Genomic DNA, 72,089 nt, shown 5'->3' on the forward strand with positions numbered 1-72,089 from the left:
GAAATACATGCCTTGACAAAGTTTTTGAAGGAGTTCAAAATAGATCGGCAAAGAAGGAGTTGTTGGTTGTGTTGTAAGCTGTGAATTTGAGTAAGACTCAAAATCTCGACCAAGGCAGAAGAAAGAGAAAGGACGAAGGTCGTCCCCTATGCTTTAGCCATAAGCTCTAAATTATGATATGTTGTGTACTGCACCTGATGTGTGCCTTGCCATGAATCTGTCAAGGGGTACAGAAGTGATCCAGGAATGGATTACTGGACAACAGTCAAAATTTATCCTTAATAACTACTGGACTAAGGAATTTTTCTCGATTATGGAGGTGATAAAAGAGTTCGTCGTAAAAGGTTACGTCGATGCAAGCTTTGACACTAATCCGGATGACTCTGAGTAGTAAACCAGATTCGTATAGTGGAGCGGTAATTTGGAATAATTCTAAATGGCGCGTGGTAGTAGCATCTATAGGATGACATAGAGATTCATAAAGCACACGCGGATCTGAAAGGTTCAGACCCGTTGACTAAAAACCTCTCTCACAAGCAAGATATGATCAAACCCCATAAATTTATGGGTGTTAGGTTCATTGCAATGACATAGTGATGTGAACTAGATTATTGACTCTAGTGCAAGTGGGAGACCGTTGGAAATATGCCCTAGAGGCAATAATGAATTGGTTATTATTATATTTGCTTATTCATGATAATCGTTTATTATCCATGCTAGAATTGTATTGATTGGAAACTCAAATACATGTGTGGATACATAGACAACACACTGTCCCTAGTAAGCCTCTAGTTGACTAGCTCGTTGATCAAAGATGGTCAAGGTCTCCTGGCCATAGACAGTGTTGTCACTTGATAACGGGATCACATCATTAGGAGAATGATGTGATGGACAAGACCCAAACTACGAACGTAGCATTTGATTGTGTTAGTTTAGTGCTACTGTTTTCTGCATGTCAATGTATCTGTTCCTATGACCATGAGATCATGCAACTCCCGGACACTGAAGGAATACCTTGTGTGTATCAAACGTTGCAACGTTACTGGGTGACTATAAAGGTGCTCTATAGGTATCTTCGAAGGTGTCTGTTGGGTTGGCATGGATCAAGACGGGGATGTGTCACTCCGTGTGACGGAGAGGTATCTCGGGGCCCACTCGGTAATACAATATCACAACAAGCCTTGCAAGCAATGTGACTAAGGAGTTAGTTACGGGATCTTGTATTACAGAACGAGTAAAGAGACTTTCCGGTAATGATATTGAACTAGGTATGGAGATACCGACGATCGAATCTCGGGCAAGTAACATACCGAAGGACAAAGGGAACAACATATGGGATTAACAGGATCCTTGACATAAGAGGTTCGACCAATAGAGATCTTCGTACAATATGTAGGAGACAATATGGACATCCAGGTCCGGCTATTGGTTATTGACCGGGGAGTGTCTCGGGTCATGTCTGCATAGTTCTCGAACCCGCAGGGTCTGCACACTTAAGGTTAAGTGACGTTTCGGTATAGTTGAGTTATAGGTGTTGGTGACCGAAGGCTGTTCAGAGTCCCGGATGAGATCCTGGACGTCACGAGGAGCTCCGAAATGGTCTGGGGGTAAAGATTGATATATCGGAAGTCATGTTTTGGTCACCGGAAAAGTTTCGGGCTCATCGATAGTGTACCGGGAGTGTCGGGAGGGTACTGGGGACCATCAGGAGGGGTGTCACGCCCCAAGGGGCCTTATGGGCTGCGGGAGGGTACAAACCAGGCCCTAGTGGGCTGACATAAGCTCCCACTAAGGCCCATGAGGTTTGAGAGGCAAAAAACCCAAAGGTGGAAAAGGTGGAAAGGATTTCCAAGTGGAAAGGAGGAATCCTACTCCTAGTAGGATTGGAGTAGGACTCCTCCACCTCCAATTTCGGCCAAACCTTGAGGGTTTGAGGCTGCCTCCTCCCCTCCCTCCCTCCTATATATACTAGAGGTATTGAGGGTTTTTGAGACACAGAAAAACAGCCACGTGATGCCCTCTCTCTCTAGATCTCTTTCTCCTCTAGTCTAGTTTCAGTGGTGCTTAGGGGAAGCCCTGTTGGAATAGCTCCACCACCACCACCACCATGCTGCCGTGCTGGAGAACTCATCTACCTCTTCGCCCCTCTTGATGGATCAAGAAGGCAGAGATCGACATCGAGCTGTACGTGTGCTGACCGTGGAGGTGTCGTCCGTTTGGCACTAGATCGGGATAGATCGTGATGGGATCGCGGGACGGATCATGAAGAGATTGTGGTACGGGCTGTGATTTGGATCGCGAAGATGTTCCACTACATCAACTGCGTTATATACGCTTCCTCTTAGTGATCTACAAGGGTATGTAGATTCACTCTCCCCTCTCGTAGATGATCATCACCATGGATAGGTATTGCGTGTGCATAGGAAATTTTTTGTTTCCTATGCGACGTTTCCCAACAATTTGATACATGTGTTATTGCTCATATTTGCAACTCAAAACAGGAACTACGGAATAAGCGGAGGCTGGCTAAGGTCGAGGTGACGATGCGCGTCGGGAATGGTTCCAAGGTCGATGTGATCGCCGTCGGCACGCTACCTCTACATCTACCTTCGGGATTAGTTTTAAACCTTAATAATTGTTATTTAGTACCAGCTTTGAGCATGAATATTGTATCAGGATCTTGCTTGATGCGAGATGGCTACTCATTTAAATCTGAGAATAATGGTTGTTCCATTTATATGAGTGATATGGTTTGTGGTCATGCCCTGCTGGTCAATGGTTTATTCTTGATGAATCTCGAACGTGATGTTACACATATTCATATTGTGAGTATCAAAAGATGTAAAGTTTATAATGATAGTCCCACATACTTGTGGCACTGCCGCCTTGGTCATATCGGTGTCAAACGCATGAAGAAACTCCCTACTGATGGACTTTTGGAGTCTCTTGATTTTGAATCATTTGATACATGCGAACCGTGCCTCATGGGCAAGATGACCATGACATCGTTCTCCGGAACAATGGAGCGAGCAACCAACTTATTGGAAATAATACATACTGATGTATGTGGTCCAATGAACGTCGAGGCTCGCGGTGGCTATCGTTATGTTCTCACCCTCACTGATGATTTAAGCAGATATGGGTATGTCTACTTAATGAAACACAAATCTCAAAGAATTTCAGAGTGAGGTTGAAAATCAACGTGACAAGAAAATAAAGTGTCTACGATCTGATTGTGGAGGAGAATATTTGAGTCACGAGTTTGGCACACACCTAAGAAAATGTGGAATTGTTTCACAACTCATGCCGCCTGGCACACCGAAGCATAACGGTATGTCTAAACGTTGTAATCACACTTTATTGGATACGGCGAGATATGTGATGTCTCTTACCGAGTTACCGCTATCATTTTGGGGATATGCATTGGAAACCGCATCATTCACTTTAAATAGGGCACCGTCTAAATCCGTTGAGACGACACCGTATGAATTATGGTTTGGGAAGAAACCTAAGCTGTCGTTTCTAAAAGGTTGGGGCTGCGATGCTTATGTGAAGAAACTTCAACCAGAGAAGCTCGAACACAAAGCGGAAAATGTGTCTTCATATGATACCCTAAGTAAACTATTGGGTATACCTTCTATCTTAGATCCGAAGGCAAAGGTTTTGTTGCCAAGAACGGATCCTTTCTAGAGAAAGAGTTTCTCTCGAAAGAAGTAAGTAGGGGGGAAGTAGAACTTGATGAGGTAATTGTACCTCCGCTCGTACCGGAAAGTAGCGCAGCGCAAGAAAATGTTTCTGTGATGCCTGCACCGACTAGAGAAGAAGTTAATTATTGGAGAACGTCGCATGGGAAACAAAAAATTTCCTACGCGCACGAAGACCTATCATGGTGATGTCCATCTACGAGAGGGGATGAGTGATCTACGTACCCTTGTAGATCGTACAGCAGAAGAGTTAGAGAACGCGGTTGATGTAGTGGAACGTCCTCACGTCCCTCGATCTGCCCCGCGAACAATCCCGCGATCAGTCCCACGATCTAGTACCGAACGGACGGCACCTCCGCGTTCAGCACACGTACAGCTCGACGATGATCTCGGCCTTCTTGATCTAGCAAGAGAGACGGAGAGGTAGAAGAGTTCTCCGGCAGCGTGACGGCGCTCCGGAGGTTGGTGATGACCTTGTCTCAGTAGGGCTCCGCCCGAGCTCCGCAGAAACGCGATCTAGAGGAAAAACTATGGAGGTATGTGGTCGGGCAGCCGTGAGAAAGTCGTCTCAAATCTGCCCTAAAAGCCCCATATATATAGGAGGAGGGAGGGGACCTTGCCTTGGGGTCCAAGGGACCCTCAAGGGGTCGGCCGAGCCAAGGGGGGGAGGACTCCCCCCCCCCCAAACCGAGTTGGACTTGGTTTGGTGGGAGGAGTCCCCCTCCCTTCCCACTTCCTCCCTCCTTTTTTTTCTTTTCCTTTGATTTCCTTCTCTTGGCGCATAGGTCCCCTTGGGGCTGTCCCACCAGCCCACTAAGGGCTGGTGTGTCTCCCCAAAGCCTATGGGCTTCCCCGGGGTGGGTTGCCCCCCCCCCCCCCCCCCGGTGAACTCCCGGAACCCATTCGTCATTCCCAGTACATTCCCGGTAACTCCGAAAACCTTCCGGTAATCAAATGAGGTCATCCTATATATCAATCTTCGTTTCCGGACCATTCCGGAAACCCTCTTGACGTCCGTGATCTCATCCGGGACTCTGAAAAACATTCGGTAACCAACCATATAACTCAAAACAACGTCGAACCTTAAGTGTGCAGACCCTGCGGGTTCGAGAACTATGTAGACATGACCCGAGAGACTCCTCGGTCAATATCCAATAGCGGGACCTGGATGCCCATATTGGATCCTACATATTCTACGAAGATCTTATCGTTTGAACCTCAGTGCCAAGGATTCGTATAATCCCGTATGTCATTCCCTTTGTCCTTCGGTATGTTACTTGCCCGAGATTCGATCGTCAGTATCCGCATACCTATTTCAATCTCGTTTACCGTCAAGTCTCTTTACTCGTTCCGTAATACAAGATCCCGCAACTTACACTAAGTTACATTGCTTGCAAGGCTTGTGTGTGATGTTGTATTACCGAGTGGGCCCCGAGATACCTCTCCGTCACACGGAGTGACAAATCCCAGTCTTGATCCATACTAAATCAACTAACACCTTCGGAGATACCTGTTGAGCATCTTTATAGTCACCCAGTTACGTTGCGACGTTTGATACACACAAAGCATTCCTCCGGTGTCAGTGAGTTATACGATCTCATGGTCATAGGAATAAATACTTGACACGCAGAAAACAGTAGCAACAAAATGACACGATCAACATGCTACGTCTATTAGTTTGGGTCTAGTCCATCACGTGATTCTCCCAATGACGTGATCCAGTTATCAAGCAACAACACCTTGTTCATAATCAGAAGACACTGACTATCATCGATCAACTGGCTAGCCAACTAGAGGCATGCTAGGGACGGTGTTTTGTCTATGTATCCACACATGTAAATGAGTCTTCATTCAATACAATTATAGCATGGATAATAAACTATTATCTTGATACAGGAATTATAATAATAACTATACATTTATTATTGCCTCTAGGGCATAATTCCAACAGTCTCCCACTTGCACTGGAGTCAATAATCTAGCCCTCACATCACCATGTGAATTACATTGTAATAAATCTAACACCCATACAGTTCTGGTGTCGATCATGTTTTGGCCGTGGAAGAGGTTTAGTCAGCGGGTCTGCTACATTCAGATCCGTGTGCACTTTGCATATATTTACGTCCTCCTCCTCGACGTAGTCGCGGATGAGGTTGAAGCGTCGTTTGATGTGTCTGGTCTTCTTGTGAAACCTTGGTTCCTTTGCTAAGGCAATGGCACCAGTGTTGTCACAGAACAAGGTTATTGGATCCAGTGCACTTGGCACCACTCCAAGATCCGTCATGAACTGCTTCATCCAGACACCCTCCTTAGCCGCCTCCGAGGCAGCCATGTACTCCGCTTCACATGTAGAATCTGCTACGACGCTTTGCTTGGAACTGCACCAGCTTACTGCACCCCCATTAAGAATAAATACGTATCCGGTTTGCGACTTAGAGTCGTCCGGATCTGTGTCAAAGCTTGCATCGACGTAACCTTTTACGGCGAGCTCTTCGTCACCTCCATACACGAGAAACATCTCCTTAGTCCTTTTCAGGTACTTCAGGATATTCTTGACTGCCATCCAGTGATCCACTCCTGGATTACTCTGGAACCTACCTGCCATACTTATGGCCAGGCTAACATCCGGTCTAGTGCACAGCATTGCATACATGATAGAGCCTATGGCTGAAGCATAGGGGACGGAGCGCATATGCTCTCTATCTTCATCAGTTGCTGGGCACTGAGTCTTACTCAATCTCGTACCTTGTAACACTGGCAAGAACCCTTTCTTGGACTGTTCCATTTTGAACCTCTTCAAAACTTTATCAAGGTATGTGCTTCGTGAAAGTCCTATCAGGCGCTTTGATCTATCCCTATAGATCTTAATGCCTAGAATGTAAGCAGCTTCTCCTAGGTCCTTCATAGAGAAACTTTTATTTAAGTAACCTTTTATGCTTTCCAAAAGCTCTACGTTGTTTCCAATCAGTAATATGTCATCCACATATAATATTAGAAACGCCACAGAGCTCCCACTCACTTTCTTGTAAATACAAGATTCTCCAACCACTTGTATAAACCCAAATGCTTTGATCACCTCATCAAAGCGTTTGTTCCAACTCCGAGATGCTTGCACCAGTCCGTAAATGGATCGCTGGAGCTTGCACACCTTGTCAGCATTTTTAGGATCGACAAAACCTTCGGGTTGCATCATATACAACTCTTCCTTAAGGAAACCGTTAAGGAACGCCGTTTTGACATCCATCTGCCAGATTTCATAATCGAAAAATGCAGCTATTGCTAACATGATTCTGACGGACTTAAGCATCGCTACAGGTGAGAAGGTCTCATCGTAGTCAACTCCTGGAACTTGTGAAAAACCCTTTGCCACAAGTCGAGCTTTATAAACGGTCACATTACCGTCAGCGTCCGTCTTCTTCTTAAAGATCCATTTGTTCTGAATAGCCTTGCGGCCCTCAGGTAGTATCTCCAAAGTCCACACTTTGTTCTCATACATGGATCCTATCTCGGATTTCATGGCTTCTAGCCATTTGTTGGAATCTGGGCCCACCATTGCTTCTTCATAATTTGCAGGTTCATTGTTGTCTAACAACATGATTGATAAGACGGGATTACGATACCACTCTGGAGCAGCGCGTGATCTCGTCGACCTGCGTGGTTCAACAGAAACTTGAACTGGAGTTTCATGATCATCATCATTAACTTCCTCCTCAACCGGCGTCGCAACGACAGAGGTTTCCCCTTGCCCTGCGCCACCATCCAGAGGGATGAGAGGTTCGACAACCTCGTCAAGTTCTATCTTCCTCCCACTCAATTCTCTCGAGAGAAACTCCTTCTCGAGAAAAGCTCCGTTTTTAGCAACAAACACTTTGCCCTCGGATTTGAGATAGAAGGTGTACCCAACTGTCTCTTTTGGGTAACCTATGAAGACGCACTTTTCCGCTTTGGGTTCCAGCTTTTCAGGCTGAAGCTTTTTGACATAAGCATCACATCCCCAAACTTTAAGAAACGACAACTTTGGCCTTTTGCCATACCACAGTTCGTATGGTGTCGTCTCAACGGATTTTGATGGTGCCCTATTTAAAGTGAATGCAGCTGTTTCTAATGCATGACCCCAAAATGATAACGGCAAATCAGTAAGAGACATCATAGATCGCACCATCTCTAACAAAGTACGATTACGACGTTCGGACACACCATTACGTTGTGGTGTTCCAGGCGGTGTTAACTGCGAAACAATTCCACATTTTCTTAAGTGAGCACCAAACTCGAAACTCAGATATTCACCCCCACGATCAGACCGTAGGAACTTGATCTTCTTGTTATGATGATTTTCCACTTCACTCTGAAATTGCTTGAACTTTTCAAATGTTTCAGACTTGTGCTTCATCAAGTAGACATAACCATATCTACTTAAATCGTCAGTGAAGGTGAGAAAATAACGATATCCGCCGCGTGCCTCCACGCTCATTGGACCACACACATCGGTATGTATGATTTCCAACAAGTCACTTGCACGCTCCATTGTTCCGGAGAACGGAGTCTTAGTCATCTTGCCCATGAGGAATGGTTCGCACGTGTCAAGTGAATCAAAGTCAAGTGACTCCAAAAGTCCATCAGCATGGAGTTTCTTCATGCTCTTTACACCAATATGACCCAAGTGGCAGTGCCACAAAAATATGGCGCTATCATTGTTTACTCTAACTCTTTTGGTCTCAATGTTATGTATATGCGTATCGCTATCAAGATTCAATATGAACAATCCTCTCACATTCGGTGCATGACCATAAAAGATGTTACTCATAGAAATAGAACAACCATTATTCTCAGACTTAAAAGAGTAACCGTCTCGCAATAAACAAGATCCAGAGATAATGTTCATGCTCAACACAGGCACTAAATAACAATGATTTAAGTTCATCACTAATCCCGATGGTAGCTGAAGTGACACTGTGCCGACGGCGATTGCATCAACCTTGGAACCGTTTCCTACGCGCATCGTCACTTCGTCTTTCGCCAGCCTTCGTCTATTCCGCAGTTCCTGTTTCGAGTTGCAAATGTGAGCAACAGAACCGGTATCGAATACCCAGGCACTACTACGAGAGCCGGTTAAGTACACATCAATAACATGTATATCAAATATACCTGATTTTTCTTTGCCTGCCTTCTTATCTGCCAGATACTTGGGGCAATTGCGCTTCCAGTGATCCATACCCTTGCAATAGAAGCACTCTGTTTCAGGCTTAGGTCCAGCCTTGGGTTTCTTCGGCGGATTGGCAACAGGCTTGCCGCTCTTCTTCGAATTGCCCTTCTTGCCTTTGCCGTTTCTCTTGAAACTAGTGGTCTTGCTCACCATCAACACTTGATGATCTTTACGGAGTTCAGACTCTGCGACTTTCAGCATCGCAAACAACTCGCCAGGAGACTTTTTCATCCCTTGCATGTTGTAGTTCAACACAAAGCCTTTATAGCTTGGCGGCAGTGATTGAAGGATTCTGTCAGCGATAGCTTCTTGCGGGAGTTCAACCCCCAGCTCAGCTAGACGGTTTGAGTACCCAGACATTTTGAGCACATGTTCACTGACAGACGAGTTTTCCTCCATCTTGCAAGCATAGAATTTATCGGAGGTCTCATACCTCTCGATCCGGGTGTTCTTCTGAAAGATAAACTCCAACTCCTGGAACATCTCAAATGCTCCATGACACTCAAAGCGACGTTGAAGTCCCGGTTCTAAGCCATACAAGACTGCACATTGAACTATTGAGTAGTCCTTCTTACGTGCTAACCAAGCGTTCTTAACATCCTGATCAGCCGTAGCGGGTGGTTCATCTCCTAGCGCAGCATTAAGGACATAATCCTTCTTCCCAGCTTGTAAGATCAGCTTAAGATTACGAGCCCAGTCTACAAAGTTGCTTCCATCATCTTTCAACTTAGCTTTCTCTAGGAACGTATTAAAATTCAGGATGACTGTCGCGTGAGCCATGATCTACAACACAAATATATTCAAAGTGGACTTAGACTATGTTCAAGATAATTAGAGTTCAACTTAATCAAATTATATGCTAAACTCCCACTCAAAAAGTACATCTCTCTAGTCATTTGAGTGGTTCATGATCCACTTACACTATCCCAAGTCCGATCATCACGTGAGTTGGGTATAGTTTCAGTGGTAAGCATCCCTATGCTAATCATATCAACTATATGATTCATGATCGACCTTTCGGTCTCATGTGTTCCGAGGCCATGTCTGCACATGCTAGGCTCGTCAAGCTTAACCCGAGTGTTCCGCGTGCGCAACTGTTTTGCACCCGTTGTATGTGAACGTTGAGTCTATCACACCCGATCATCACGTGGTGTCTCGAAACGACGAACTGTAGCAACGGTGCACAGTCGGGGAGAACACAATTTCGTCTTGAAATTTTAGTGAGAGATCACCTCATAATGCTACCGTCGTTCTAAGCAAAATAAGGTGCAAAAAAGGATTAACATCACATGCAATTCATAAGTGACATGATATGGCCATCATCACATGTTTCTTGATCTCCATCACCAAAGCACCGGCACGATCTTCTTGTCACCGGCGCCACACCATGATCATCCATCAACGTGTTGCCATCGGGGTTGTCGTGCTACTTATGCTATTACTACTAAAGCTACATCCTAGCAAAATAGTAAACGCATCTGCAAGCACAAACATTAGTATAAAGACAACCCTATGGCTCCTGCCGGTTGCCGTACCATCGACATGCAAGTCAATATTTCTATTACAACATGATCATCTCATACATCCAATATATCACATCACATCGTTGGGCATATCACATCACAATCATACCCTGCAAAAACAAGTAAGACATCCTCTAATTTTGTTGTTGCATGTTTTACGTGGTGACCAAGGGTATCTAGTAGGATCGCATCTTACTTACGCAAAACACCACAACGGAGATATATGAGTTGCTATTTAACCTCATCCAAGGACCTCCTCGGTCAAATCCGATTCAACTAAAGTTGGAGAAACCGTCACTTGCCAGTCATCTTTGAGAAAAGGGGGTTACTCGTAACGATGAAACCAGTCTCTCGTAAGCGTACGAGTAATGTCGGTCCAAGCCGCTTCAATCCAACAATACCGCGGAATCAAGAAAAGACTAAGGAGGGCAGCAAAGCGCACATCACCGCCCACAAAACCTTTTATGTTCTACTCGAGAAGACATCTACGCATGAACCTAGCTCATGATGCCACTGTTGGGGAACGTCGCATGGGAAACAAAAATTTTCCTACGCGCACGAAGACCTATCATGGTGATGTCCATCTACGAGAGGGGATGAGTGATCTACGTACCCTTGTAGACCGTACAGCAGAAGCATTAGAGAACGCGGTTGATGTAGTGGAACGTCCTCACGTCCCTCGATCTGCCCCGCGAACAATCCCGCGATCAGTCCCACGATCTAAAACCGAACGGACGGACCTCCGCGTTCAGCACACGTACAGCTCGACGATGATCTCGGCCTTCTTGATCCAGCAAGAGAGACGGATAGGTAGAAGAGTTCTCCGGCAGCGTGACGGTGCTCCGGAGGTTGGTGATGACCTTGTCTCAGCAGGGCTCCGCCCGAGCTCCGCAGAAACGCGATCTAGAGGAAAAACCGTGGAGGTATGTGGTCGGGCTGCCGTGGAAAAGTCGTCTCAAATCAGCCCTAAAACCTCCGTATATATAGGTGGGAGGGAGGGAGGCCTTGCCTTGGGGTCCAAGGACCCTCAAGGAGTCGGCCGAGCCAAGGGGGAGGACTCCCCCCCCCCCAAACCGAGTTGGACTAGGTTTGGTGGGAGGGAGTCCCCCTCCCTTCCCACCTCCTCCTTTTTTTTCCTTTTCCTTTGATTTCTTATCCTTGGCGCATAGGGCCCTTTTGGGCTGTCCCACCAGCCCACTAAGGGCTGGTGCACCACACTTATGGCCTATGGGCTTCCCCGGGGTGGGTTGCCCCCTCCCCCCCGGTGAACTCCCGGAACCCATTCGTCATTCCCGGTACATTCCCGGTAACTCCGAAAACCTTCCGGTAATCAAATGAGGTCATCCTATATATCAATCTTCGTTTCTGGACCATTCCGGAAACCCTCGTGACCTCCGTGATCTCATCCGGGACTCCGAACAACATTCGGTAACCAACCATATAACTCCAATACGCATAAAACAACGTCGAACCTTAAGTGTGCAGACCCTGCGGGTTCGAGAACTATGTAGACATGACCCGAGAGACTCCTCGGTCAATATCCAATAGCGGGACCTGGATGCCCATATTGGATCCTACATATTCTACGAAGATCTTATCGTTTGAACCTCAGTGCCAAGGATTCGTATAATCCCGTATGTCATTCCCTTTGTCCTTCGGTATGTTACTTGCCCGAGATTCGATCGTCAGTATCCGCATACCTATTTCAATCTCGTTTACCGGCAAGTCTCTTTACTCGTTCCGTAATACATGATCCCGCAACTTACACTAAGTTACATTGCTTGCAAGGCTTGTGTGTGATGTTGTATTACCGAGTGGGCCCCGAGATACCTCTCCGTCACACGGAGTGACAAATCCCAGTCTTGATCCATACTAACTCAACCAACACCTTCGGAGATACCTGTAGAGCATCTTTATAGTCACCCAGTTACGTTGCGACGTTTGATACACACAAAGCATTCCTTCGGTGTCAGTGAGTTATATGATCTCATGGTCATAGGAATAAATACTTGACACGCAGAAAACAGTAGCAACAAAATTACACGATCAACATGCTACGTCTATTAGTTTGGGTCTAGTCCATCACGTGATTCTCCCAATGACGTGATCCAGTTATCAAGCAACAACACCTTGTTCATAATCAGAAGACACTAACTATCATCGATCAACTGGCTAGCCAACTAGAGGCATGCTAGGGACGGTGTTTTGTCTATGTATCCACACATGTAAATGAGTCTTCATTCAATACAATTATAGCATGGATAATAAACTATTATCTTGATACAGGAATTATAATAATAACTATATATTTATTATTGCCTCTAGGGCATAATTCCAACACAAATGTCACAACGTAACTTGGTGATTATAAAGGTGTTGGAAATATTCCCTAGAGGCAATAATAAATTAGTTATTATTATATTTATTTGTTCATGATAATCGTTTATTATCCATTCTATAATCGTATTGATTGAAAACTCAAATACATGTGTGGATACATAGACAAAACATTGTCCCTAGTAAGGCTCTAGTTGACTAGCTCGTTAATCAAACATGGTCAAGGTTTCCTAACCAAAGACAAGTATTGTCACTTGATAAAGGAATCACATCATTAGGAGAATCATGTGATGGACAAGACCCAAACTATGAACATAGCATATTGATCGTGTCGTTTTATTGCTATTGTTTTCTACGTGTCAAGTATTTGTTCCTATGACCATGAGATCATATAACTCACTGGCACGGGAGGAATACCTTGTGTGCATCAAATGTCGCAACGTAACTGGGTGACTATAAAGGTGCTCTACAGGTGTCTCCGAAGGTGTCCATTGAGTTAGTATGGATCAAGACTGGGATTTGTCACTCCGTGTGACGGAGAGGTATCTTGGGGCCCACTCGGTAATACAACATCACACACAAGCCTTGCAAGCAATGTGACTAAGTGTAACTCACGGGATCTTGTATTACAGAACGAGTAAAGAGACTTGCCGGTAACGAGATTGAAATAGGTATGTGGATACCGACGATCGAATCTCGGGCAAGTAACATACCGAAGGACAAAGGGAATGACATACGGGATTATATGAATCCTTGGCACTGAGGTTCAATCGATAAGATCTTCAGAGAATTTGTAGGATCCAATATGGGCATCCAGGTCCCGCTATTGGATATTGAACAAGGAGTGCCTCGGGTCATGTCTACATAGGTCTCGAACCCGCAGGGTCTACACACTTAAGGTTCGGCGATGTTTTAGTATAGTTGAGTTATATGTGTGGTTACTGAATGTTGTTCGGAGTCCCAGATGAGATCACGTACGTAATGAGGGTTTCCGGAATGGTCCGGAAACGAAGATTGATATATAGCATGGTTTCATTTGGTCACCGAAAAGTTTTGGGCAATTCCGGAAGTGTACCGGGAGTGACGAATGGGTTCCGGGAGTTCACCGGGAGGGACCACCCACCCGGGAGTGAGCCCAAGGCACCAGGGTGACGCCACAAGTACTTAGTGGGCTGGTGGAGTCAGCCCAAGGGGCCCATGGCGCCACATAAGAAAATACCAAAAGAAAATAAAAGAAAAAGGGAAAGAGGGAGGTGGGAAGGAAGAGGAGGACTCCTCCTTCCCAAACCGAATTGGAGGAGGAGTCCTCCACCTCCCTTGGCCGGCGCACCCTTGAGGCCTTGTGCTTCAAGGCTAGCCCTCCCCCTCCCTCCTATATATATTGTTCGTTTAGGGCTGATTTGAGACACAATTTTGCCACATTCAACTCAATCCTATACCACGTAGTTTTACCTCTAGATCGGATTTCTCTGGAGCTCAGGCAAAGCCCTGCAGAAGTAGATCATCACCACCACCAGAGCGCCGTCACGCTGCCGGAAGACTCATCTACTTCTCCGCCTTGCTTGCTGGATCAAGAAGGCCGAGATCATCGTCGAGTTGTACGTGTGCTGAACGCGGAGGTGTCGTCCATTCGGCGCTAGATCGGAACGGACCGTGGGAAGGATCGCGGGACGGTTCGTGGGACGGTTCGAGGGATGTGAGTACGTTCCACTACATCAACCACGTTTCTTAACGCTTCTTGTTGGGCGATCTACAAGGGTACGTAGATCCAAATCTCCACTCGTAGATGGACATCACCATGATAGGTCTTCGTGTGCGTAGGAAATTTTTTATTTCCCATGCAACGTTCCCCAACAGTGGAATCATGAGCTAGGTTCATGCGTAGATGTTATCTCGAGTAGAACACAAAAGGTTTTGTGGATGTCGATGTTTGATTTGCTGCCCTCCTTAGTCTTTTCTCGATTCGGCAGTATTGTTGGATTGAAGCGGCTCGCACCGACATAAGTCGTACGCTTACGAGAGACAGGTTTAATCGATTGACATGCAACCTCGTTGCATAAAGATGACTGGTGGGTGTTGGTTTCTTCAACTTTAGTTGAATTGGTTTTGACCGAGGCGGTCCTTGGAGAGGTTAAATAGCAATTTGCACATCTCCGTTGTGGTTTTTGCGTAAGTAAGATGCGATCATACTAGATACACATAGCAGCCACGTAAAACATGCAACAACAAATTAGAGGACGTCTAACTTGTTTTTGCAGGGTATGCTTGTGATATGATATGGCCAATGACGTGATGTGATATATTGGATGTATGAGATGATCATGTTGTAATAGTTAATATCGACTTGCACATCAATGCTACGGCAACCGGCAGGAGCCATAGGGTTGTCTTCAAACTAACGTTTGTGTTTGCAGATGCGTTTACTATATTGCTAGGTCGTAGCTTTAGTAGTAATAGCATAGATAGCACGACAACCTCGATGGTGACACATTGATGGATATCATGATGATGGAGATCATGGTGTGGCGCCGGTGACAAGTAGATCATGTTGGTGCTTAAGTGATGGAGATCAAGAAGCACAAGATGATGGCCATATCATGTCACTTATGAATTGCATGTGATGTTAATCCTTTTATGCACCTTATTTTTCTTAGAATGATGGTAGTGTTATAAGGTGATCTCTCACTAAAATTTCAAGATGAAATTGTGTTATCCCCGACTGTGCACCGTTGCGACAGTTCGTCGTTTTGAGACACCACGTGATGATCGGGTTTTATAGACTCAACTTTCACATACAACGGGTGCAAAACAGTTGCACACCCGGAACACTTGGGTTAAACTTGACGAGCCTAGCATGTGCAGACATGGCCTCGGAACACTTGAGACCGAAAGGTCGAGCATGAATCGTATAGTTGATATGATTAGCATAGAGATGCTTACCACTAAAACTATTCTCAACTCACGTGAAGATCGGACTTGAGTTAGTGAATTTGGATCCTGTACCACTCAAATGACTAGAGAAATGTATTTTTTGAGTGGGAGTTCTTAAGTAATATGATTAATTGAACTAATTATCATGAACATAGTCAAAAGGTCTTTGCGAATTATGATGTAGCTTGCGCTATAGCTCTACTGTTTTTATATGTTCCTAGAGAAAATTTAGTTGAAAGATGATAGTAGCAACTTTGCGGACTGAGTCCGTAAAACAGAGGATTGTCCTCATTGCTGCGCAGAAGGCTTATGTCCTTAATGCACCACTCAGTGTGCTGCACCTCGAGCGTCGTCTGTGGATGTTGCGAACATCTGACATACACGTTTTTGATGACTACGTGATAGTTCAGTGCGTAACACTTAATGGCTTAGAAGCAAGGCGCCGAAGACGTTTTGAAACATCACGGAACATAAGCGATGTTCTAAGAGATGAAATTGAGATTTCATGCTCGTGCCCTTGTTGAGAGGTATATGACCTCCGACAAGATTCTTTGTCTACAAAGTAAAGGAGAAAAGCTCAATCGTTGAGCAGGTGCTCAGATTGTCTGAGTACAACAATCGCTTGAATCAAGTGGGAGTTAATCTTTCAGATGAGATAGTGATGGTTCTCCAAAGTCACTGCCACCAAGCTGCTAGAGCTTTGTGATGAACTATAAACATATCAAGGATAGATATGATGATCCTTGAGCGATTTGCAATGTTTGACACTGCGAAAGTAGAAATCAAGAAGGAGCATCAATTGTTGATGGTTAGTAAATCCACTAGTTTCAAAACGAGCCAGGGCTAGAAGGGATACTTGATGAAACGGCAAGCCAGTTGTTGCTCTAATGAAGAAACCCAAGATTGAACCCAAACCCAAGACTAAGTGCTTCTGATATGAGGGGAACAGTCACTAAAGCGGATCTACCCTAGATACTTGGTAGATAAGAAGGCTGGCAAAGTCGGCAGAAGTATATTTGATATACATGATATTGATGTGTACTTTACTAGTACTCCTAGTAGCACGAGGGTATTGGATACCGGTTCGGTTGCTAAGTGATTAGTAACTCGAAATGAAAGCTACGGAATAAACGGAGACTGGCTAAAGGCGAGGTGATGATACGTGTTGGAAGTGTTTCCAAGGTTGATGTGATCAAACATCGCACGCTCCCTCTACCATCGGGATTGGTGTTAAACCTAAATAATTGTTATTTGGTGTTTGCGTTGAGCATGAACATGATTGGATCATGTTTATTGCAATACGATTATTCATTTAAAGAGAATAATAGTTATTCTATTTGCTTGAATAATTACCCTCAATGGTTTATTAAATCTCGATCGTAGTGTTACACATGTTCATAATATTGGTGCCAAAAGATACAAAGTAATAATGATAGTACCACTTAGTTGTGGCACTGCCACTTGAGTAATGTTGGTGTAAAATGCATGAAGAAGCTCCATGCCGATGGATCTTTGTACTCACTCATTTTTGAAACGTTTGAGACATGCAAACCATACGTGTTGGTATTAACGCATGAAGAAACTCCATGCAGATGGATCGTTTGGATTCGCTTGATTTTGAATCACTTGAGACATGCAAAACATACCACATGGAACAAGAGAGTAACTTGTTGGGAGTGATACATTTTTGATGTGTGCAGTCCAAAGAGTGCTGAGGCACGCAGTGGATATCGTTATGTTCTTACTTCACTAACGATTTGAGTAGATGCGAGAGTATTTACTTCATGAATCACAAGTCTGAAATATTGAAAAGTTCAAAGCTATTTCAGAGTGAAGATCGTCGTGACAAGATGATAAACTGTCTATGATATGATCATAGAGATGAATATCTGAGTTGCGAGTTTTTGGTACACAGTTAAGACGATGTGGAAATTGTTTCAGAATTTATGCCACCTAGAACACCATAGTGCGATGGTATGTCTAAACGTCATAGTCACGTCGTATTTGATATGGTGCATACTATGATGTCTCTTATCGAATTACCACTATCATTTATGGGTTATACATTAGAGACAACCGCATTCACTTTAAATAGGGCACCGCGCATTTCTGTTGAGATGACACAGTATAGAAGACTATGGTTTGGAGAAACCTAAGCTGTCGTTTCTTAAAAGTTTGGGGCTGCGATGCTTATGTGAAAAAGTTTCAGTTTGATAAGCTCGAACCCAGAGCGGATAAATGCATCTTCATAGGATATCCAAAATAGTTGGATACATCTCGTATCTCAGATCTGGAAGCAAAGTGTTTGTTTCTAGAAATGGGTCCTTTCTCGAGGAAAGGTTTCTCTCAAAAGAATTGAGTCGGAGGGTGGTGGAACTTGATGAGGTTATTGAACCGTCACTTCAACCAGTGTGTAGCAGGGCGCAGGAAGTTGTTCCTGTGGCACCTACACCAATTGAAGTGGAAAACTGATGATGGTGATCATTGAGCTTCGGATCAAGTTACTACAAACCTCGTAGGTCGACAAGGCCACGTACTACTACAGGGTGGTACAGTAACCCTGTCTTGGAGGTCATGTTGTTGAACAACAATGAACTTACGAACTATGAAGAACCGATGGTGGGCCCGGATTCCGACAAATGGCTGGACGCCATGAAATCCAAGAAAGGATCCATGTATGAAGACAAAGTGTAGACTTTGGAAGAACTACTTGATGGTCATAGGACTGTTAATTAAAGATGGATCTTTAAAGGGAAGATAGATGATGATGGTGAAAAGTCACTATTAAGAAAAGCTCGACTTATCGCAAAGATGTTTCCCACAAGTTCAAAGAGTTGACTCTGATGAGACTTTCTCACTCGTAGCGATACTAAAAGTATGTTGGAATTATGTTAGCAGTTGCTCCATTATTTATGAAATATTGCACATAGGATGTCAAAACATTGTTTCCTCGATGATTTCCTTAAGGAAAGGTGGTATGTGATACAACCAAAAGGTTTTGTCGATCCTAAGGATGCTAACAAGTTTGCAAACTCCAGCGATCCTTCTATGGACTAGTGCAAGCATCTCGGTGTTGGAATATGCGCTTTGATGAGATGATCAAAGATTTTGGGTTTGTACAAGGTTTATGAGAAACTTGTATTTCCAAAGAAGTGAGTGGGAGCACTATAGAATTTCTGATAAGTATATGTGGTTGACATATTGTAGATCAGAAGTAATGTAGAATTTCTGTGAAGCATAAAGGGTTGTTTGAAAGGAGTTTTTCAAAGGAAAACCTGGATAGAGCTACTTGAACGTTAATCATCAAGATCTATAGAGATAGATCAAAACGCTTAATAGAACTTTCAATGAAATACATGCCTTGACAAGTTTTTGAAGGAGTTCAAAATAGATCAGCAAAGAAGGAGTTCTTGGCTGTGTTGGAAGGTGTGAATTTGAGTAACGACTCAAAGCCCGACCACGGCAGAAGAAAGAGAAAGGACGAAGGTCATCTCCTATGTCTTAGCCATAGACTCTAAATTATGCCATGTTGTGTACCGCACCTGATGTGTGCCTTCCCACAAGTCTGTTAAGAGGTACAGAGAGTGATACAGGATTGAATCACTAAACAACGGTCAAAGTTATCCTTAGTAACTAATGGACTAAGGAATTTTTTCTTGATTATGGAGGTGGTTAAAGAGTTCGTCATAAAGGGTTACGTCGATGCAAGCTTTGACACTAATCTGAATAAACTATGAGTAGTAAAACATATTCGTATAGTAGAGTAGATATTTGAAGTATTTTCGAATAGCACGTAGTAGCATCATATATAAGATAACATAAATATTTGTAAAGCACACACGGATCTGAAAGATTCAGAATCGTTGACTAAAACCTCTCTCACGAGCAAGACGTGATCAAACCCCTGAACTATATGGGTGTTTGATTCGTTAAAATCACATGGTGATGTGAACTAGATTATTGACTCTAGTGCAAGTGGGAGACCGTTGGAAATATGCCCTAGAGGCAATAATAAATTAGTTATTATTATATTTCTTTGTTCGTGATAATCGCTTATTATCCATGCTACAATTGTATTGATTGGAAACTCAAATACATGTGTGGATACATAGACAAAACATTGTCCCTAGTAAGCCTCTAGTTGACTAGCTCGTTGATCAAAGATGGTCAAGGTTTCCTAACCATAGACAAGTGTTGTCACTTGATAACGGGACCACATCATTAGGAGAATCATGTGATGGACAAGACCCAAACTATGAACATAGCATATTGATCGTGTCGTTTTATTGCTATTGTTTTCTACGTGTCAAGTATTTGTTCTTATGACCATGAGATCATATAACTCAATGGCACCGGAGGAATACCTTGTGTGCATCAAACGTCGCAACGTAACTGGGTGACTATAAAGGTGCTCTACAGGTGTCTCTGAAGGTGTCCGTTGAGTTAGTATGGATCAAGACTGGGATTTGTCACTCCGTGTGACGGAGAGGTATCTCGGGGCCCACTCGGTAATACAACATCACACACAAGCCTTGCAAGAAACATGACTAAGTGTAAGTGACGGGATCTTGTATTACGGAACGAGTACAAAGACTTGCCGGTAACGAGATTGAAATAGGCATGCAGATACCGACGATCGAATCTCGGGCAAGTAACATACCGAAGGACAAAGGGAATGACATACGGGATTATATGAATCCTTGGCACTGAGGTTCAACCGATAAGATCATCGGAGAATATGTAGGATCCAATATGGGCATCCAGGTCCCGCTATTGGATATTGACCGAGGAGTTCCTCGGGTCATGTCTACATAGTTCTCGAACCCGCAGGGTGTGGACACTTAAGGTTTGACGATGTTTTAGTATAGTTGAGTTATATGTGTGGTTACCGAATGTTGTTCGGAGTCCCATATGAGATCAGGATGTCACTAGGGTTTCCGGAATGGTCCGGAAACGAAGATTGATATATAGGATGGTTTCATTTGGTCACCGGAAAGTTTCGGGCAATTCCGGCACTCTACCGGGAGTGACGAATGGGTTCCGGGAGTTCACCGAGAGGGGCCCACCCATCCCGGAGTGAGCCCAAGGCACTAGGGTGGCATCACAAGTCCTTAGTGGGCTGGTGGAGTCATCCCAAGGGGCCCATGGCGCCACATAAGAAAATACCAAACGAAAATAAAAGAAAAAGGGAAAGAGGGAGGTGGGAAGGAAGAGGAGGACTCCTCCTTCCCAAACCGAATTGGAGGAGGAGTCCTCCTCCTCCCTTGGCCGGCGCACCCTTGAGGCCTCGTGCCTCAAGGCTAGCCCTCCCCCTCCCTCCTATATATATATATTGGTAGTTTAGGGCTGATTTGAGACACAACTTTGTCACGTGCAACTCAAACCTATACCACGTAGTTTTACCTCTAGATCGGATTTCTGTAGAGCTCGGGCGGAGCCCTACAGGAGTAGATCATCACCACCACCGGAGCACCGTCAAGCTGTCGGAGAACTCATCTACTTCTCCACCTTGTTTGCTGGATCAAGAAGGCCGAGATCATCGTCGAGGTGTACATGTGCTGAACGCGGAGGTGCTGTCCGTTCGACGCTAGATCGGAACGGATCGTGGGACGGATCGCGGGACGGTTCATGGGACGGTTCGAGGGACGTGAAGACGTTCCACTACATCAACCGCGTTTCTTAACGCTTCTTGGTGTGCGGTCTACAAGGGTACGTAGATCCAAATCTCCACTCGTAGATGGACATCGCCATGATAGGTCTTTGTTTGTGTAGGAATTTTTTTGTTTCCCATGCAACGTTCCCCAACAAAAGTTGCACTACAGGTATCTCTGAAAGTGTGTGTTGGGTTGGCACGAATCGAGACTGAGATTTGTCACTCCGTGTGACGGAGAGGTATCTCTGGGCCCACTCGGTAATACATCATCCTACTGACCTCAATGTGACTAAGGAGTTAGTCACATGATCATGTGTTACGGAACGAGTAAAGAGACTTGCCGGTAACGAGATTGAACAAGGTATGGGGATACCGACGATCGAATCTCGGGCAAGTTGTATATCGATAGACAAAGGGAATCGTATACGAGATTGATTGAATCCTTGACATCGTGGTTCATCCGATGAGATCATCGTGGAACATGTGGGAACCAATATGGATATCCAGACCCCGCTGTCGGTTATTGATCGAAGAGGTGTCTCGGTCATGTCTGCATGATTCCCGAACCCGTAGGGTCTACACACTTAAGGTTCGATGACGCTAGGGTTATATGGGAATAGTGTATGTGGTTACCGAAGGTTGTTCGGAGTCCCGGATGAGATCCAGGACTTCACGAGGAGTTCCGGAATGGTCCGGAGGTAAAGATTCATATATAGAAAGTGAGGATTTGGTCGCCGGATGTGTTTCGGGACACATCGGTAATGTACCGGGACCACCAGAAGGGCTGGTGCATCTCCCACATGGGCCAAGAGTGGAAGAGAACCAACCACTAGATGGGTTGGTGCGTCTCCCACCCCAGCCCAAGGTGCAAGGGAGGCCAAAGGGGGCCAGCCCTAGGGCATGGGGGCTTGCCTTGGGTGGCAAGCCACCCCTAGGGCACCGCACCTCCTCCCCTTGGCCGCCGGCCCTTCTCCCATCTAAGGGGGCTGCCATACCACCTAGGCGAAACCCTAGGGTGGCCGACCCCCTCTCCCTCCCTCCTATATATATTGGGGGTTTGGGGCTGCAAAGGACGCAAGTGTTGGAAATATGCCCTAGAGGCAATAATAATTAGTTATTATTATATTTCTTTGTTCATGATAATCGTTTATTATCCATGCTATAATTGTATTGATTGGAAACACAATACTTGTGTGGATACAGAGACAAAACACTGTCCCTAGTAAGGCTCTAGTTGACTAGCTCGTTGATCAAAGATGGTCAGGGTTTCCTGGCCATAGGCAAGTGTTGTTACTTGATAACGGGATCACATCATTAGGAGCATCATGTGATGGACTAGACCCAAACTAATGGCCACACACTATTTGGTATGGTGCATGCTATGATGTCTCTTATGGAATTACCACTACCATTTATGGGTTATGCATTAGAGACAACCACATTCACTTTAAATAGGGCACCGCGTATTTCCGTTGAGTTGACACAGTATAGACTGAGGTTTAGAGAAATCTAAACTGTCATTTCTTGAAAGTTTGGGGCTTCAACACTTATGTGAAAAAGTTTCAGTCTGATAAGCTCGAACCCAAAGCGGATAAATACATCTTCATAGGATATCCAAAACAGTTGGGTACATCTCCTATCTCAGATCCGAAAGGAAAGTGTTTGTTTCTAGAAACGGATCCTTTCTCGAGGAAAGGTTTCTCTCGAAAGAATTGAATGGGAGGGTGATAGAACTTGATGAGGTCATTGGACCATCACTTCAACTAGTGTGTAGCAGGGCACAAGAAGTTGTTCCTGTGGCGCCTACACTAATTGAAGTGGAAGCTGATGATGGTGATCATCGAGCATCGGATCAAGTTACTACAAGCCTTGTAGGTTGACAAGGTCGCGTACTACTGCAGAGTGGTACGGTAACCCTGTCTTGGAGGTCGTGTTGTTGAGCAACAGTGAACCTACGAGTTATGGAGAAAGCAATGGTGGGCCCGGATTCCGACAAATGGCTGGAAGCAATGAAATCCGAGAGAGGATCCATGTATGAGAACAAAGTGTAGACTTTGGAAGAACTACTTGATGGTCATAGGACTATTGAGTAAAGATGGATATTTAAAAGGAAGACAGACGATGATGGTGATAAGTCACTATTAAGAAAAGCTCGACTTGTCGCAAAGATGTTTCCGACAAGATCAAACAGTTGACTATGATGAGACTTTCTCACTCGTAGCGATGCTAAAAGTCTGTTAGAATTATGTTAGTAGTTGCTGCATTATTTATGAAATATTGCACATAGGATGTCAAAACATTGTTTCCTCGACGGTTTCCTTGAGCAAACATTGTATGTGATACAACCAGGAGGTTTTGTCAATCCTAAAGATACTAGCAAGTATGCAAGCTCCAGCGATCCTTCAATGGACTGGTGCAAGCATCTCAGAATTGGAATATACACTTTGATGTGATGATCAACGATTTTGGGTTTGTACAAGGTTTATGAGAAACTTGTATTTCCAAAGAAGTGAGTGGGAGCACTATAGAATTTCTGATAAGTATATGTGGTTGACATATTGTGGATCAGAAGTAATGTAGAATTTCTGTAAAGCATACAAGGTTGTTTGAAAGGAGTTTTTCAAAGGAATACCTGGATTGCGCTACTTAAACGTTGAGCATCAAAGATCTATGGAGATAGATCGAAAGCGCTTAATAGAAGTTTCAACAAGATGCATGCCTTGACAAGTTTTTGAAGGAGTTCAAAATAGATCAGCAAAGAAGGAGTTCTTGGTTGCGTTGTAAGGTGTGAATTTGAGTAAGACTGAAAACCCGACCACGGCAGAATAAAGAGAATAGACGAAGGTCGTCTTCTATGCCTTAGCCGTAGACTCTAAAGTATGCCATGCTGAGTACCGCACCTGATGTGTGCCTTGCAGCAAGTCTGTTAAGAGGTACATAGAGTGATCCAGGATTGAATCACTGATCAACAGTCAAAGTTATCCTTAGTAACTAAATAGACAAAGGAATTTTTATCGATTATGGAGGTGGTTAAAGAGTTCTTCGTAAAGGGTTACGTCGATGCAAGCTTTGACACTAATCTGAATAACTATGAGTAGTGAAACGGATTCGTATAGTAGAGTAGATATTTGGAGCATTTCCGAATAGCACGTAGTAGAAACATCTATAAAATGACATAAAGATTTGTAAAGAACACACGGATCTGAAAGTTTCAGAACCGTTGACTAAAACCTCTCTCACGAGCAAGACGTGATCAGACCCCAGAACTATATGGGTGTTGGATTCGTTGAAATCACATGGTGATGTGAACTAGATTATTGACTCTAGTGCAAGTGGGAGACTGTTGGAAATATGCCCTAGAGGCAATAATAATTAGTTATTATTATATTTCTTTGTTCATGATAATCGTTTATTATCCATGCTATAATTGTATTGATTGGAAATACAATACTTGTGTGGATACATAGACAAAACACTGTCCCTAGTAAGCCTCTAGTTGACTAGCTCGTTGATCAAAGATGGTCAAGGTTTCCTGGCCATAGTCAAGTGTTGTTACTTGATAACGGGATCACATCATTAGGAGAATCATGTGATGGACTAGACCCAAACTAATAGACGTAGCATGTTGATCGTGTCATTTTGTTGCTACTGTTTTCTGCGTGTCAAGTATTTGTTCCTATGACCATGAGATCATATAACTCACTGACACCGGAGAAATGCTTTGTGTGTATCAAACGTCGCAACGTAACTGGGTGACTATAAAGATGCTCTATAGGTATATCCGAAGGTGTTCGTTGAGTTAGTATGGATCGAGACTGGGATTTGTCACTCCGTGTGACGGAGAGGTATCTCGGGGCCCACTCGGTAATACAACATCACACACAAGCCTTGCAAGCAATGTGACTTAGTGTAAGTTGTGGGATCTTGTATTACGGAACAAGTAAAGAGAGTTGCCGGTAAACGAGATTGAAATAGGTATACGGATACTGACGATCGAATCTGGGGCAAGTAACATACCGAAGGACAAAGGGAATGACATACGAGATTATATGAATCCTTGACACTGAGGTTCAACCGATAAGATCTTCGGAGAATATGTAGGATCCAATATGGGCATCCAGGTCCCGCTATTGGATATTGACCGAGGAGTCACTCGGGTCATGTCTACATAGTTCTCGAACCCGCAGGGTCTGCACACTTAAGGTTCGACGTTGTTTTATGCGTATTTGAGTTATATGGTTGGTTACCGAATGTTGTTCGGAGTCCCGGATGAGATCCAGGACGTCATGAGGAGCTCCGGAATGGTCCGTAGGTAAAGATTGATATATAGGAAGTCCTGTTTTGGTCACCGGAAAAGTTTCGGGCTCATCGGTAGTGTACCGGGAGTGCCGGGAGGGGTGCCGGGGACCACCGGGAGGGGTGTCATGCCCCAAGGGGTCTCATGGGCTATGTGAAGAGATAAACCAGCCCCTAGTGGGCTGGAATAAGTTCCACTAAGGCCCATAAGGTTTGAGAAGGAAAAAACATAAGGTGGAAAGAGTTTCCAAGTGGGAAGGTGGAATCCTACTCCAAGTAGGATTGGAGTAGGACTCCTCCACCTCCAATTTCGGCCAAACCTTTAGGTTTTGAGGCTGCCTCCTCCCCTCCCTCCCTCCTATATATAGTGGGGTTTTAGGGCTGATTTGAGACAACTTTTGCTAGGACAGCCCGACCACATACCTCCACGGCTTTTCCTCTAGATCGCGTTTCTGCAGAGCTCGGGCGGAGCCCTGCTGAGATTAGATCACCACCAACCTCCGGAGCACCGTCACGCTGCCGGAGAACTCATCTACCTCTCTGTCTCTCTTGCTGGATCAAGAAGGCCGAGATCATCGTCGAGTTGTACGTGTGCTGAACGCGGAGGTGCCGTCCGTTCGGCACTAGATCGGAGCGGATCGTGGGACGGATCGCGGGACGATTCGTGGGACGGTTCGCGGGGCGGATCGAGGGACGTGAGGACGTTCCACTACATCAACCGCGTTTCTTAACGCTTCTGCTGTGTGATCTACAAGGGTACGTAGATCGGAAATCCCCTCTTGTAGATGGACATCACCATGATAGGTCTTCGTGCGCGTAGGAAAATTTCCCATGCGACGTTCCCCAACAGCAAGTCTCTCTCTCTCTCGGCGCAGCCCTACCCCTCCTCCTCCTCGTCCTCCGTAGTGCTTGGCGAAGCCCCGTCGGAGTACCATGCAGCTCCACCGTCACCACGCCGTCGTGTTGCCGGAGCTCTCCCTCAACCTCTCCTCCCTCCTTGCTGGATCAAGGCGTTGGAAACGTCACCGGGCTGCACGTGTGTTGAACGCGGAGGCACCGTTGTTCGGCGCTTAGATCGGAATCCACTGCGATCTGAATCGCTACGAGTACGACTCCATCAACCGCGTTCTAGCAACGATTCCGCTTAGCGATCTTCAAAGTAATGAAGATGCTCTACTCCTTTGCTCGTTGCTGGTGTTTCCTAGATAGATCCTTGTGTGACGTAGGAATTTTTTTGAAATTACTACGTTTCCCAAAAAAATCCCTGTGAGTGTCCGGAACGTGTCCGATGTTTTAGGTCCTGAATTTGTTGTGTCTTACACTTACATTTTGTCCATGAATAGTTCCATTCGTTTGCCACGCCACACAATGCTTAGAGCATCTCCAATAGATGCGCTAAATAAACCACATGTTGGAAAAAACAGCTATATAGTGCCTGCTGCCGAAAGTAGTGCTCCAATAGATGCGCTATAATCCCGCGTGCGGTAAACAGGCGTCAGTGTCCTGGGAAAAGCTGCATTGCACGTTGGGTATTTGGTGCGCCCGGTCCAGCACGCTGGATAAGCAAATCGTGCGCGCGAATCCCACCAACCGCCAGATCTGAAACCTCCTGACGCTGGCGCCGCCGCCCTGTTGGAGCATATATCTCCATATGTGGTTTTGGTACTTGATGACAATTCCTATGGACTAATGGTTGCCTTAAGTTACATTTATAGGATTTGTCCATAGGCACTTCTTGAAGTCCATTAGTTGGGTTCAAGGAGTTTATATGATGACCAAGATGGTATTCAAGGTATTATCCAAAGAATGGTCATAGAGACACATGGTTGATCAAGATCTCAGACAAAGAGTAAATCAAGATGATCAACACACAAAGCGTACAAGATGTACCGAGAGGGATCAAGTGATCCCATGGTATGGTAAGCATTGTCCATTACGTGTTTGTGTACTAACCCATGGTCTTCGTGAGAGTTCTATGTGGGGGTTAGGTGTGTTTACATGGGCTTGCGTCAAAGGGAAGATCTCATACAACCCATGGAGTATGACGTCAAGTTGTGATCATCATCAATGGTTGATCAAGATCTCAGACAAAGAGTAAATCAACATGATCAACACACAAAGCGTACAAGATGTATCGAGAGGGATCAAGTGATCCCATGGTATGGTAAGCATTGTCCATTACGTGTTTGTGTACTAACCCATGGTCTTCGTGAGAGTTCTATGTGGGGGTTAGGTGTGTTTCCATGGGCTTGCGTCAAAGGGAAGATCTCATACAACCCATGGAGTATGACGTCAAGTTGTGATCGTCATCAAGATTGCGATGTGCAAGTTCAAGTGGATCAGCATGAAGATAGCATGCTTGAAGCTTGCCGTCCATTGTGGTGGCAATGGACTTGTGAGGATATGCTGAAGAGTGGCTCACCCATAGTGAGTATGGGGGAGAAATCAACTAGTCTTCATCAAGCCAACACAATCAAGAAAGGTGGTCCATCTTGAGGAAGCCAAGATCATCATCATCTAGCTCAAGAGGACGAGGTGCAAGGTATAGGTTTGCCCTTGATAGGTTTTCTGGTTAGGATAGATTGCTGTTCTATCAAGGGGGGCTCTCAAGTGAGTAGCTTGATCGTATCGTTCGTTGAGAGCTCAAACCATTTGCATCCTTGCATCATACTTCTTGGTTCTTGTTTGGTGTTTCTCTTTGTGAGTTTTAGAGCTTATGGTCATCTTCGTGACAAGCTCGAGTTCATCGAAAGCGGAGTCCATATGCATCTACTATGATGTTTTCGATGTTGGAGTTTTTGCCGGTTCTTCATTCATAGAGATCTCACATCTCTAGATCTTTGGCATATTCATAGAGATCTCACATCTCTAGATCTTTGGCATAGGGTTCCTGGATAGCCCTTGTCGTCCTGAATCCAACAAGCTTGGGTTTGCTCGATTCGGAGCTCGTATGCGAAAGTTATGGCTGTTTCAGTGATGAGCGGTAGTACCGCTGGACCTAGCGGTAGTACCGCTGGCCCTAGCGGTAGTACCGCTGACTAGCGGTAGTACCACTCCAGGAGCTTAGTACCGCCTGCCTAGCGGTTGTTCGTGGACGGACCTTTTTGAGAAGACTTTCTTGGCGGTGGTAGTGCCGTTGCACTACCATGGGCCCAGCGGTAGTACCACTGGGGCCAGCGGTAGTACCGCTGGAGTGCCAGCGGTAGTACCGCTGCAGCTAGCGGTAGTACCGCTAGCTGGCGGTAGTACCGCTGGAGTGCCAGCGGTAGTACCGCTGGAGTGCCAGCGGTAGTACCACTGCAGCCAGCGGTAGTACCGCTGGAGCTCGGGCAGAAAGTGGGGGTAACAGTCTGATTCCTTCCCCCACTATATAAAGGGGGTCTTCTTCCCCCTTGGTCTTATCCATCTGTTGAGCTCTTGTTCTACCTCCATTGTTGACATTCTTAGAGCTTGATTACTCTCAATCCCTCCAATGATTCTTGCTTGTTCTTGAGGGAAAAGAGAGAGGAGATCTAGATCCACATCTTCACCAATCACTTTCTCCTCTATGTGAGGGGAACCCCTTGGATCTTGATCTTGGAGTTCTTTGTGAGCTCCTTGTTCTTCCTCTCATATTTCTCCATAGCTTTTGTTGTTGTGGAGGGATTTGAGTGTGAGGGACTTGACCACTTCGTGTGTTCTTGCCATTGCATTAGTTGCATCGGTTTGAGTTCTCCACGGTGATACGTGGAAGTGAGAAGTTGAGAAGCTTACTACCTTTGGTACTTAGTACCCTTGATATTGTTATTCGTGGATGCTTTGGCGTCCTAGAAGCTTGGTGGTGTCTCGGAGCTCAATCATTGTGGTGTGAAGCTTTGGGAAGCGTCGGGGTCTCCAATTAGGTTGTGGAGATTGCCCCGAGCAATTTGTACGGGTACCGGTAACCGCCCCCAAGGGTTGCCACGTGTACGGGTTCGGTGACCGCCCCCAAGGGTTGCCATTTGTACGGGTTCGGTGACCACCCTCAAGGGTCCCTTAGTGGAATCACGGCATCTTGCATTGTGCGAGGGCGTGAGTAGATTACGGTGGCCTTAGTGGCATCTTGGGGAGCATTGTGCCTCCACACCGCTCTAACGGAGATTAGCATCCGCAAGGTGTGAACTTCGGGATACATCATTGTCTCCCCGTGCCTCGGTTATCTCTTACCCGAACCCTTTACTTATGCACCTTACTTTGTGATAGACATATTGTTTATTGTAATATATCTTGCTATCACTTAGTTGGTTATCTTGCTTAGCATAAGTTGTTGGTGCACATAGGTGAGCCTAGTTGTTTGTAGGTTTTGTGCTTGACATATTAAACGTTAGTTTTATTCCGCATTTGTTCAAGCCTAAACCTTAACTATTTTAAAGCGCCTATTCACCCCCCCCTCTAGGCGACATCCACGTCCTTTTCACGCCCGCACCTCTCGCCATTCGCTCCGGCGACCAAGCGCATTACCTGTTATCGGCACTAGCTTCCCCCGCCTCTCCTGCTTCTCCCACTGGCCGCTGCTGCTTCCTCCACCTTCTCTCCTCGCCGCCGTCCCTCGAGCGCATCATTCCTCCAACGAACAGCGTCCGACCGTCGTTCGTAGCTCTGACTTTTTGAGTTGTAATGATAACTGAACTACTTATTATTGATTTATTTTGTATGTCTTTGATCTCTTTGGTCTATGTTTAAGTAGAAAATATTTTTTATGCTGGACGCACGTTGAAATTTAGCGCGTCCGCGAAATGCTCACGCAATAGCATCAACGCTTTTGTTAAAGCAAAACACCAACCCAACGCGCTAAGGCTGGCCATAATGGGAGTATCATAGCTAATAACATAGTCTTGGGACTAGCAAACATGGTGATGTGGCAAGTAATTAAAGAAGAAAGAGAGGATTAGAGTAACATAGGTAGATACCGTAACATGTTAAATGCTATGCTACTATGTGTCATGCATGTCAATAAATGAGATCACCTATGATACTAGTTTATGATACTATGCACTATGAAGGTACTCCCTCCGGTCCTTTTTACTCCGCATATTAGATTTGGGTCAAGTCAAACTTTACAAAATTTGACCAAATATATATTGAAAAATATCAACATCTACAATACCAAATATACGTATCATGAAACTACCTTTCATAATGAATCTAACAATATTAATTTGACATTGTGAATGTTGATACATGTTTCTCTACATTTGGTCAAAGTAGAGATACTTTAACTTTGAACAAAGCTAATATGGAGACTACAAAGGACCGGAGGAAGTACTATCATATAATAGTAACATATGCATGATACTATTATATGTTACTCTCCACTATGAGCAGCCTAAACCCTATTTTGATGTTGATTTTTTTTTTTTTTGCGCTCCGTATTAAAGATGCTCTCACCGTTCGCCTACTCTCTCCATCTGGTCCACTTGGAATCGTCCGAGACTCGGCGCACTGAATCCCAACCACCCTGGAGAAGCAGGACTCCCGATCGAGCGGAGCATATACCTACATCCAAGCTTCACTTGCGACGAGGCGCAACCACGCCAGGTAAAATAAACTACCACTCCTAGTACCAAGGTGAAGCAGGGCAGAGCAACGGCTACAGTCTGCTACAGGTGAACCAGGGGTATGTTTCGTGGACGGAGAAGATAGCAGCGGTAGGGGCAGCACAGCGCAGGAGAGCCACCGGCCCGTCATGTGGACGCCGTCGCGAGGTCCGGGCAGCGGCCGGCGTGCCGGGCTCCGGCGCATCGCGGATTACATCGGCGACGACCACACCGACGCGTCCGACAACGAGTCGTTCATCACGTCGCACAGCGACGAGCTCCTCTCGTCGACGTCGGCCGCGGCCGGTGCCGGCGGCAGCGTCGGCATGCTGCCGGCGTTTCTCGCAGACCAGAGCGACCTCGTGGAGGTCATGCTGGAGCTGGACGAGGAGTCCATGGTGGTGCGCAGCGTGACGCCCACCGCGGGGCCGGCGGCGCCGGCCGGGGCCGGGACGCACACGCCGGGGAGCGGGCGCAACCTGAGCCGAAGCTCGTCGACCTCGTCCAAGATACGCAGGACGTTCGCTTGGCTGCGCTCGCCGGCGGCGTCGGCGCCGGAGCAGCCGCGGGAGGCGGCGATGGCGTCCCGGGAGCGAAGGCGCGTGCAGGCCAGGCTGGACCGCTCGCTGTCCGGCGCGAGGCGCGCGCTGAAGGGCCTCCGGTTCATCAGCCGCGCCACGGGCTCCGCTGAGGCCACCGCGCTCTGGGGCGCCGTCGAGGAGCGGTTCGACGCCCTCTCCCGCGACGGCCTCCTCGCCCGCGACGACTTCGGCGACTGCATCGGTACGCCGTGCAGCGTGCATGCATGCCACTTCGGCTCAACTCGGTTCACGGCACGATCGCGAGCTGGCATTGGTGACGAACTATTCGACGGTCGGTTTGCAGGGATGGTGGACTCCAAGGAGTTCGCAGTGGGCATCTTCGACGCGCTGGCGCGGCGGCGGCGGCAGACCCTCCAGCGGGTCACCAAGGAGGAGCTCCACGACTTCTGGCTCCAAATCTCCGACCAGAGCTTCGACGCGCGGCTGCAAATCTTCTTCGACATGTACGTACAGTACAGAACGATCATGTTGTTCCCCTGTTTTCTCCGGTCCGCGCAGGTGGCTCACGCATTTCTTGCGGCCATTGCCAAAAACAAATTTCAGGGTGGACACCAACGTCGACGGGAGGATCACGAGGGAGGAAGTGCAGGAGGTGCCGCCTCGATCCACTAAACGAATCTGCTCCTTATTACAGTACCACCTCCTAGTTACTAATTTAAACCACCGAACGGTAACAAGTTTGCAAGATTCCATCGTGCTGAACTGCTGATGATGTCTCATGCTTTGTTACTGCCGACATGTTACTGCTTGGTTACTCGGTAATGGAATTTAATTACCATTAGTTAATCACTGTCTGATTTCGGCAGCTGATCGTTCTGAGCGCGTCGGCGAACAAGCTCTCGAGGCTCAAGGAGCAGGCCGAGGAGTACGCGCTGCTCATCATGGAGGAGCTCGACCCGGAGGGCCTCGGCTACATAGAGGTACCGCACCGCACCCGTACAAATACAGCAGCACTACTTCCTAGGTACTGTATTGTACGTAGTATTTGACGTGGCACGTACGTGCGTCACGTGGGCGCATGCAGCTGTGGCAGCTGGAGGCGCTGCTCCTGCAACGCGACGCCTACATGAGCTACAGCCGGCCGCTCAGCAGCGGCAGCGGCAGCGCGGCGCAGTGGAGCCAGGACATCGGCGCGCAGGAGAAGCCGGCGACGGCGGCGGCGCCGGGACGGGGCGGGTGGCGGTGGAGCCCGCGGCGCGCGGCGGGGAGGGCGCGCGTGGCGGCGGAGGAGAACTGGCGGCGCGCGTGGGTGCTCGCGCTGTGGGTCGCGGCGATGGCGGCGCTGTTCGCGTGGAGGTTCGCGCAGTACCGGCGGTCGGTGGCGTTCGAGGTGATGGGGCACTGCCTGCCGACGGCCAAGGGCGCCGCCGAGACGCTCAAGCTCAACATGGCGCTGGTCCTCCTCCCCGTCTGCCGCATCACGCTCACGCGCCTCCGCTCCTCGTGGGCGCGCTTCGTCGTGCCCTTGGACGACTGCATCGCCTTCCACAAGGTGGTGGCCATGGCGATCGCGGCGGGGATCTGCCTGCACGCCGGGAACCATCTGGCGTGCGACTTCCCGCGGCTGATCGCGTCGAGCCCGGCGGAGTACCGGCCGCTGACCGGATTCTTCGGGGAGGAGAAGCCGACATACAGGAGCCTGCTGTCCGGGGTGGTGGGCGTGACCGGGGTGGTGATGGTGGCGCTCATGGCCGTCTCCTTCACCCTGGCCGCCCGGCCGTTGCGGAGGGCGTCCACCCGCCGGACCCGGCTGCCGTCCCCGCTGGGCCACCTCGCCGGGTTCAACGCCTTCTGGTACTCCCACCACCTGCTCGTCGTCGTCTACCTCCTGCTGCTCGTGCACGGCTGGTTCATGTTCCTCGTCAGCAAGTGGTACCAGAGGACGGTACGTAACTTTTCTGTACCCATTTTTGATCTGCTTGGTGTTACTGTCGCCGACTCGCCGTCTGTTTTTAGTTAGTTATTGGTGAGTGACTGCGGCACGCACGTACTTACCTTTCGTTCGTGACGCTGACACCTGTCTGATTTGGGCCTTCCAATCCAAAAGTAAAGTATTGCGATTGCACCGGCGCTAGCAACTAAGAAGGGCGTCTTAGAGCAAGTACGATAGAGCTGAGTCAACTGGCTGTAAGAAATAAAATATATATTTTTGCTTAGTTGGAGGAGAGAGAAGAGAAAAGAAAAGGTAAGCGGGCTCTTAGCTAAGAGCCAGCTCTAACACGTGTTCCTAGGCACTTTGTGGAAATGAAAGGTGGGTCATATAATAAATAAGTAGTACACTCTTCTAACCAAATATTGTACATGTTAGCTATAAGATGGGCTATAGATGACATGGCATGAGCTTACAGCCGGCAACCGGCTCTACTATTGTACTTGCTCTTAGCTGTTAAGCTGATGGGCATCGGGCACCACGGAAAAAGGAAAGACAATCTAGTTCAGACGTTGCGCCCATGCTATTCTTGAGATCCAAGTCACCGGCAGCTTATTTCCTTTAGGTGCTTCTTCTACTCTACTAAAAAGAAAGAAATGCAGTCCGCATCGTGCATATGGTACACCTAAGATAATTATTAATGTCCCCTACTGAAAAAAAGAGATAATCAGTGTCCATTCAGTATAGGTGAAGGAATTCAATTAACATTGCAAAGACCTTGGCCTGCGCTCCATCTTGACAGCGTTTGCCAAGGTTTGTGGTTATCCCAAACGAGTTGGTGGTCAAGTGCATACTAGCGTTTGCCAAGTGATTATACATCATGCGCACTGTAGACGACGCGTACGTACTCACAGAATCCCGTGCTTGGCGCGGTACGGGCGACCGCGACCGCGACCGGATCACCCCTGCCGCTGCACCACATCGGCGACAGACGACACCATGTCGGGTTGGTGGCGCGTTTTCGTCAGGAACCCTGAAGCATATCCGCATGCCATTAACGCGCGTTGGCGTCGGGCACGGGTGCAGCTGTCTCGTCCTCCTCCTGTGCGCCCGTGCTGGCCGATGACGAGACGAATCAACCAGAATTCAATCGCGTGTGCTCCACCACCGTACCATCACTACTCACCATGCTTGTCTCAGATACAACGCACCCGTGGCTTTCTGCACTTGGACCTGCCTGTCAAGTGATTTATCTGGTGCTAACATTGTTTTTTTTATCTCTGTGGTGAACTGCAGACATGGATGTACATAGCCGTGCCCTTTGCTCTACACGTCGGTGAACGAACGCTGCGGGCGCTGCGTTCCAAGGCCTATGCAGCCAAGATCCTCAAGGTAAGGTAACCGGTAATCTCAAATGGCTATATGCATCAATCGATGCAGAGGCCGGGGCGTCGCCTCCATTTTTAAAAAAAACCGGTAATCTCAAAGCAACCAAGAATCAACTTAATCAGAACTCCGGGTAATAAATAGAAATAATAAATTGAAAGAGCATAATCTGTATTGCCTTTTTTTCGTCAAGATCCTCAAGGTAACCGAGAATCAACTTCTTTACCATTCATAGGCAGAAACTGAGCAACTGGCTGATGAAGAAAATAAGGATAAACACCAAGAATGGCCTGCTTTATTAACTTTTCCTTACCAGCGTGGAGTAATGAAACTAGGCCGACACATGCTCATGTTCTTGCTTAATTTGATGATGCCCTCAGGTGTGCCTTCTACCAGGAAATGTGCTGACCATAACCATGTCAAAGCCCTACGGATTCAGATACAGAAGCGGACAATATGTTTTCCTTCAGTGCCCAACAATTTCTCCGTTTGAATGGTTTGTCGTCTGCTCATTCTTCTGTCAACAGACAACATTGCTCTCGGATTGTACGACTTTGTTGAGTTTAATCCCCTTTGGTCAGGCACCCTTTCTCCATCACTTCAGCCCCAGGAGACGACTACATCAGTGTTCATATCCAGACCAGGGGAGACTGGACACAAGAGCTCAAGCACATCTTCGTGGAGAACTACATGTCGCCATGCCTACCCGGAAGAGCTTCATTTGGCGATCTGGGCATGGCAGAACAGAAGAGGTTAGTAATACTGCATCTCCTTGCCATGCCTGCCCCACTGCCAGTTCCTTCTTTGACTACCTGAAACTGAACTATGTCGTCTCGTCTCTGCTGTAGTCCTCCTCGGTTGCTTGTCGACGGCCCGTATGGTGCTCCGGCGCAGGATTTCAGGAACTATGACGTTTTGCTTCTCGTCGGCCTCGGAATCGGTGCGACGCCTTTCATAAGCATTCTAAGGGATCTGCTCAACAACATTAAGCTGGCTGATGAGCTGATGGTACGGTCTGATGGGCTCAACGACATCGTTTAGTGCTGATGTGCCCCTAAACACTAAACCTTTTGTATCTTTTTAGGACCTATCAATGGAGACTAGTAGGTCAGAGGACAGCAGCAATACCACCTTCAGCGTGTCGACAGCCAGCAGCAACAAGAGGAGAGCGTATCGGACAAGCCGCGCGCACTTCTACTGGGTTACGAGGGAGCCCGGATCGTTCGAGTGGTTCAAGAGCGTGATGGACGAGGTTGCTGAAATGGACAAGAAGGTGATGGCCTCTCATCCTTCCTTTCCTTCTGTGCCGCTCCTCATCTTGCGATGTTGGTTACTGATGATGATGCTTGATGTTGTTCTCATGGTTGCCACCAGGGTGTCATAGAGCTGCACAACTATCTCACAAGTGTGTACGAGGAGCGCGATGCAAGGACGACCCTGCTCTCAATGGTGCAAGCCCTGAACCATGCCAAGAATGGTATAGACATAGTATCAGGCACCAGGGTAAAGTAACACTTCACATATATACATGATGAATTTATGTCTGCGTATTAAAAAAAACATTACCAAAATTAAGCAATAATACCAAAATTAAGCAATAATGCTGTTTTTGAGATATGTTGAAATATGACTAAGTCCGAAAACTATTTCAAGTTGCTGTGTTGACATGATGACTGCCATGCATCTACAAGTTCTTTGTGTTGGTACTTTGGTGTAATTTAAAGAGCTTGTTGCCCTCTGGCAAATGGTGTCACTACTTTGTCAAATAGGTTTTGCATCTTAACTATTCTTCCTGTCAAACATGCCATGTTGATGTAAAGAAGTGGAAAATTTGTCAAGGTTGGCGTGAATCGAACATGTGTTCTGTACTCATGACAGGTCAGGACACATTTTGCAAGGCCTAACTGGAAGGAAGAGTTCACAAGAATCTCTGCCAAGCACCCTGGTTCGACTGTTGGTAATATCCTTCTCCAATTTGTTGCTATTTTTTCCTCAGGGGATGGCCAAGTAGGCATCTAAAAATACCCAGTGTTCAGCATTGATTTATAGTATTACTTTGATCACTCAAGTTGTTCATTCATGCAGGGGTGTTTTACTGTGGGAAGCCCACACTAGCGAAAGAACTGAAGAAACTATCACTTGAGATGAGCCACAAGACGACGACTCGCTTCCATTTCCATAAGGAGTATTTCTAATAGAATAGAATACAAACACCTCAGATAACCATAGTCACAAATATTGATTAAAAAATTCAATGTTTTTTGGAAGAAAACTTGCCCTCTTCACCATTTGTACATAGTATAAAGTAGAAGGCAGTTAGAAGCACTTTTATTAACAATATGAGAGGGAATACTATTCTGTTTGATATGCACGTATAGTTAGCTACCTGTAAAAAATATCAAATGTTAAGCATACAACAGACTGAGGGCACCATCTTCCTTGGGTCAGCGGATGATTGGCTTGGATCATCATTGCCTCTTTTTACCCTCCGCCAAGGCAGAGCTTCGCTCTTGTATAACTTTGCTCTTTACCTAGTATGTGATAGTGTGTGTGTGTTTGTTACCATTGATTGTGCACATCCAGTTGTGCAGAAGCAGGATGTGTGCTTATTGTGTTTATGTCCCCTTGATGCTATAAGTCAATAAAAAATGCCCTTTATCAAGAAAAAAGAGACTCAGGGCACCAATCTTGAGAACGTATTTGTACATCATTCACTTCAATGTTCACATTTGTGTGCCTAGCCACAACGGCGGTCCTCCGGAAAAAGTCCACAATAAACCCTGAACTCGTAGACCCTAGCTAAATCAAACCCTCAACTCCTAATCGCGGTAATCAGCACTCTGAACTCTCTAATCCCGGGGTCCAATATGAACCCTGAGCACACTTCCACGCAGGAATTGATGAAGTGGCAGTCCAAAACTCGTTGCGGACATAATTTGGGCCGGCCCATAAGGCCCAGAGCGCTCCCCTCCTCTTAATCAGAGCTAGCCCACGAAATTCCCCTGTCTCCACTCGCGGCGTCCCCTGAAATTCCCCTGCTCGAGCGGCGACAATGGCGACGGAAGGGTGATCGGCTCTGGCTTCGGCGATCGTGACGGCTTGACGACGAGCGACGTCAAAGGTACTGTCTCCGACGTCCTCCTCCTCCTGTGGTTGCAATTTAAGCTCTTGCCACAGTGTTAGTGTTAGGGTTTGAGAGAGAAAAATTGGGGATTTTTTGCGATTACAAAGTTAGGGGGTTTTGACGATTTTCTATGCGTTTTCGTCAGTCCAATAGCTCGGATTAGCACAATGTAGTGATATATTCTTGTTTTTTGCAGCTCAATCATGGACCCTAGTGAGATTTTGAATGTCAGATTTCATTTTACGGGCCAGTTCATCCGCAATGGTCCTGTTTTGGATTACGTGGGGAGGGGGGAGATGAAGCACTTTCACAGATTGAGAGGGACAAGTTGTCATTGTTTGAAGTTCAAGGGCATTTGAAAGACCATCTGGAGTATAAGGAATCGATGAAGTTGTATTTTCATCTTCCTGGGAAAGAACTAGCTGATGGTTTGAGTTTTTTGTTTGATGACGGTGGTTGTGTTAGGGTGTCAGACTACATTTGTGTTGGAGATGTAGCTGATATTTATGTGGAATACCATGGGGAGCAGGACAGTGAGTACAACAGCAGTGCTAGTGACTATGAGAATGAGATTGTTGATGAAGATATGGATGATGATGAAGGTGAAGAACCTGACATGGTTATTAGTGCAGAACCAGATAATAATGGTGTGCTCACTCAAATGAACAACATCCAATTTGAGCAGCCTAGGGCAAGCAAAACCACAGTGGCCAATGAGGTTGATGAAGTGGCAGGATCTCAGTTGATATTTTCTCAAATATGCAGTCCAGATGAAGGAAATGTTCAGAGCAATTTGAGGACAGAGGCAGTGAATGATCAGAGCAAGACAGAGGCAGTGAATGATCAGAGCAATTTGAAGACAGACGCAGTCAATGTTCAGAGCAATTTGAGGACAGAGGCAGTGAATGATGAGAGCAACAATGCAGTTTCAGCTAGTGATTCTGAAGAAGATACAGAGTACATAGCACACAGTGAGGACAATGGAGAAATTTCAGAGGTTGTTGAGCTCAGAAGGCATGCTAGAAAATTTAAGAAGAGGATGAGAGATACAAAGAGTTGGATTGCAGGTGATTCAACAACTGCTATTCCTATTGACTTAATTGCAAATATGGAAGATCAGTTAGAGGGAGAGGAGAAACAGTGGGGCTATGACTCATCTGTTGAGGATTATTCTTATGATGAAGATTCTGATGGGCACATGGTGAGGAGGAAGAGCCAGTATCCAAGATACAATAATGAATCAGAAATTCCACACTTTGAATTGATAATGGTATTCAGGAGCAAGAATCAGCTTGTGAAAGCATTGAAGAAATGTGGAATTGTGACCAAAAAAAGCATTGTGTTCTTGAAGTCAGAGAGTAACAGAGTTAGGGCTATGTGTGGATGGCCTGGCTGCCCTTGGCTTATTTATGGAGCCAAAACCTCAAGAACAAGCAGGTTTCAAATCAGAACATTTAATGATGAGCACCACTGTGCACAAAACAGGGAGAACGGACTTGTGACAGCTAAGGTTATTGCTGAAAGATATGAGCACTTCATTTTAGCTAATCCAACGTGGAAATTTGACAGCATGAAAGCAACAGTTCTTTTGGACATGTTTGCTTATGTATCAACTTCTAAGTGAAAGCATGCAAAGAAGCTTGTCATGGACAAGTTAAGGCTGGAATGAAGAATGAATACACCAGGGTTTTTGATTATCAGTTGGAGCTACTTAGAAGTAATCCTGGAAGCATTGTTGCAGTCTGTTTGGATCCAACAAACATGGAACAGAACATATTTCAGAGTTTCTGTGTTTGCTTTAATGCACTAAAGTTGGGATTCAAGACTGGCTGCAGGAAAGTGATTGGTTTAGATGGTTGTTTTTTTAAAGGTGTTGTCAAAGGAGAGCTATTGTGTGCTGTTGCAAGAGATGCAAACAATCAAATGTATCCACTGGCATGGGCAGTTGTTGAGAGGAAAATAAATGAGACATGAAAGTGGTTTATTGGCTTGCTTGTTAAAGATCTTGACATTAATAACAATGGAGCTGGTTGGGTCTTCATTTCAGATTAGCAGAAGGGACTCATAAATGCCATGAAGGATTTTTTGCCAAATGCAGAGCACAGAATGTGTGCTAGGCATATCTATGCCAACTGGAGGAAGAAGCATAGGGCACATGACTGGCAGAAGAAGTTCTGGGCAGTTGTCAAAGCAGCAAACAAGCAGGACTTCAACTACTATAAAGCTAAGATTGCCCAAGAAACACCATATGGAGCAAAAGACATCATGAGAACAGAGCGAGTGCACTGGGCAAGGGCTTTTTTTCTAGTGGGATCTAATTGTGAGTTAGTTGATAATAATTTGTGTGAATCCTTCAATCATGCAATTGTTGAAGCAAGGTTTTATCCAATAATTTCAATGCAAGAAAAAACAAGGAAAAAGGTTATGGTTAGAATTCAGGAACAAAGGGGAAAAGGTCAGAACTTCCATGTAAAAATATGTCCAAGTGCATTCAAGAAATTGAAGAGCGGCATAGCAAGGACCCAATTCATGGAAATACTTTGGAATGGCAAAGATGGATTTGAAGTGAAACTTGTCACTGGGAGAAAAAGGCAGTACACAGTGAGTCTTGAGAACAGGACATGCTCATGTGGCTACTTCCATCTAGGAGGTCTACCTTGTTCCCATGCAATAACATCTATCTACAAGTGTGGAAAAAATGTGGAAGACTTCATTACCCCTTGCTATTTTGTTGAAGTTTTCAATAAAATTTATGAACACTGTTTGATGCCTTTGGAAGGTGAGGAAATGTGGCCAGTTTTTGAGAAACCAAGGCCTCAAGCTCCATCATATGCAACCATACCAGATAGCATGCCAGACATGCCTAAGAATAATGATAGAAGGAAAGAAGAAACTAAGAAACCTAAGCCCAGCAAAAAAATGACCAAGCATGGCACTCTAATTATTTGCTCAGTGTGTGGCACTGCTCGACACAACAGATCAGGTTGCAAGCAAAACCCAGAGAGAGGCAAGAAGAAGAATGCACACATTAAGAAGACTACCAAAAAAGGGACACAACAAAGGTGAAATTTAAATGATTTAACTTGGTTCTATTAAATTTAGATGATTTCCTGAAATTTAAATGATTTAAGTTGGTTCTGTGCAATTTTGCCATGTAGCAAACTGGAGCTACATCATTTGCAGCTGCTACTGCCCCAGGAAGAGCTTGTGCACCTACTACTGCCCCACGAAGAGCTGTTGCACCTGCTACTGCCCCAGGAAGAGCTTCTGTAGCTGCTACTACCCCAGGGAGAGCTGCTGCAACTGCTACTGCCCCAGGAAGAGCTTTTGCACCTGCCACTGCCCCACGAAGAGCTTTTGCATTTAAGCCTCCAAGAGCAAGAGCTGGGCAAACAAGTGCACAACCTGGGCCATCTACTGGCTATAAGAGAAAGAGAGCTCCTGCATCATCTATTCCTAGTTACAAGTACTTTACTGCTAGTGGCAATGTGTAATCTTGCCTAGTTTGATTTGTTGCAAACATTAAGGTTGTGTTGCAACATAAATTTTTTGCAATGCCAGAGATATTAAGGCTATGGTCCTAGCTTTTGTAATCTATTTGCAAACATGGATTTGATATTGCAGATGCTATCTAGTTATAATGTCAGAGATATTTGCAGATGCTACCTAGTTATAATGTCAGAGATACTTGCACATGCTATCTTCTATTGTGACCATTCCATACATTGCATTTCAAGTAGAGTTCCACAACTTGACAGATCATAAATGGATTGCGTACAAGATCCATACATTGCACAATGCATACACTTTTGAGATCACAACAACCTTCAGTTCACTACAAATTTCCCTAAAACTAAACCTATCACAAAGACAATCAAGACAAATATCACATTCATATACTTGCTCTTCATTGCATCCATATCTGCATTCTTCAACCTCAACTGCTCTTGTAGAGACAAAGCCATCATTTTAGTTCCTGCTTCAGCTTCATGAATAGCCACAGCTCCAAATGCATCTTCAGTTCGAGCAACAGTACCTCCACCCTTCAACCTCCACACCTCATCTCTCAAATCTCCAATTAAATCACTAAAAAACTTGGGTAATGGATCATCATGCCATTCAACATACCCACACCCACCATGCTACGCAATTGAACAAAAGAAATAAATCAGATTGAGCAGAAAAATGAGGAAGAATGAGCAGAAAAATTGGGGCTAACCATTGCATTGACGCACGCGTAATACCTCCTCCTCGGGATCTCGGTGCTTTCCGTCGTAGAGTGTAGTGGCATAACTTCGTCGGCTCGTACGCCATAGGGTCCTCCTGGTAGCGCACCGGCGACCTCGCATCCGTATCCCTCCTTCCTGACACTTGCCGGAATCCAGGAGTAGAAGAACCGCCTGACCACGACATCGCCAATCGCAGTGTCAGTCGTCGCTGCCGCACAAATCGCCCACTCCTCTCTCCCTCGCCGCCTCAGTGCTAACCTAGCTGTGCTGAGCAATTCCCCAATCGATTTGGATTGGGATATATCCCACCCGTGTGCGCAAGGGTCAACTAGCCCACCTGACAGATGAATCCCATTTGACTAAGCCATGTCAGCGTTTTCCTGCCCAAATCAATTGTAGGGTTCATATTAGACTGGGATTAGAGAGTTCAGAGTGCTAATTATCGGGATTAGGACTTGAGTGTTCGATTTAGCTAGGGTCTACGAGTTCAGGGTTTATTGTGGACCTTTTCCCGCTCCTCCCCAGCGTCCTCAACCATATGCGGAGCGGCACACGCAGAACATCACGTGCAGAGCATCGCATATATACATAGTGCTAGAGAGAAGAGAAGCACAATACAAAACATCGAGTACATGGCTAGCGACCGCCGTTGCCGATTCCTACAAGTCGTTGCGTCTCGGACCACGGGAAAAGTACTCATCCAGACATTCCAATAGTGTCCTGTGGAGAGCGCCTTTCTCAACTCCTTCGTCCCACGTGTACGTCGCACTGGATGAGGCTATATCAAATAACTTTTCTAGATCATATACCCTAGGCCCTAGCTAACTCCTACACATGATCTAACACATAGAAGTTGTCGTTGGCATAGATGCGGTGTGACATCCCCCGATTATGCTACAGTGATAATTGTAATTAAGTTATAGTGATGATCAGGATTAAGCTAATGCTTTTGCTAATCCAATTATGATTACTCTTGGAATCAAGCCCTAATGCAAATTCCTTTGCAATTCAAATTCTTTTTCAAAGGTGGATTAAAAAGTTTTGCAAACTTCAAAATAAAAATCATGATTATGCTGTAAATATTCCCTAAGAATTTATAAAAATAGAACCAACATTTTATCATATCCTTAAATGCCTCAAAACTATTTTAACATATGCCAAACAATTATTAAAAGCCTTTTTGGCCTATAATATTTTTTGTTTTGTTTTCAAAAGGCCTTTAAAATGATTGTGGCTATGCCAATTATTCCTTTGTAATATTGGGCATGTTCTCTTCTTTTTTTTGTAAAGTTAGTTCATAAGTAAAAAAGGCCTAACTAATAAAAAGCGAAACTAAAACAAAACAAAATAGAAAGGAAAAAACCCCTCCCCCTAGCCGGTCCAGCTTGGCCTTAGCCTATTTGGCCCACCTAATCAAGGGGTATAACCCCCCCCCCCCCCCCCCCACCCACCCACACTAACCCTAGCACCCACCCACTCTCCCCATCCCCCGTGCCTCCCTCCCGAGCCCCTCTCGTGGTGGCTTGCCCTCCACCTGGCCCGAATCACATCGGGGCCGACCCGACGTCGCCCTGCATCGCCCCGCCGACGCCGGCGCTCCCCGCCATCGCTGCACCTCCATCATCGGCGCCTCCCCGACCTCCTCCCCACCTCGTCCCCGTGGGCCCCCGCCGCTTGCCGTCGGTCGTCTCCTCCCCAAAGGCTCCATCGAGCTTCGCCGCCCCACTCCTCTCCACACACGTGAGGCCCCCTCCTCTCCATCCCCCCTCTGGTCCCGGCGGCCATCGCGCCACCCCTCGCTCCGGCAAGCCCCCCCCCCCCCCCCCCCCCCATCCGATGAGAAGCCCCGATCGCCGCTCGCTTCCCTTTCTCCCCCATTGGACCGCGTGCTGTCGCACCCTCCCCCTCCATCGCGCGCCCGCTACCGCACGCACACGGTCGCGCGCTCACCACCGCCCCGGATGTGCTCACCATTGCCCGCACGCGCTCGGCCGCACGCTCATCGCCCCCTTCCCCCCTCCATCCGCTCCCACAGGTGCTTCCTCACCGCGCCTGCGACCGCTCCATGTTACGCTCGTTGCCGGTCGCCCCGTGGCCGCCGCTAGCCACCATCGCCTTTGTTAGCCACCACCACAGGCTTCCATCTCCAATCCGGCTACCGAGCCAAGGCCCCGGCGGCTGTTAATTTCAGCCACGGCCCCCTCCGTGGGCGGCCACGAGAACCCCCCATGATGGGCTGTTTTCCCCCTCTACACTAAATGATTGCAGGGGCCCACGCCCGTGCTATTAAAACAAAAATTAACAAAAGAAATAAAATTATATATATATATTATTTATTTATTTATTAAGTAAATAATTAGTTAATTATACTAATTAGGTTAGTTAACTACTCTCTTAATTTAACATGTGTATGACATGTGGGCCAAGCTCAATTAGGGCTAACTAAATCTATTAATTAACTTAAACTGAGTAGGTACTCACAGATGGGACCCACCCCTCTAATTAATTTGTGTTAATTAAATTGAACATTGATTAATATGAGTCTATGACAGATGGGGCCCATTGCTCAGGTTTGACTAGTCAGCCCACTGTTGACTATTGATGTTAGCATGACATCATGCTAATGTCATTATTAAACTAACTGAATTAAATTAAATCTCTTTAATTTCTTATTAACAATAAAATTTCAAAAATTAAATATAAAATAATCCATAATTCGGATGAAAATATTTTATACAATAAAGTTGATCAGAAAAACGAGACGAACCCGGATACGTTATCCGTTCGTCTGCCACGTGTCCTAAGTATAGCGAACATGGAACTTTTTCATCCGTGTCATATGTCCGGTAGTAGCCAGAGACATGGGAAATATCGTGAGATATTTTTCCGATCCGTCCATGGCGTATAGTACTGCATTAGCTCATGCCTAACACTCCATATTGCCATGCCATGCATCGTGTTGCATCTGTGCTTTATATTTATTGTTTCTTCCCCCTTTTATCTCCGGTAGACACTAACGCTGACGCTACTGCCGGGTACGGCTATCCTCCTAACGACCAACCCTTTGCTGCAGAGCAACAAGGCAAGCAAACCCCCCTTGATCATTCCTATATCGCCTATACTTTCTCCCTCATGCTTGCATTAGATTTTGCTACTATTGTAGATAGCTCCTATTCTGATGCATAACCTGTTTTTGTTGAACTGCTACTTTACTCTACCACACTTTAAACTGTTTAGTATAGGTGGAGTAGTGATCCCCTTTTACCCCCTTAGTCTAGTTGCCCCTGCTTTTTCATCAAGTCTCGATCATCTGATCGACGAGCCAAGACCCGTCACATCACTCACACCCACTTAGTTATAAGACTCTGCATAGCTACCATCGAGTACCGAGTGTGATACCTCATTACGTACTCCAATGTTAGCGTTGTAGTGTAGTTGATCGGCGGTGGTTCTCGGAGGGTGATTCCTCCTTTACCACCTCCGATAACGACTCTATCGTACAACCCACCAAGTGTGGTCCATCGAGGGTGATTCCTCCCTGACCACCTTGATGATTACATTGTTCGGAATCCATCAAGGGTGATACCTCAGATCCCTCTGATGTTACAGCCGCACAATTACTTGACCTTGTTACTGCATACATGAAAGGTGTGTTGCGGGTGGATTCTCGTGTGGTTGTGATGGGGCATGGTGGGCATTCTGGGCACTTGCCACACATCCTCGAGACGGGGCGACAGGCCCATTTATCGTGGTTCTGCTCACCACCGCAATTAATAAAATGCTAATGGTTTCGGTATTTGATCTGAGTTGGTCGGGAGACCTTTTCACACTAACCTTCACGTGGGAGAAGTAATGGGTACTCGACGTCGTGGTATCAACCGAAGCTCTTCAGACGTCAGCAATTGAGCGACGCGCGCCCGAGTGGTACAGATAAGCATCGTTCTTGTGTAAGAGGTGTCAGGACTGACATCGGCCACCCTTGGATCGTGCAGGAGCGCAAAGGGTGATGGGCCCATGACCCCTGTGCGCTTAGGATTTAGACCGGCAGGCTGGCCTCTCTGTTGAGCCTAGGTAGGGCTGCGACGTGTTGATGTTCCGAGGCCGGGCATGACTCAGGAAAGTGTATCCGACCGGAGTTTATCAAGCGTGTTGGGTACTATGGTGCACCCCTGCAGAGATGAAAAATTAACTATTCGAATAGCCGTGTCCACGGTTACAAGACGACTTGGAGTTGTGGCCCGATCTTATACAACTTCAAATCTTACTTAACTCGAATGTTGCTCCGAGATTTCTTTCTCGTAGGGAGTCAAGGAAGAATCTCTGGGCGTGACCTTAATTAAATTGCTGCAACAATATGACTATTTAATTGTGTTACTTGCTCTACTCTCGTCTATTGCTACAAGACGCTGAAGATGCTAGTCTTCGATAGGACTAGTCCCTTCTCTCTATTCTCTCTTTGCTGCAGTCAGTCCACATAATACCCCCTTCCCTTTGATACCGATGCATACTTAGCATAGTTCTGATGTCAGTCTTGCGAGTACTTTGGATGAGTACTCACTGTTGCTTTGCTCCCCTTTTCCCCTTGATACGATTGATAAGACCAGATGATGGAGCCCACGAGATGGGGTATCCCACCGATGATGCCTACTACCCCGACGGTGCCAACTACTACGTGGAGGCCGCTGACGACCAGGAGTAGTTCAGGAGGTTTCCAGGCAGGAGGCCCCGCCTCGTTCGATCGTTGTATCTTTTGTGCTAGCCTTCTCTAAGGCTTTTCCATGTTTTATGTTTGTACTCAGGTATTTGTTGCTTCCCCTGACTCGTGTGTTTCTCGATCTTCTGTATTCTAGCCCTCGAGGCCCCTGGCTTGTAATATGAAGGTTGTATGTTTTTATTTGTGTCTAGAGTTGTGTTGTGATATCTTCCCATGAGTCCTTGAGCTTGGTCGTACGCATTTGCGTGTATGATTAGTGTACGATCAAATCGAGGGCATCACATGCGGAGCATCCTATCGACATCAAAATGGACTCACCGCCAAGACCAAATGGACAAATTACAAGATCTCGATCATGGGTGATGTGGAGCATCCCACGGACATCACTATGAACCCTTCATCAACCCCACAAAGAGCAAGAGCTCGCGCACGTGCCACTGAAACCGAGGTGACTTCACTCCTCTTTGAGCTTCTTATGCACTTTGAAGAGTCTTGGTTACTATTGGAAATATGCCCTAGGGGCAACAATAAAGAGGTTATTATCGTATTTCCTTGTTCATGATAATCATTTATTATCCATGCTACAATTATATTAATCGGAAACTTAAATACATGTGTGGATACATAGACAACACCATGTCCCTAGTGAGCCTCTACTAGACTAGCTTGTTGATCAAAGATGGGTAAGGTTTCCTAACCATGGACATGAGTTTTCATTTGATAACGAGATCACATCATTAGAAGAATGATGTGATGGCAAGACCGAACCGTAAGCATATCATATGATAGTATCACTTAGTTCGTTGATATTGCTTTCTTCATGTCAAGTATCTATTCCTAAGACCATGAGATCATGCAGCTCCCTAACACTGTAGGAATGCCTTGTGTGTATCAAACTTCACTTCGTAACTAGGTGATCAGAAAGGTACTTTACACGTATCTCCGAGGTTTCTATTGAGTTGGCATGGATCGAGACTGAGATTTGTCACTCTGTATAACAGAGAGGTGTCTCTAGTCCCTCTTGGTAATACAACATCACAAGAAGCTTGCATGCAATGTGACTAAGGAGTTAGTCACATGATCTTGTATTACAGAACAAGTAAAGAGACTTGCTAGTAACTATATTGAACTAGGTATGAGATACCGACGTCGAATCTCGGGCAAGTAACATATCGCTAAAGGGAATTGCATACGGGATTTACTGAATCCTTGACATTGTGGTTCAACCGATGAAGATCTACATGGAATATGTAGGAACCAATATGGGCATCTAGGTCCCGCTATTGGTTATTGACCAGAGAGGTGTCTCGGTCATGTCTACATGATTCTCAAACCGTAGGGTCGCACGCTTAACGTTAGGTAGCGCTATGGTAATGTTGATATATTAATAGTAGAAATTACGAAAGCTGTTCGGAGTCCGAGATGGGATCCGGGACATCACAAGGAGCTCTGGAATGGTTCGGAGGTAAAGATTTATATATGGCAAGTCATATTCAGGGTTCCGGAAAAGTTCGGGAATTTTTCGGTAGAGTGTCGGGAAGGTTCTAGAAGGTTCTGGGGGTTCCACCGTGAGGCCCAATGACCATGGAAGGGGCCACATGGATAGAGGGGTGGGGCTACAAGCCACATGATTTGTCTGCACCATTCCCCAAGGCATATGTCGTTTAAATCTAGAGATAAGATCTTATCTCTAAATTTAAAGGGTTGAATCTAGAGATAAGATGTTGTCTTCATGTTTAAAGGGTTTTCTCCCTTGTGGCTGGACCTAGGAGGGTTTTGGACGCCTTCCCTTGCCTTCTAGTCTATATATAGAAGGGGAGGTGCATGGGGCAGCCAACCCATCACCCTTGGCCATTGGCTCTCCCAACTCCTCGCACATTTCTGTGGTACGCACTTGACGAAGCCCTGTTGGAATTCCGCTGCCACCACCACCACCACGTTGTCGCGTGGGTTCAGATCTCATCTACCTATTCTCCCTCTATTTCTGTATCAAGAACGATGCTACTTCACCGAGCCAGACATGTGCTAAACTCGGAGGTGCCACACTGTTGGGGAACGTAGCATGGGAAACAAAAAATTTCCTACGCACACGCAATACCTATCCATGGTGATGATCATCTACGAGAGGGGAGAGTGAATATACATACCCTTGTAGATTGCTAAGCGGAAGCGTATATAACACGGTTGATGTAGTGTAACATCTTCACGATCCGTCCCACGAACTGTCTCACGATCCGTCCCACGATCCGTCCCGATCTAGTGCCAAACGAACGGCACCTCCGCGTTCAGCACACGTACAGATCGATGATGATCTCCACCTTCTTGATCTAGAAAGAGGGGGCGGTGAGGTAGATGATTTCTCCAGCACGACGGTGTGGTGGTGGTGGTGCTATTCCAGCATGGCTTCGCCTAAGCACCGCATAAATCCGATCTAGAAGAAGAAAAGATCTAGAGAGAAGTAGAAGGACCACGTGGCAATTGTTGTGCCAAAACCCTCAAAACCTCTAGTATATAAAGGAGGAGGAGAGGAGAGGAGGAAGCCTTGGCCTCCAAACCAAGGAGGTTCGGCCGAACCCATATGGGAGGAATCCACCTCCCACAAGGGAGGTGGAATCCTATTAGGACTCCTTCCTAATTTGGCCTTTTTTTCCTTTTCCTTTATCCTTTTCGCATGGGCCCTTGAGGGATACTTATGTCAGCCCACCAAGGGCTGATCCACCTTCTCTCATAGCCCATGAGCCTCTTGGGTCGTCACACCCCTCCCGGTGGTCCCATGGCACCCTCCCGGTACTCCTGGTACACTACCGATGAGTCCGAAACTTTTCCGGTGACCAAAACAGGACTTTCTATATACCAATCTTTACCTCCGGACCATTCCGGAGCTCCTCGTGACGTCCTGGATCTCATCCGGGACTCCGAACAACCTTTGGTCACCAACACATATAACTCAACTATACCGAAACGTCACTGAACCAAGTGTGTAGACCCTGCGGGTTTGATAACTATGCAGACATGTCCTGAGACACTCTCCGGTCAATAACCAATAGCCGGACCTGGATGTCCATATTGGCTCCCACATATTCTATGAAGATCTCTATCGGTTGAACATCTATGTCAAGGATTCAGTTAATCCCATATGTTGTTCCCTTTGTCCTTCGGTATGTTACTTGCCCGAGATTCGATCGTCGGTATCTCCATACCAAGTTCAATCTCGTTACCGACAAGTCTCTTTAATCGTTCCGTAATACAAGATCCCGCAACTAACTCCTTAGTCACATTGCTTGCAAGGATTGTTGTGATGTTGTATTACCGAGTGGGCCCCGAGATACCTCTTTGTCAGACGGAGTGACAAATCCTAGTCTTGACCCATGCCAACCCAACAGACACCTTTGGAGATACCTGTAGAGCACCTTTATAGTCACCCAATTACGTTGCGACGTTTGATAACCCACAAGGTATTCCTCAGATATCCGGGAGTTGCATGATCTCATGGTCATAGGAACAAATACATTGACATGCAGAAAAAATAGTAGCAATAAACTGACACGATCATATGCTACGTTCATAGTTTTGGGTCTTGTCCATCACATCATTCTCCTAATGATGTGATCCCATTATCAAGTGACAACACTTGCCTATGGCTAGGAAACCTTAACCATCTTTGATCAACGAGCTAGTCAACTAGAGGCTTACTAGGGACAGTGTTTTGTTTATGTATCCACACATGTATTTGAGTTTCCAATCAATACAATTATAGCATGGATAATAAGCGATTACCATGAACAAGGAAATATAATAATAACCAATTTATTATTAGCTCTAGGGCATATTTCCAACAGTCTCCCACTTGCACTAGAGTCAATAATCTAGTTCACATCATTATGTGATTTTGATGAACCTAACACCCATACAGTTCTCGGGTTTGATCATGTCTTGCTTGTGAGAGAGGTTTTAGTCAACGGGTCTGAACCTTTCAGATCTGAGTGTGCTTTACAAATCTCTATGTCATCCTGTAGGTGCTTCTACTAACGTGCCATTTTGGAACTATTCCAAATGACTATTCTACTATACGAATCCGGTTTACTACACAGAGTGTTCCGGATTAGTGTCAAAGCTTGCATCGGCATAACCCTTTACGACGAACTCTTTTAACACCTCCATAATCGAGAAAAATTTCTTAGTCCACTAGTTACTGAGGATAACTTTGGCTGATATTCAGTGATTCAAACCTGGATCACTCTTTGTACCCCTTGACAGACTCATGGCAAGGCACACATGAGGTGCGGTACACAACATGGCATACTTTAGAGCCTACGGCTATGGCATACGGGACGACCGTCGTCCTTTCTCTTTCTTCTGCCGTGGTCAGGCTTTGAGTCTTACTCAAATTCACACCTTACAACACAGCCAAGAACTCCTTTTTTGCTGATCTATTTTGAACTCCTTCAAAAAACTTGTCAAGGCATGCATATCATTGAAAGTTCTATTTAGCATTTTGATCTATCTCTATAGATCTTGATGCTCAATGTTCAAGTAGCTTAATCCAGGCTTTCCTTTGATAAACACCTTTTAAACAGCCCTTTATGCTTTCCAGAAATTCTACATTATTTCCGATCAACAATATGTCTACCACATATACTCATATGAAATCCTATAGTGCTCCCACTCACTTCTTTGGAAATACAAGTTTCTCATAAACCTTGTATAAACCCAAAAGCTTTGATCATCTCATCAAAGTGTATATTCCAACTCCGATATGCTTGCACCAGTCCATAGAAGGATCGCTCGAGCTTGCATACTTGTTAGCATCCTTAGTATCGAAAAAACCTTCTGGTTGTATCACATACAACCTTTCCTCAAGGAAACTGTCGAGGAAACAATGTTTTGACATCCTATGTGCAATATTTCATAAATAATGTAGCAACTGCTAATATAATTCCAACAGACTTTTAGCATCGCTACGAGTGAGAAAGTCTCATCATAGTCAACTCTTTGAACTTGTGGGAAACATCTTTGTGACAAGTCGAGCTTTTCTTAATGGTGACTTTCACCATCATCGTCCGTCTTCCTTTAAAAGATCCATCTGTACTTAACAGTCTTACGACCAACAAGTAGTTATTCCAAAGTCTACACTTTGTTTTCATACATGGATCCTCTCTCGGATTTCATGGCCTCCAACCATTTGTCGGAATCCGGGCCCACCATCGCTTCTCCATAGCTCGTAGGTTCATTGTTGTTCAAAAACATGACCTCCAAGACAGGGTTACCATACTACTCTGTAGCAGTACACGACCTTGTCGACCTACGAGGTTTGTAGTAACTTGATCCGAAGCTTAATGATCACTATCACCAGTTTCCACTTCAATTAGCATAGGCGCCACACGAACAACTTCCTACGCCCTACTACACACTGGTTGAAGTGATGGTTCAATAACCTCATCAAGTTTCACCACCCTCCCACTCAATTCTTTTGAGAAAGACCTTTCCTCGAGAAAGGACCCGTTTCTAGAAACAAAACACTTTGCTTCCGGATCTGAGATAGGAGGTATACCCAACTGTTTTGGGTGTCCTATGAAGATGCATTTATCCGCTTTGGGTTCGAACTTATCATGCTGAAACTTTTCCACATAAGCATCACAACCCCAAACTTTTAAGAAACGACAGCTTAGGTTTCTTCAAACCATAGTTCATACGGTGTCATCTCAACGGAAATACGTGGTGCCCTATTTAAAGTGAACATGGTTGTGTCTAATGCATAACCCATAAACGATGGTGATAATTTGTTAAGAGACATCATATTATGCACCATATCAAATAGGGCACGGCTATGACGTTCGAACACACCATCACACTATGGTGTTCTAGGTGGCATGAGATGTGAAACATTTTTTCACATTGGTCTTAATTGTGTACCAAACTCTCAACTCAGATATTCATCTCTATGATCATATCGTAGACATGGTACCCTCTTGTCACGATGATCTTCAACTTCACTCTGAAACTATTTGAACCTTTCAATAATTCAGACGTATGTTTCATCAAGCAAATATACTAGTATCTACTCAAGTCATCTATGCAGTAAGAACATAACGATATCCACTGCGTGCCTCAACACTCATTGTACTGCATACATCCAAATGTATTACTTCCAATAAGTTACTTTCTAGTTCCATCTCACTTGAAAACGAGGCCTTCAATCATCTTGCCCATGTGGTATGATTTGCATGTCTCAAGTGATTCAAAATCAAGTGAATCCAAACGATCCATCTGCATGGAGTTTCTTCATGCGTTTATACCAATAGGCATGGTTTGCATGTCTCAAACGTTTCAAAAATGAGTGAGTACCAAGATCCATCCGCATGGAGCTTATTCATGCATTTTATACCAACATGACTCAAGCGGTAGTGCCACAAGTAAGTGGTACTATCATTACTACTTTGTATCTTTTGGCATCAATATTATGAACATGTGTATCACTACAATCGAGATTTAATAAACCATTGAAGGTATTTATTCAAGAAAATAGAATAACCATTATTCTCTTTAAATGAATAATTGTATTGCAATATACACAATCTAATCATGTTCATGCTCAACGCAAACACAAAATAACAATTATTTAGGTTTAACACTAATCCCGATGTAGAGGGAGTGTGCGGTGTTTGATCACATGAACCTTGGAAACACTTCCAACACATATCGTCACCTCGCCTTTAGATAGTCTCCATTTATTCCGTAGCTTTTGTTTCGAGTTACTAACACTTAGCAACCGAACCGGTATCTAATACCCTCGTTCTACTAGGAGTACTAGTAAAGTACACATCAATATCATGTATATCAAATATACTTCTGTCGATTTTGCCAGCCTTCTCATCTACCAAGTATCTAGGGTAGTTCCGCCTCAGTGACCGTTCCCCTCATAACAGAAGCACTTAGTCTCGGGTTTGGGTTCAACCTTGGGTTTCTTCATTAGAGCAGCAACTGGTTTGCCGTTTCATGAAGTATCCCTTCTTGCCCTTGCCCTTTTTGAAACTAGTGGTTTTACTAACCATCAACAATTGACGCTTCTACTTGATTTCTACTTTCAAAGTGTCAAACATTGCGAATAGCTCAAGGATCATCATATATATCCTTTATATGTTATAGTTCATCACGAAGCTCTAGTAGCTTGGTGGCAGTGACTTTGGAGAACCATCACTATCTCATCTGGAAGATTAACTCCCACTTGATTCAAGCGACTGTTGCACTCAGACAATCTAAGCACATGCTCAATGATTGAGCTTTTCTCCTTTACTTTGTAGACAAAGAATCTTGTCGGAGGTCTCATACCTCTCAACAAGGGCACGAGCATGAAATCCCAATTTCATCTCTTAGAACATCTCATATGTTCCGTGACGTTCAAAACGTCTTCAGTGCCTCAATTCTAAGCCGTTAAGTATTACACACTGAACTATCAGGTAGTCATTAAAAGTGTGTATGTCAGATGTTCGCAACATCCACAGACGACGTTCGAGGTTCAGCACACCGAGCGGTGCATTAAGGACATAAGCCTTCTGTGCAGCAATGAGGACAATCCTCAGTTTACGGACGCATTCCTTATAATTGCTACTATCATCTTTCAACTAAATTTTCTCTAGGAACATATCTAAAAACAGTAGAGCTACAGCGCAAGCTACAACATAATTTGCAAAGACCTTTTGACTATGTTCATGATAATGAGTTCAATTAATCATATTACTTAAGAACTCCCACTCAAATAGACATCCCTATAGTCATTCGAGTGGCGCATGATCCAAATGCACTAACTCAAGTCCGATCTTCACGTGAGTTGAGTTTAGCTTCAATGGTGAACATCTCCATGTTGATCATATCAACTATATGATTCATGCTCGACCTTTCGGTCTCTTGTGTTTCGAGGCCATGTCTGTACATGCTAGGCTCGTCAAGTTTAACCCGAGTGTTCCGCGTGTGCAACTGTTTTGCACCTGTTGTGTGAACGTTGAGTCTATCACACCTGATCATCACGTGGTGTCTCGAAACAACGAACTGTCGCAACGGTGCACAGTCGGGGAGAACTCAATTTTATTTTGAAATTTTAGTGAGGGATCACCTTATAATGCTACCGTCGTTCTAAGCAAAATAAGGTGCATAAAAGGATTAACATCACATGCAAATCATACGTGACATGATATGGCCATGATCTTGTGCTTCTTGATCTCCATCACCAAAGCATCGGCATGATCTTCATCATCACGGCGCCACACCATGGTCTCCATCATTGTGCCGCCATCGAGGTTGTCGTGCTATCTATGCTATTACTACTAAAGCTACCACCTAGCAATATAGTAAACGTATCTGGAAGCACAAACGTTAGTTTAAAGACAACCCTATGGCTCCTAACCACAATCTCTAGATCGTTAGCGCTTTCGCTCTACAAGGGTATGTAGACACCTTTCCCTCTCTTCGCTATCATCTCCATAGAATAGATCTTGGATGTTTCATAGGATTTTTTTGTTACCCATGCAACATTCCCCAAGAGTGGCATCATGAGCTCAGTCTATGCATAGATGATTTGCACGAGTAGAACACAAAGTGTTTTTGGGCGCTGATGTTCAGATTGCTTACCTCCTTAGTCTTATTTTGATTCAGTGGTATTGTGGGATAAAGCAGCTCGGACCAACCTTACTTGTCCTTGCACAAGAGTCTGGTTTTACCGACTAACATGCAACTTGTTTGCATAAAGGTGGCTGGCGGGTGTGTGTGTCTCCCACTTTAGTTAAATTATATTCGACAGAGACGAACCTTGTAGAAGTTCAATAGGCAACTTGAATATCACTGTTGTGGATTTGTGTAGGTAAGAGCGGTTCTTGCTAGTTGCCCATAGCAGCCACATAAAACTTGGAACAGCAAAGTACAAGACATCTAACTTGTTTTTGCAGGGCATGTTGTGATGTGATATGGCCAATATGTGATTTGATATATGTGATGTATGATGTGATCATGTTTTGTAATACTTATCAGGACTTGCATGTCGATGAATAGGGCAATCGGCAGGAGCCATAGGGTTGTCTTTAATTTATTTCATGTCATTTTCTTTACTTTATATCTATGAGTTAGCAATAGTTTTAGAAGCAATAGTTGGTGTGATAAGCACATGATGAGACGATGATGGAGATCATGATGTCATGCCGGTGATGATAGAGATCCTGCCAGTGCTTTGGAGATGGAAATCAAGAGCACAAGATGATGATGGCCATATCATGTCACTTATATGATTTGCATGTGATGTTTATACTTTTATGCATCTTATTTTGCTTAGGACGAGGTAGCATTATCAGATGATCCCTCACTAAATATCAATATAAAATTGTGTTCTCCCCAAGTATGCACCATTGCAAGTGCCTGAAATCGATTCAATTCTTATCTCCAATTCCAAACTCTGACTGGATTCTTATGACCAAGAGCTATTTTCTTGCTCAGAAGAATGGAAGGACAATGAGAAGATGAAGTTCATTGTTTCGAAGCTCCTCGTGATAATCGGGTGTGATAGACTCTTCGTTTGCATACAACGGGTGTAAAACAGTTTTACACATGCGGAATACTTGGGTCAAACTTGACGAGCCTAGCATATACAAACATGGGCTCGGAACACAGGAGACCGAAAGGTCGAACAGGAGTCATATAGTAGATATGATCAACATGGAGATGTTCACCATTGAAACCACATCATCTCACGTGATGATCCGACTTGATTGGTGGGTTTGGATCATGTCACACTTAGACAACATGAGGGGTGTTGATTTGACTCGGAGTTTATTAGTAATTTGATTAATTGAACTAATTATCATGAACATAGTATAAAGTTTTCTTTGCAAATTATGTTGTATATCAATGGCTCGTGCAGTAGCTCCCCTGAATTTTAATGCGTTCCTAGAGAAAGCTAAGTTGAGAGGTGATGGAAGTAACTATGCGGACATGGTCCATAATATGAGGATTATCCTCATGACTTTGCAAAAGGCTTATGTCCTTTATGCACCGCTCGGTGCATCACCCCCTCGAGTGTCGTTTGAATATGTTGTGAACATGTGGCAGGCATGTTCTGATGACTACTCAATAGTTTAGCGCGCCATGTTGTACGACTTAGAATCGGGACTTCAAAAGTGTTTTGGATGCCATGGAGGATATGAGATGTTGCGGGAGTTGAAATTAGTATTCCAAACTAATGCCTAGGTTGAGACGTATGAGACCTCCGATAAGTTCTTCGCCTGCAAGGTGGAGGAGAATAGTTGTGTTAGTGAGGACATACTCAGAATGTCTGGGTACTACAATTGCTTGAATCAATTGGGAGTTGAGCTTCCGCCTGAGACGATCACTGACAAAGTTCTTCAGTCACTGCCACCTAGCTATAAGGGCTTCGTGATGAACTATAATATGCAAGGTATGAATAAGTCAAACACGAGCTATTTGCGATGCTGAAAGTCACGGAAGTAGAAATTAAAAAGGAGCATCAAGTGTTGATGGTCAATAATACCACTAGTTTCAACAAAGGCAAGGGAAAGAAGGGAAACTTCAATAGGAATGGAAAGCAAGTTGCTACTCCCATGAAGAAACCCAAGGCTAGACCCAAGCCTTGGAATGAGGGCTTCTACTGCAAGGAGACTGACCACTTGAAGCGGAATTTCTCCAAGTACCTGGCTGATAAAAAGGCGGGTAACGTCAACAAAGGTATATTTGATATACATGTTATTGATGTGTACCTTACTTGCTCGCGCAGTAGTGTGTGGGTATTTGGTATCTGTTCGGATGCTCATATTTGTAACTCGAAGCAAGAACTATGAAATAAACAGAGGATGGCAAAGGACGAGGTGGCGATGCACGTCGAAAATGGTTCCGAGGTTGATGTGATCGTCATTGGCATGCACGCTATTCGATTGCCATCGGGATTAGTTTTAAACCTGAATAATTGTTATTTGGTGCCTGCGTTGAGCATGAATATTATATCTCGATCTTGTTTATTGTGAGACGGCTATTCATTTAAATCACATAATAGTGGTTGTTCTATTTATATGAGTAATGTATTTTATGGTCATGCACCTAATGTAAATGGTTTATTCTTGTTGAATCTCAATCGTAGTGATACACATGTTCATAATATTGATGCCAAAAGATGCAAAGTTAATAATGATAGTACCACTTTCTTGTGGCCCTACTGCTTAGGTCATATTGGTGTAAAGCGCATGAAGAAACTCCATGTTGATGGACTTTTGGAATCACTCAATTTTGAATCGCTTGATACATGTGAAGCATGACTCATGGGAAGGATGACAAAACCCCTATTCCTCGGAAAAATGGAACGGACAAGTGACTTGTTGGAAATCATACATACTAATGTGTGTGGTCCAATGAGTGTTAAACTGTGCGGTGGATGTCATTATTTTCTTACCTTCATTGATGATTTGATTAGATATGGGCATATTTACTTAGTGAAACACAAGTCTGAAACATTTGAAAAGTTCAAGAAATTTTAGAGTGAAGTTGAGAATCATCATAACAAGAAGATAAAGTTTCTACAATCTGATCACGGTGAAGAATATCTGAGTTGTGAGTTTCGTATGCATTTAAGACAATGTGGAATTGTTTCATAGCTCACGCCACATGGAACACCACAACCTAATGGTGTGTGCGAGCGTCGTAATCGTACTCTATTGGATATGTTGTGATCTATGATGTGTCTTACTAATCTGCCACTATCGTTTTGGGGATATGCATTAGAGACAACTACATTCACTTTAATTGGGGCACCATCTAAATCTGCTAAGATGACACTCTATGAATTATGGTTTGGCAAGAAACCTAAGCTATCGTTTCTTAAGGTTTGGGGTTGTGACGCCTATGTGAAAAGGCTACAACCTGATAAGCTCGAACCCAAAGCGGAGAAGTGCGTCTTCATAGGATACCCTAAGGAAACAATTGAGTACACATTCTATCTGAAATCTGAAGGCAAAGTCTTTGCTGACAAGAATGGATCCTTTCCAGAGAAGGAGTTTCTCTCAAAAGAATTGAGTGGGAGGAAGGTAAAACTGATGTGTTTGTTGAACCGTCACTTCAATTGGAGAGTAGCACGACACAGAAAAATATTTCTCTGAAGCCTACACCAATTGAAGAGGAATCTAATGATGATGATCATGAAGCTTCAGATCAAGTCACTACCGAGCCTCGTAGGTCGACAAGGACACGTACTATTGGAAATATGCCCTAGAGGCAATAATAAATTAGTTATTATCATATTTACTTGCTCATGATAATCATTTATTATCCATGCTATAATTGTATTGATTGTAAACTCAAATACATGTGTGGGTACATAGACAACAAAGTGTCCCTAGTATGTCTCTGCTGGACTAGCTCGTTGATCAAATATGGTTAAGGTTTCCTAGCCATAGACATGAGTTTTCATTTGATAACAGTATCACATCATTAGGTGAATGATGTGATGGATAAGACCCAAACCTTAAGCATAGCATTTGATTGTATCTAGTTTACTGCTATTGCTTTCTACATGTCAATGTATCTATTCCTATGAGCATTAGATCATGCAACTCACTGACACCGGAGGAATGCCTCGTGTGTATCAAACATCGTAACATAATTGGGGGACTATAAAGATGCTCTATAGGTATCTTCGAGGGTGTCTCTGGAGTTGGCGTGAATCAAGACTGGGATTTGTCACTCCGTGTGGTAGAGAGGTATCTCGGGGCCCACTCGGTAATACAACATCACAATAAGCTTGCAAGCAATGTGTCTAAGGAGTTAGCCATGGGATCTTGAATTATAGAACGAGTAAAGAGACTTGCTGGTAATGAGAGTGAACTAGGTATGGAGATACCGATGATCGAATCTCGGGCAAGTAATATATCGATGGACAAAGGGAACTACATACGGGATTAGCTGAATCCTTGAGATCATTGGTTCGACCGATAAATATATTCGTTGAATATGTGGGAACCAATATGGCAGTCCTGGTCCCGCTATTGGCTATTGACCGTCGAGGTGTCTCGGTCATGTGTGTATAGTTCTGGAACTTGCAGGGTCTGCACACTTAACGTTTGGTGACGATATAGACATAGTTGAGTTGTTGTCCTGGTGACCAAAGGTTGTTTGGAGTCCCGGATGAGATCCTGGATGGCACAAGAGATCAGGAATGGTCAGGAGGTAAAGATTTATATATACGAAAGTGGTATTCGGGTTCCGTAAATTTTTTGGGTGTTTTCGATATTGTACTAGGAGTACCGAAAGGGTTTCGGGGGTCCACCGGGAGGGGCTCGCCCATCCGGCGGGGGGGGGGGGCACATGGTCCTAAGAGGTGGCGCACCAGCCCCTGGTGGGCTGGGCAGCCAACCCCTATAGGGCCCATGCACCCAAGGGTGGAGGAGGGGTCCTCCCTAGGATGTCCACCTCCCTTATTGGAGGTGGACTCTTCCCCTCTTTGGCCGGCCATCCCTCCTTGGAGGATGGACCAAGGGTGCACCCTACCTACCCCCTCCTCCTATATATTGAGAGAGAGAGGGAAGTGATGACCCACAAGTATAGGGGATCTATCATAGTCCTTTCGATAAGTAAGAGTGTCGAACCCAACGAGGAGCAGAAGGATCTAACAAGTGGTTTTCAGCAAGGTATTCTCTGCAAGCACTGAAATTATCGGTAACAAGTAGTTGTGTGACAAGATGATTCTTAGCAAGTAGAAAGTGACAAAAGTAACAACGGTGCAGCAAAGTGGCCCAATCCCTTTTGTAGCAAGGGACAAGCGTGGACAAAGTCTTATAGGAGGTAAAGCGCTCCCGAGGACACATGGGGATTTCTGTCAAGCTAGTTTTCATCATGTTCATATGATTCGCGTTCGGTACTTTGATAGTTTGATATGTGGGTGGACCGGCGGTTGGGTACTGTCCTTACTTGTACAAGCATCCCACTTATGATTAAACCCTCTCGCAAGCATCCACAACTACGAAACAAGAATTAAGACAAAGTCTAACCATAACATTAAACTAGTGGATCCAAATCGGCCCCTTACGAAGCAATGCTTAAACTAGGGTTTAAGCTTCTGTCCCTATAGCAACCCATCATCTACATACTACTTCCCAATGCCTTCCTCTAGGCCCAAATAATGGTGAAGTGTTATGTAGTCGACGTTCACATAACAGAGGAAAAACAACATACAACACATCAAATTATCGAACGTTCACTTATAGCATGACTTATCCCATGTCCTCAGGAACAAAAGTGACTACTCACAAAGCATAATCATATTCATGACCAGATGAGTAGCATCAAAGATCTGAACATATAATCCTTCACCAAGTAATCCAACTAGCAGCAACTACAAAGAGTAATTAACACTACTAGCAACCTTACAAGTACCAATTGGAGTCGTGAGACGGAGATTGGTTACAAGAGATGAACTAGGGTTTGGAGATGAGATGGTGCTGATGAAGGTGTTGATGGTGATGAGTCCCCACCGATGAGAGGAGTGTTGGTGATGACGATGGCGACGATTTCCCCCTCCGGGAGGGAAGTTTCCCCGGCGGGATCGTCCTGCCGGAGCTCTAGATTGGTTCTGCTCAAGTTCCGCCTCGTGGCGCGGCGATTCCTCCCAAAAGCCACTTCCTGATTTTTGCTGGAACGAAACCCTTCTTGTAGCAAAAGAGGGGGGCGAGAGGGCCAGCTGGGAGCCCACAAGCCCCCTAGGCACGACCAGGGGGGAGGCCGCGCCTAGCAGGCTTGTGGCTTCCTGCTGGCGCCCCTCTGGTACTTATTCGGCCCAGTATTTTTTATAAATTCCAAAACATATCCCAGTTGATTTTCACGACTTTTGGAGTTGCGCAAAATAGGTATCTAAAACTTGCTCCTTTTTCAGGCCAGAATTCCAGATGCCGGCATTCTCCCTCTTCATGTAAACCTTGCAAAATAAGAGAGAAAAGGCATAAGTATTGTACCGTGAAGTGTAATAATAGCCCAAAAAGCGATAAATATCAACGTTAAAGCATGATGCAAAATGGACGTATCAACTCCCCCAAGCTTAGACCTCGCTTGTCCTCAAGCGAAAATCGAGATCAATAAATATGCCCACATGTTTAGAGAAAGAGGTGTCGACAAAACAAGATATGGACATGCATGCATCATGATCATAATTAGAACAACAATATCATCATATAATCTCTCATGATAAGGTGAAAATTCCTTCACAAAGTAAAGTATGGATCAAGAACCTTACCGAGAATTAACAACCAATAGCCTTTAGTCATTGAAACAATTGCAATTTATCACAACATCGGAAAGATTCAAATAAGAGCTTGTAAAGCAAATCCACATACTCAATCATCCTTTTGTCTTCTGCAATTGCCACAACTCACGTGGTACTAATGAGATCAAAGTTTCAGTCGGACACGGAGAAAGATAGGGGCTTATAGTTTCGCCTCCCAACCATTTACCTCAAGGGTAATATCAACAATAATACTTCATGAATACTTACCTCCAAGTTGACATATGAATATAGATCTTTCCCTAGCATATGACGTTAGCCAATATAAAGGCGAAATAAGGAATTGGTGTAGATCACCATGACTCTTTGAAGGGCAAAAAGTAAAGGTACAAGATAGGCCCTTCGCAGAGGGAAGCAGAGGTTGTCATGCACTTTTGAGGTTTGGATGTGTGTCCTCTTAGTGTGGAGGAACGTCACTTTATATTGCCTCCTGTGATAAAGAACTTTATTATGCAGTCTGTCGCTTTTATGTCTTTCTCATCATAGGTTCGTACAAAGCTTATTTTCCACACACTAATAGATCATACATATTTAGGGAGCAATTTTTATTGCTTGCACTGATGACAACTTACTTGAAGGATCTTATTCAATCCATAGGTAGGTATGGTGGACTCTCATGGCAAAACTGGGTTGAAGGTTTATGGATGCACAAGTAGTTTCTCTACTTAGTGCGGAAGTTTTGGCTGATATGAGGTGGAAGAAATCGTCACATGCTAAGGGATCTCTAGTCATATAACATTGTTCGGAACCAAGCAAACACAATTCATTATGTTGTCTTCCTTGTCCAACATCTACTTCTAAGCATGTAATAGTTTAGTGAGTGTTCACAATCATAGATGGTGTTAAGGATGATATATTCATATGGGAACCTCTCCTTCTTTATCACTTCCTATTAATTTCAACGATGACCAAGATCTACGTTTGTCTACCCTCAACAAGTTTCAATCAACATTCTTTTTATATGTGAGGCCATCACTTCCCATAAGATCATTACATGATCTTTCATGCTTTTGTTCTTTTCTCATTCTCTTGATCATGGCATGAGGCAAGGCCCTTAACTAAGACACTCTTTATTATATGACTCACGAACTCGAATAAATCGGGGGTGACACAAAGCAAAACTCAAGCCTAAAACACTAAGAACTTTATTCTACTAGAGAAAGATAAAACCAAAAAGGAACGAACTAAGAAAAGGTAAAGGCAAAAGATGTGATGGTGATACGATACCGGGGCAACTCCCCCAAGCTTGGCACAAGCCAAGGGGATTGCCCATACCCATGCTTAGTTGTCTTCCTTTGGAGGTGATGGTGATGGAGTTGTTTTGTCCTTTGATTCCAAGAGGGCCATCAATCTTTGATTTATACCTTGGAGCTCTGTGATACGTTTCTCCAGCAAAGCAACTTCACGAGTGAGATAAGTATTGCGAACACGAGTTGTTTCACAAAACCTCAAGAGTTCAATCAAGGATGCAGACAGTAGGTGGAGGTAGGGTTGAAGGAAATCCACTTCTTCAACTTCTTCCTTGTTGAACACAGATTGCACTTCGTCCCACGCCTGATTCTTCTCCTTAGTTTTGCCCTTGGCTTCCGTGACTTCCACTCTTTTCAGATCAACAACTTCTTCTTCATAGACTTGAGGGAAATTGTTCTCCCCGACAGATTCCTGAGACGACGTCCTTACTCTAAATCTATGGCAGAAAACAGGCTCGAAACGAAAACAGAGGAAAATTGCGTGATACAAGGGTCAGACCTTACGGGATAATATATAATGATTTTTCCCAGACCAGAAGGAGTACTCCGCAAGAAAACAGAGTCCAGGAGGCACACGAGGTGGTCACAAGCCCCCTAGGCGCGGCCAGAGGGTGGCCCGCGCCTCGCAGGCTTGTGGCCTCCTGGTGTGCTTTCCGGACTGCTTTAAATTTTTCTATTTTTTTCAAAAACTCCAAAACGGAGAAAAATTCCTACTAGAAATTTTTTGGAGTCTGTTTACTTACCGAATCACATACCTCTTTGTTTTCAGAGTCTAAAACATGCTGATAAATATCCCTTAGGTACTCCTCCGGAGTTATGGTATTGATAATATTGCTTTCAACACTTATGGGGGTACCTGAGATATAATGCTTGATTCTCTGCCCATTTACCACTCTCGAAAAATTACCTTCCGTGTTGTTGATCTTGATGACACCGGAACGATATACTTCCTCAACAATGTAAGGACCTTCCCATTTAGATAGAAGCTTGCCTGCAAAAAAATCTTAAACGAGAATTATATAGCAAGACATAATCACCTACATTGAACTCACATTTTTGTATCTATCATGCCACCTCTTAACCTTTACTTTGAACAACTTGGCATTCTCATATGCCTGAGTTCTCCATTCATCAAGTGAGCTAATATCAAATAACCTCTTCTCACCAGCAAGTTTGAAATCAAAGTTGACCTGTTTGATTGCCCAATAAGCCTTGTGCTCTAGCTCAAGAGGTAAATGGCATGCTTTGCCGTAAACCATTTTGTACGGAGACATGCCCATGGGATTCTTATAGGTAGTTTTATAAGCCCGCAGTGCATCATCGAGCTTCTTAGACCAATTCTTTCTAGACCTATTGACAGTCTTTTGCAGAATTAGTTTAATCTCTCTATTGCTTAGCTCTACTTGACCACCGGAGTGAGGGTGATAGGTAGATGCAATTCTATGATTGACATCGTACTTAGCAAGCGTTTTACGGAAAGCACCATGAATGAAATGTGAACCACCGTCGGTCATTAGATATCTAGGGACTCCAAATCTAGGGAAAATAACTTCTTTAAGCATCCTGATAGAGGTGTTGTGATCATCACTACTAGTTGGGATAGCTTCTACCCATTTAGTGACGTAATCAACAACAACTAGGATATGAGTATACCCGTTGGATTTTGGAAAAGGTCCCATATAATCAAAGCCCCAAACATGAAATGGTTCAATGATAAGTGAATAGTTCATATGCATTTCCTGACGTTTACCGATATTACCTATTCTTTGACATTCGTCACAAGACAAGACAAACTTACGGGCATCCTTGAAGAGGTTGGGCCAATAGAAACCTGATTGCAATACCTTGTGCATAGTTCTATCTCCCGCATGGTGTCCTCCGTAGGCCTCGGAGTGACACTTTTGTAGGATCTGTCCCTGTTCATGTTCAGGTACACAACGTCTAATAACACCATCTACTCCTTCCTTGTAAAGGTGAGGATCATCCCAAAAGTAATGTCTCAAATCAAAGAAGAATTTCTTCTTTTGCTGGTATGTGAAACTAGGTGGTAAATATTTGGCAATGATATATTTTGCATAATCAGCATACCACGATGTACTATGTGAAGCATTGATGACATTCAATTGCTCATGAGGAAAGGTATCATCAATAGGTTGTGGGTCATCAAGAACATTCTCCAACCTAGACAAGTTATCTGCTACGGGGTTATCAGCACCCTTCCTATCGACAACATGCAAATCAAATTCTTGTAGCAAGAGAACCCATCTGATAAGTCTAGGTTTAGCGTCTTTCTTCTCCATGAGGTACTTGATAGCAGCGTGATCACTCTGAATAGTGACTTTGGAATCAACTGTGTAAGATCTGAATTCTTCACATGCAAACATGACTGCTAAAAATTCCTTTTCCGTAGTAGCATAGTTTCTTTGGGCATTGTCTAGAGTTTTACTAGCATAGTGAATAACATTCAACTTCTTGTCAACTCTTTTTCCTAGAACCGCACCAACATCATAATCACTGGCATCACACATGATTTCAAAAGGTAAGTTCCAATCAGGTGGTTGAACAATACGTGCAGTTATCAAGGCCTTCTTAAGTATTTTGAAGGCTTCCTCACAATCATCTTCAAAAACAAAAGGAATATCCTTTTGCAAGAGATTGGTAAGAGGCCTAGAAATCTTAGAGAAGTCTTTAATGAACCTTCTATAGAAACCACCATGACCAAGGAAACTTCTTATACCTTTGATATCTGTGGGGCATGGCATTTTCTCGATTGCATCAACCTTAGCCTTATCGACTGCAACACCTCTTTCAGAAACTTTATGTCCTAAGACGATGCCTTCATTAACCATAAAGTGGCACTTCTTCCAATTCAAGACAAGGTTGGTGTCTTTACATCTCTGCAAGACTCGATCAAGGTTGCTGAGGCAATCATCAAAAGAAGACCCGTAAACGAAGAAGTCATCCATGAAAACCTATACAATGTTTTCGCAAAAGTCAGAGAATATAGCCATCATACATCTTTGAAAGGTGGCAGGTGCATTACATAAGCCAAAAGGCATACGTCTGTAAGCAAAGGTACCGAAAGGGCAGGTGAAAGTGGTTTTCTCCTGATCAGCTTGTGCAACTGGTATTTGGGAGAAACCAGAATAACCGTCTAGAAAGCAGAAGTGTGTGTGTTTAGACAGTCTTTCTAGTATTTGGTCGATAAAAGGCAAAGGGTAATGATCTTTCCTAGTAGCTTTATTCAATTTCCTAAAATCTATCACCATCCTATAGCCAGTAATAATGCTTTATGGGATCAATTCATCCTTATCATTAGGGACAACGGTAATACCTCCCTTCTTAGGTACGCAATACACCAGACTTACCCAATCACTATGAGCAATAAGATAGATAATACCTGCTTCCAGGAGCTTTAGTATTTCTTTTCTTACTACCTCTTTCATCTTAGGATTTAATCTCCGTTGATGATCAGCGATTGGTTTGGAATCAGGATCGATTTTAATCTTGTATTGGCATAGAGTGGGACTAATACCCTTAAGATCATCAAGAGTATATCCAATAGCAGCACAGTGCTTCCTCAGAGTTTTCAGTAACTTCTTTTCTTCATGCTCTCAGAGGCTAGCACTAATTATAACAGGATATATCTCTTTTTCATCAAGATAAGCATACTTAAGAGTATCAGGCAACTGTTTAAGCTCGAACACAGGATCACCCTTTGGTGGTGGTGGATCTCCAAGCAGTTCAACAGGCAAATTATTCTTAAGGATAGTATATTGTTCAAAGATAACTCTATCTATCTCATCCCTTTCATCCATATTCATATCACTTTCATGCACAAGCAAGTATTGCTCTAAAGGATCAGTAGGATGCACGGTAATAGAAGCTAGGGAAATGGTTTCATCCTTACTAGACGTCTCCTTTTCATGAGGTTGTCTACCAAACTTGGAGAAATTGAACTCATGTGACACACCTTCAAAGCCAACAGTGACAGTTTGCTTCTCACAGTCAATATGAGCACTGACGGTATTGAGGAAGGGTCTGCCAAATATGATGGGACAAAAGCTGTCTTATGGGTAGCAAGAATGAGGAAATCAGCAGGATACTTCGTTTTACCACACAAGACTTCAACATCTCAAACAATTCCCACACGACAAATAGTATCTCTATTGGCAAGATGGATAGTGACATCAATAGGTTCCATCTCAACAGGTGCAATCTCGTCTTTAATTTCATCATATAAGGATTGAGGTATTGCACTAACACTAGCACCCACATCACATAAACCATGATAACAATGATCTCCTATCTTAACAGAAACGACAGGCATGCTAACAACATGCCTATGTTTGTGTCTAGCATGTGGTTTAGCAATTCTAGCAGCATCTTCACAGAAATGAATATCATGGCCATCAACATTGTCGGACAGGAGGTCTTTGATAATAGCAATGCTAGGTTCAACTCTAATTTGCTCAGGGGGTGTAGGTGTTCTAATGTAGCCCCTACGTATAACAGTTGAAACTTTAGAATGATCCTTTATCCTAATAGGGAAAGGTGGTTTCTCAATGTAAGCACTGGGAACAACAGGATCATTATAGGCAATGACTTTCTCTTCAACTGGATTGGGTTTAACTACATTGACTTCTAAGGGAGGATGATATTTAAACCACGTATCTTTAGGGAGATCAATATGAGCTGCAAATGATTCACACAATGAAGCTACTATGTCAGGGTCAAGTCCATACTTAGCGCTAAAGTCACAAAAAGTATTTGTTTCGACAAAGGATTTAACGCAACCAAACTTGAAAGTCATACCTGACTCCTTACCTTCATCAAGCTCCCAATCTTCAGAGTTGCGTTTAATTCTTTCCAATAAATTCCATTCGAAGTCAATATCTCTCTTCATAAAAGAACCGGTACAAGAAGTGTCAAGCATGGTGCGATCATCATGAGAAAGCCAAGCATAGAAGTTCTGAATGATAATTTCTCTCGAGAGCTCATGGCTGGGGCATGAATATAACATTGATTTAAGCCTCCCCCAAGCTTGAGCGATGCTTTCTTTGTCACGAGGCCAAAAATTATAAATATAATTCCGATCACGATGTACTAGATGCATAGGATAAAACTTTTGATGAAATTCCAATTTCAACCGATTGTAGTTCCATGATCTAGTATCATCACATATCCTATACCATGTCAACGCCTTATCCCTCAAAGATAAGGGAAAGACCTTCTTCTTGACCTCATCCTCGGGCAAACCTGCAAGCTTAAATAAACCACAAACTTCATCTACATAGATTAGATGCAAGTCTGGATGTGATGTTCCATCTCTTGTAAAAGGATTAGCCACCAGTTTCTCAAGCATACCCGAAGGAAATTCATAGCAAATATTTTCAGTAGGTGCAGCAGGTTCAGGAGCAATTATAACCCACAAGTATAGGGGATCGCAACAGTTTTCGAGGGTAGAGTATTCAACCCAAATTTATTGATTCAACTCAAGGGGAAGCCAAAGAATATTCTCAAGTATTAGCAGTTTAGTTGTCAATTCAACCACACCTGAAAGATTTAGTATCTGCAGCGAAGTATCAGTAGAAAGGTAGTGTGATAGCAACAGTAGCAACAGTAACCAGTAGCACCAAAGTGACAACAGTTGCAGCAAAGTAACAACAGTAGCAACAGAGTAACAGTAGCAGTAGTGACAGCAGTAGCGGCAAAGTAACATAGCAAGGACCAGGAGGAAAAGACTCATAGGCATTGGATCGGTGATGGATGACTATGCCGGATTCTATTCATCATGTAACAACTATAACACGGAGAGATATGTAACTAGCTCTAGTTCGTCAATCTAATGTAGGCATGTATTCCGCATGTAGTCATACGTGCTTAGGGAAAAGAACTTGCATGCCATCTATTGTCCATCCCTCCCGTGGCAGCGGGGTCCTAATGGAAACTACGAGATATTAAGGTTCTCCTTTTAATAAAGAACCGGACCAACGCATTAACACTTGGTGAATACATGAACTCCTCATACTATGGTCATCTCCGGGAGTGGTTCTGGCTATTGTCACTCCGGGGTTGTCGGGTCATAACACATAGTAGGTGACTACAACTTGCAAGATAGGATCAAGAACACACATATATTGGCGACAACATAATAGGTTCAGATCTGAAATCATGGCACTCGGGCCCTAGTGACAAGCATTAAGCATGGCAAAGTAGTAGCAACATCAATTTCAGAACATAGTGGATACTAGGGATCAATCCCTGTCAAAACTAACTCGATTACATGATAGATCTCATCCAACCCATCACCGTCCAGCAAGCCTACGATGAGATTACTCATGAACGGTGAAGAGCATCATGGAATTGGCGATGAAGGAAGGTTGGTGATGACGATGGCGATGATCTCTGTCGGGACCCCGATGCTAAGCCATAGGAATCCAGCCTGTAACACATCGCATCCCTTTGTGGTCTCACGCACGGTTAACTCCACGGCTGCAGCCTTACCTTAGCCGGGACCGTTTGCATCTTTTGACTCACGTATGCGATAGTGTCGCTAGCAATCCAATGTCAAAGAACCCGGATCGACATGTCTAGTCATAAACCAAAGTGGCAGTTCCGCACAAGGACAGGCATACATGACCCAACAAAGTAGGTGTCGGTCATCAACGAACGTAGACGAGTCGTAGCAAGCTACAAGGACTCCATTACGTCGCGTGACATTTCCCCAAAGGGGACAGACACAGCAGCTAAGAAGGACACATGCCGGTCAACCAATGTGTCCGGAGCAGTAGCGAACTACCAAGGCTCGTTGGATCACAAAGGGGCATTTCCTTGTAAGGAATGCTACTAAAGTTCATGACTAGGTATTCGAACCCCATACATATCAAGTAAGACACACGTACGCATGGCATACCGATATGTATAGATATATCGATGGCACCACAACATAACCATAACCATACAAGCTTTATTTAAGAGGCTCGGAAGAGCCACACACATAATATTACACAGTAAGGGTCTCACGACCCATAATAGCAGTCATACAATACAAGCCAGCGGAAGAGTTATAAACTGTCTGGGTACAGACAGGGCAACTAGTAGGCACGTGGCCTGACTATACTACAGAGCCGACGTAGGGCCAGATCGTAGCTGGGACACCAGCTACTCGTCGTCGTCGATGTCTACGAAGAACCCTCCATTAGGGTCATTAGCAACCTCTGCAACATTTATTAAGCAAACATGAGTACGAAGGTACTCAGCAAGACTTTAGGAGAACTAACTACTCATGCAAGGTATCAAAAGGTATTGTGGGGTTTCAGGCGGAAAGCCAGCATTTGACTCGTGGCTAGACAACTTGCATTTTTAAATAATTTTGACAACTTGATTTCTCGCACACGAGTCCACTAACACCACAACAATACACTATCGTGGAATCATTCCGTCTCCGTACGGAAATGCCGTCCACGACACTCACGCTTATCTTGACAGTTTTATGAGTAGCCATTGAAGTTATCTATGAACAACATATGTCTCCAAGTAGTCCATATCCGTGGACGCGGCTATTCGAATAGATCATAACCCTGCAGGGGTGTACTTCGTCACACACGCTCCCGCCACTTATCGCCATGTGCACGTCATGCACCTCGGCAACCTTCAAGCGGAAGCCCAGCGAGGGAGTCGGCCACGACCGTTAACCACACTAGTACCTAGTCCAGGTTTATCGCCTATCTGAGAGTAACCCGTACGGAAGTCCGACCGAGGTTTCCGCCATGGCCTCAAACGATGTGCGCAGGGTTCCCAAGCCCACCATCCGGGTGCCACTTGGTACACCGTGCCACTGCCTACCGCATCACGGTCCACCTCTCAGGTCAGCACCATGCACGGCCTCCAGCATTACTATAAACACCAGAAACTACTTGCAACTCCTGGACCGAGTACTACGCGATTAATAGGCCGAGCGGGGTCATATTTCAGGGCCCAGCATGTGGTAGTATCTAGTCTTGGATTACATACACGGAACTCAGTTCCTAAGAACGGTTCCAATGAAACAACCCACCATGTACTCCTACACAGCCTTTCACCGGTACCTTTACCAAATCAAGTTCAACACACAACCTTTGCTCACCGAACACATTCCACATTTCTATTCATCTCCCAGATGACAGACCATACACAACTCTAAGCATAGCATGCATAGCAGGATAAGGCACACCATAGCCTAAGCAACTACCAGGTATGCTAGGTTGCAAGGTTCGGCTATTTACAGTGACAAGGTTAAGTCATGCAAAGGAAGTGGGTCCAACTATCGTGGCAAAAGCAGTTGAAGCATTTGATCCTAATGCAATAAATAGGTGCAGGAGCAAGAACATAGGAGTTATCGGGATGATCAA

General features: G+C 44.8%; 1 protein-coding gene across 2 annotated transcripts; it reads left to right on the forward strand.

Annotated features, from left to right (window-relative positions):
* Positions 1 to 31,064: 31,064 nt before the first annotated feature.
* Positions 31,065 to 37,625, forward strand: LOC123404516 (respiratory burst oxidase homolog protein E-like). 2 transcript variants are annotated; one of them, XM_045098447.1, is made up of 13 exons: positions 31,065 to 31,985; positions 32,088 to 32,247; positions 32,348 to 32,396; positions 32,611 to 32,724; positions 32,829 to 33,689; positions 34,971 to 35,066; positions 35,441 to 35,556; positions 35,642 to 35,812; positions 35,909 to 36,068; positions 36,145 to 36,333; positions 36,435 to 36,563; positions 36,939 to 37,017; positions 37,146 to 37,625. In XM_045098447.1, the coding sequence occupies exons 1-13, from the start codon at positions 31,352 to 31,354 to the stop codon at positions 37,253 to 37,255; spliced, it is 2,868 nt and encodes a 955-aa protein (XP_044954382.1). In that variant the 5' UTR covers positions 31,065 to 31,351; the 3' UTR covers positions 37,256 to 37,625. The 2 variants fall into 2 exon arrangements, with proteins under 2 accessions (XP_044954382.1, XP_044954381.1); XM_045098446.1 differs by having other exon boundaries at positions 31,065 to 32,247.
* The last annotated feature ends 34,464 nt before the right edge of the window (positions 37,626 to 72,089 follow it).

The sequence above is a fragment of the Hordeum vulgare genome, chromosome 6H (assembly GCF_904849725.1).
Source record: "Hordeum vulgare subsp. vulgare chromosome 6H, MorexV3_pseudomolecules_assembly, whole genome shotgun sequence".
In the NCBI taxonomy this organism is placed as follows: Eukaryota; Viridiplantae; Streptophyta; class Magnoliopsida; order Poales; family Poaceae; genus Hordeum; species Hordeum vulgare.

Bases quoted from the DNA above. Each gene is read 5' to 3' on its own strand.
- LOC123404516 (XM_045098446.1), top strand. From the start codon at position 31,352: ATGTGGACGCCGTCGCGAGGTCCGGGCAGCGGCCGGCGTGCCGGGCTC. The intron at 35,557-35,641 runs GTTTGTCGTCTG...CCCTTTGGTCAG, and splicing joins ACAATTTCTCCGTTTGAATG to GCACCCTTTCTCCATCACTT. The intron at 36,334-36,434 runs GTGATGGCCTCT...GGTTGCCACCAG, and splicing joins TTGCTGAAATGGACAAGAAG to GGTGTCATAGAGCTGCACAA.